General features: G+C 32.5%; 1 protein-coding gene, 5 non-coding genes and 1 pseudogene across 6 annotated transcripts; 1 reads left to right on the forward strand and 6 right to left on the reverse strand.

Moving 5' to 3' along the window:
• Positions 1 to 9866: 9866 nt before the first annotated feature.
• Positions 9867 to 11751, forward strand: LOC110652155 (protein SHORT-ROOT-like; annotated as a pseudogene).
• Positions 11752 to 18598: 6847 nt separating this feature from the next.
• On the reverse strand, positions 18599 to 22309 carry LOC110665649 (60S ribosomal protein L38). The gene is made up of 3 exons (XM_021825858.2): positions 22142 to 22309; positions 18949 to 19132; positions 18599 to 18816 (listed from the first exon to the last, which is right to left on the reverse strand). Exons 1-3 carry the CDS (start codon positions 22142 to 22144, stop codon positions 18794 to 18796), a joined length of 210 nt encoding a protein of 69 aa, XP_021681550.1. The 5' UTR covers positions 22145 to 22309; the 3' UTR covers positions 18599 to 18793.
• Positions 19953 to 20100, reverse strand: LOC131177324 (small nucleolar RNA snoR136). The gene has a single exon (XR_009146884.1). It is a non-coding gene; the product is annotated as a small nucleolar RNA snoR136 (small nucleolar RNA).
• On the reverse strand, positions 20164 to 20239 carry LOC131177322 (small nucleolar RNA SNORD25). Its single transcript, XR_009146882.1, has one exon. It is a non-coding gene; the product is annotated as a small nucleolar RNA SNORD25 (small nucleolar RNA).
• LOC131177323 (small nucleolar RNA snoR136) lies at positions 20406 to 20545 on the reverse strand. The gene has a single exon (XR_009146883.1). It is a non-coding gene; the product is annotated as a small nucleolar RNA snoR136 (small nucleolar RNA).
• Positions 20613 to 20696, reverse strand: LOC131177321 (small nucleolar RNA SNORD25). Its single transcript, XR_009146881.1, has one exon. It is a non-coding gene; the product is annotated as a small nucleolar RNA SNORD25 (small nucleolar RNA).
• Positions 21154 to 21239, reverse strand: LOC131177320 (small nucleolar RNA SNORD25). Its single transcript, XR_009146880.1, has one exon. It is a non-coding gene; the product is annotated as a small nucleolar RNA SNORD25 (small nucleolar RNA).
• Positions 22310 to 72089: the final 49780 nt, after the last annotated feature.

Genomic DNA, 72089 nt, shown 5'->3' on the forward strand with positions numbered 1-72089 from the left:
TAAAATTATTATCACTTAAATGAGTACAAAAATTTGCAAAGATTATTGCTATACAAAGTTGAAAATTTCTAATTCAGTGCATTATAGTTGTTTTCGAATCTCAATCGTAGTTAAATTGATAAATAAACTTAAAAATTTCTAGCAAATATAATTAAGAAAAAATTTTGACAATTAATAATTCGTAATATAATTATATTCAATTTATAATTTTAAAATATTTAATTAATTCATATTTTTTGACAAAATAAATATACACGAGTATGAATTAAAAATCGGATAACTTTAGAAGTTGTTCACCCTTTATAACATTTCAGAAAGCCTATTTAATTAATATCTTAAAAAATCATATATACTTTAAAAAAAAAATTATCTATTGGAAGGAATTTTCTTAGATTAAATTTTATATCTTTTGTCACAACTTTAAATGTCTTTTCACATTATTAAAAATAATTATAAAAAATTAATAATTTTATAAATTTATCTTTTACAATTAAAAGTAATAATGATTTAAATTATAGATTTATTACTATTAATTAAATAATTATTAATTAAAATATTAATTAGCTAATATATTATTCTTTTCATAAAAATTATTATGTGCAACACTATAGATATACATATTCAGGTTTTTGTGTTTGATATGTGTATATATATATATATATATATATATATATATAATGGTTGGATCTAAATATCATGTATACTCTTAATTTTTTATATATAATTTCAATATGAATTTTTTAAACTCTAAGGTTTAATAATAATAATAATAATAATAATAATAATAATAATAATATGTGCAATTGATTGAAAAATAACAATTAAACAATAATGATGAAGATAACCCTTGTATAATTGTGATGATTTTTTTTTTCACGGTTATAATTGTGATGAAAAATATTCTTAAAAGTTGGATCATATACATGAATTCATTAAAAAACAAAAATAGTTCTGCAATTAATTAGTGCAACCAGTTGAAATTGGTTATCAGTAGCAACCAATTTTATAATTGATTTGTGAGTCAATTTTTTTTTGTTTTTGAGAAAATAGTTAATTTTTAAAAATTTAATAAATCAGTTACTAAATCAATTGTTATTAATAATTGATTGTTAAAATCGATTGCTATAGTAATAGATTTATAATTTATTGCTAAATCAATTACTAATCGATAATTAAAAAGAAAATTTAAATATACGGTTAGCAATCGATTTTAAAATTGGTTGTCATTAGCAACTCAGAAATTGATTGCTAAAATTTATTATTAATAACAATCAATTTTAAAATTTATTACTAATAGCAACCAATTTTAAAATCAGTTACTAACAATAACCAATTTAAGAAATCTGTTACTAAATTAAAGAATTATTTATATTGGTTTTAAAGTTAACAATGAATTTATAATTGGTTACTAATAGCAATTGATTTATAATTTTGTTATTATTTGTAATCGATCACTTGTTGATTGCTAAATTTTTTACCTAAAAATTTTCATCAATTTTTTTTTTTTAATTTGCAATCGATTTGCTAATTAATTACTTATAGTAATAGATTAAAATTGATTGCTATTAGCAATCAATTTTGCAACGAATTTTTTTTCTCGTAAAAATTTTCACCTAGCTTTTTATTTTCTTTTATTAGTTTGTGAATTGATTGCTAACAGCAATTGATTTTGAAATTCATTAAAATTAATTGCTAATAGCAATCGATTTTTTCCAAAAAATTTCTTGTCAAATTTTTTTATTTTGATTTGCAATAAATTTGTAAATTGATAGATAACAATAACAGATTTTTGAAACTAATTTTTTCCCCTAAAAAATTTCTATCATTTTTTTTATTTTGATTTGCAATCGATTGCAAATTATTGTAAAATTTTTTTCTTCAAAAATTTTTGTCTAATTTTTAATAGAAATTAGCAGCAAAAAATCAGTTGTTAAAATTAGTTGTTAATTCGCTTATATAAACCACTACTCATTTTCTTTTCTTATTAGTTTTTTTTTTTCTCTCTCTCTTTCTTTCTTCTCTTTTCTCTCATTTTCTTCATCGTCTTTTTCATTCTCATACGTTTTATTAATCATCTTTTCCTTTCTAACATATTTTCTTCATTATCTTTTTTTGTCCATTTTATTATTATTATTTTATTTATTTTCTTCTTTATTATTTTATTTATTTTCTTCTTCATCTTTTTCTTTTTCATCTATTTTCTTCTTATTTTTTTTTCATTTATTTTCTTCATCTTTTTCTTTTTTTATATTTTTTCTTCTTCGTCATCTTTTTCTTTCTCATCCTTTTTTTTAATTATATTTTTCTTTCTCATATATTTTCTTCATCATCTTTTTCTTTATCGTCATTTTTCTTTTTCATCATCTTTTTTTTAATATTATTTATTTAATTTATTTTTTAACATAAAATAAAAATTTTATACAAATATATTTTTTTGTTAGTACATTATTTATAGTATTAATTTTTAGTAATTTTTTTTGTTATAATATATATATATATATATATATATATATATATATATATATATATGGTAACATTTTTTTAGTAATTTATCTTATAAATATTATTTATATTTAATTTTTTGTTAATATTTTTTATAATTATTATTTTTAATAATTTTTTGCAATATTTTTATATTAACTTATTAATATTTTTTTATTATTTATTAATTTTTTGAAAATTTTATTTATTTCAATTTTTTATTTATTATTTAAAATTTTATTTTTTTTAAAATTAGCAACTATCTTTTCGATTGCTAAATTAATTGTAAATAACAATTGATTTATAAAATAGTTACAAAATTATAAAATTAAAGGCATCAAATTTTTTGCAAATAACTGATTTCAGTTGCTAAATTAGTTATTATTAGCAATCGATTTCAATTGCTAAAATAGTCACTACTAACGAGAGTTTTTTATTAAAAATTTTATTTTTTTTAAATTTAATTAATTTAGCAATCGATTTGATTGTCGGTTGCTATTTGTAATTGATTTAGCTGTCGGTTGCTATTTACAACCAGTTTTATTATAACTAATTGAATCAATTGTTAAATTGATTAGTAATTAATTTTAATAAATTAGCAACTGATTCGATTAATTGCTAATTTTTTTTTAAGTAATTCATACATATTTTTTATTTGTTGAATATAGTATTTGTTCTGTGATTTAAAGATGAGAAGTTGAAATTTAATAACTTCATCGTCACGCATGATAAAGAACGCAAGAGAGGCTGAAAATGGTTTGAAGGTTACGGATATTTTAAGATGGGTTCGGATTTGATATACTAGCGATTATACACTAAGTAATTATTCAATCATTAAAGAAAGTATTATTAGGAATAACAGTCACAAATTTTAAAAGAATTAATTTTTTATGAATCACGTAGAAATTATTTTGATATAAAAAATAATTTTAATTTAATTCATGGATTATAAATTATTTTAAATAAAAATATTAATTTTATTAGAAAAATAAATTTTACTAATTTAATTTTTGAATTAAAATTAAAATTAATTAGATGAATTCAAATTAATTAATTTTGAATCATGTTATTTAAATTATTAAATTAATTCTTATTTATTAAATCTTCAATTTTATGAATTATAAATGATTTTAAATTTTGATATAAATTAAAATAAATTTCAAATCAATTTAAATACACTGAAATACAAATAAAATAAAAATTCATATTTTTTTTTTCTAAGTAGAAGGATTAAGAGAATGAAGATTTAAACCTGAGACAAAGCTGTACATAGATCAATTTGGACAAGTTCACTATATTTTGTTAAACCAAACCGACAAAATCAATTTTAATATATAATATTCAAACAGGTTAGATTTAATTTGGATAGTTTTTACTTCTTTTAACATTTTTTAAACTTTTGTAATTTAATTCTTATTAAACTTTTCATATATATATATATATATATAATTAAACATTTGTTATTATCATACATATTAACAAAGAAAATCTGTATTTTTTTTAAGTAAAAGAATTAAGAAAGTGGAGATTTAAACTCGAGACTAGAGTTGTACAAGGATCGATTTAAGTAAATTCGTATATATATTATCATATACTAATTGAAAAAATAAATATTAATTTAATATATATATATATATATATATATATATATATATCACATGACTTTACTATGTTAACTCGAAATCTAAATAAAAAATTTAGTATATAATTATTTTTAAATTATAATTAATATTTAAATATATAAAATTACTAATTTCAATTTAAATTAATTATTCAAATTAATTAAATTGATAAGTTTAGCGATTTATTTGTACATCATACTTGAGATTACTGGGAGTATCTCATTGTAAGAATTACTCCTCCATTGCCCTTTCCACCAGTTTTATATATCGGCAAAATATGACGTACGAGAAACACATGCAGACAATGGAGAGTACAAAAACATGGGCCACACATGAATGGAACCACCATGAACACCATATTTATTTTTTAAAAGAAAAAAATATAGAAAAAGGAAGATAGAAAGAAGACTGAGGCAAAGACATGCACCATATAATTTTCTCCAATGATTGAAAGCAAAAACAAGAGCCTTACCCTTGTCTTCTTGTCCAATCATTTGTGAGGGAATAACCCTTATTTCGATACCCATTTAATTTTGGTTTTATATATGTATCAACCTCTCCAATAAAACTCCATCTTAATTTGTTTCTCTATAAATTATATATGGGTTTAATGAGAAAAATAAAAGAAGAGAAGAGGAAGCGACTGTTATAAAGTCTAAACTGATGAAACCTCTCAATTTAATTATTGTAAAAATTGAAGAGAGTAATTTTGATATAATGGTATAGTTATTCTATTTATGATCTAGAGATTATGAGTTTGAATCATGAAAGCAGTTTTACTATAAAGTATAGATGTATACATCAACTCTAACCATAGTTCACATCTTTATTTGTGAAAATTTTAACTACATTAGCTAAAGGCAACTTCTTAATTCATAATTGTTTTGTATAAAATAAATTAGTTACAAGAAAAAAATTCAATTAAATTGTTACACAATCATACTTAATTTCATCTTTTTGCAACTGAAAATCCCTTGTTTAGCAATGAATATAATAATTTATACCTTCACTAGAATTTGACTGAATTTTTATCAAATAAGTTGGATATGAAAAAAAAAATATTTAAATGTAAATTTATCATAAATTCAAAATATAAATATATAAATTTTATCTAATTTATACATAAATCTGATCATACATATTGTTTTTTAAGTATATGATGCATCGGGTCTTAAGAATAATTTCCAAATGTTATATAGCAGCTAGGTTGTATCTCTGCATTTTGTGATGATATATTGATGTTGTAATCCATGGTGAGCAATTCACAGTAGTATAGTTTTAAAAAAAATGATATCGATCCCACAGGGAATTGTGCTTAAATTGGAAATAAAAGTATAAGCTAATTAGAATGGTAAAATTTAAAGATGTAAAATGAAATTTAAAATTTAAGATTGGTATTTGAGGAATTAAAGCTAAATCAAACAATTAACTAAAATTAATTAAACTAGATTACCAAAATTTAAATTGAAATTTCTATTTATGAAATTGAGAGAAATTAAATCTAAATTCAATAAAAATTAAAGTGATTCTAGAGATTGGATTTTCCATATTGTTTGCATGTGGTTTATCCCTAATTTAGCCAAACACATGAGAATTGCAATTTTGAGGGAAATCAATTCTTAAATCTTTGAAACCTTTTTCAAGCATTTCAAAGTTGGTATTCATTAAATCAAACCCTGTTTTCACGGTATTTCAAACCTAACAAAAACCCAATTAAAGCTCTAATTGATTTTGGAAAGTCCCCTTAATTCTCTTAGCTTATCTCTAACACCAAGAAAACTAAGTTTATTGCAAGATTATCTATCCTAAATATTCACTTTTCAGTCCATCTATTAAGGATTAAAGCTTAACTTAATGAGGGCCCATTCATCAAGCAAGGCAATAAGCTCACAAGCAATAAATCAAAATGTAACAAACCTCATTTAAATGACTAAATCAGTTCAAAACCACAATACAAAGCAATATTTACAAACCCATCTCTAGAATCTCAAATAACTACTCACAAACCATAGTTTCAAGACAAACCCAAATGTATAAATGAAGAAATAATGGAAATCTAAGTTAAGAAATAGAAAAACCCAGAAAAATGCAGAAGAATCTGCTGCTGGAGAGTGCAGAACGCCTCTGCTGCTGCTACAAAAATGCTTCACGTGCTCCTCTCTTTCTCTCCTTCTTTCTTCCCAAAAATGCCTCCCTTCCTCCTTATGGAAAGAAAATGATAAAGTGGACTTTATATGGGTTAGGGGTCTGCCCTAGAATGGGTAAAAAGGTGGAAAATTCCAGAGAATGTGAGATATAAAATCAGAGTAACGAAAATGCCACGTCAGCCATTTCCAGTAAAAACGACATAAGCTGAGTCGGTTGTATCGCGGGTTGTGTCGTAGGTTGTATAACCTTCAGCCTGAATATCTGACGATCGACACAACCTGCGATATAAGCTAAATCGGTTGTGTCGCAGGTTATGAAGCTCTCGGCCATTTTTTACTCAACTTCAAAAATTTTTGCAATTCAACTCTAATCTCCTCTAAATGGATACTCTGATCAAAATACACCAAATTTCTCCAAATTTAACCTACAAAATAAATAAATTCCAAAAATTAGACTAAGAAGTGTGAAAATTATAAAATTGACTAAATATATGCTAATATATAATAATAATAATAGCTATGAACAAGGATAAATTATATGCAAAATTTACACCTAAATGATGATATAAAATGCATGCATCATATATGTCGGTGCCTTTTGTTTCCTTTCTTTCAAATTTTTTTTTTAAATTTTTTTTCATATATCTTTCTCCTTCATCAATCCTTTTGTGCCTTTTTATGTAGGGTGAAATATGAAGTAAACAGCTTTTGTTAAACGTGAATTACAAGCTAGCTAGCAGCTTTAATTGGGTATCCAGAAACTTTATGGTCAATGCTATATTTGCTCTTTCTAGTCCTCCCTTTTCCTAAGTGTTTGCTGCTGCACTTTTGTATTCTATCGTTTTCATCCCCCTCGCCTGCCATATATATATATATATATATATATATATATATATATATATATATATATATATATATATAAATGTGTGTGTGCAAACAAGTTTTTGAAGTTTTAATCTTGCATTATAAACTAAAATAAACTAATTAATTACGAAGATTATTAACGAAATAACAGAATTTTCATAGATAATTGAGATTACCAATAACTTACCTATGGAGATTGGGTTGACAGGTTTATGTTTAAATCGCAGGTAATTTAATGTTTTTTCGGTGATAGTTTGGGGCCTAACTCTTAATTATTTATATATATATATATAAATAATCTAATGAGAAGGATAGAATTGACATCAACACATCAAGAACCTACAATCTACCAAAAGGAGCATTTTCATGCTCATTGTCTTCATTGACTGGGAAACTGATTAAGGTATTAAAAAACCAGTTGGTGATGGTAATGCAAGTTTGTACATTACACTGGAGTTTCTTTTATTAATTAGTTAATGACTTTGTGCTGTTGCTTAATTAATTAATTAGTGCCTAGTAGCTCTAAGCAATGTATAGTAGAGTGTGTTAGGGAAAAAAAAAGCAATTAATACAATGATTGAGGGCCTATTTGGCATTACAGTTGAAATTATTGATGAGAAAATTAATTTTTTAAATATATTAATCAGAGAACATTAAAAAATAATTTAAAATTAAATTTGATAAGTTTTAATCATAAAAATATTAAAATAATAAAATAATTTTTTTTCAAACTGTTTTTCTTAATAACATCTAAAGTAGTACTTTTATTTGAAAAAATAGTTTTAATCCTCTAACCTCAATGCCAAATAGGCACTAAATGTCTTTTTGTCATGTAATATTATTGAAATTTTGATGGTCTCTTTAAAAAAAAAAAATAAATAATAATAATAATAGTAGAAGGGATAGATAATGAGACTTGTTTAATTAACCCTTTTTCATTAATTTACTAAAAAATAAGGTATAAATGATGGACTGACGAATTTATCGCTAAATTTGTTGCAAAAACATGGGTTAGTGACGGATCTATCATTAGTTCATCACAAATTTGTTAATTAGCTACAAGGTTTCAGTGACGACCATAATCCGTCATTAATTTATAAATAATTCAAACATTAATTTTCAGCGATGGATTTTGGTTCATCGCTGAAACTTTTCATCACTAATTCATATTTTTGTGATAAACTTTTAATCCGTCACTAAATAAAATATATAATACATAATCCCTATGACTAGTTAATTACATCAGGCTGAGGCTAGATAATGATCATCTTTTTTCATACAGAGAAAGATTAGCAACAACAGTAATCACACAATTATTATGTTAATCAACTATTAACAATAATGGTAATCACTAATCAAGAGGGGAGTACAAAAGGTTATTATCTGCCTGATAGACATTTTTGTACTAGCTAGTTAAAGTTGACAAAATAAAGTTTATTTAAGTAAAATCATATAAATCACATTAAAGTCACAATAATTTTAATTAGTCTATTTCAAAGTGTTGTTGATTTGAACATTTGTTTGTTTGTTTGTTTTAAATCAAGAAAATATGTTGTTTGTTATGTTTCCTTTAACCTGACTCAGTTGCTTTTGAACAATTAGGATTCCATAACTATATTTATTAATTTCTGAGAATAAATGTTTTATTCTTTACCAAAACTCTTTTATCAGTGACTACAATGTTGATTATCACCTTGTGATTGTTTTTTTCCCATTTAATTATGGTTTTATGTTTGCTGTCCTAAGGTTTGTCATGAACTCAAAATATAAGATAAATAATAAAATTTATCTATTAAATATATAAATTTTATAATTGATGGGCCGTAAGTAAATGGTATTTGAGTGGTCTTTAGAGCTGTGAAATCTCAAATTTGAATATTGGTCAAAACTATTTGTACTATAAAATATAAATTTTATATATTTATATTTTAAATTTATGATGAACAGGATGTAGACAATAATTTCCTAAATTTCTATATGCTATAGTCATTATAATACCGTCTAATGATATACGTATGATTGAGATGTTTATTGTCCTTTATGTGCATGATTAACATTGTGGTTTAAGAAACTGATTTTTAACAAAAAGTAATTTGAAAAAAATTATTTTGTTATTTTAGTGTTCTAATAATTAAAATTTATTGAAATCATTTTTAATATTTTCTAACTAATATATTTTGAAAAAAATATTTTTTAAAAATAATTTTAATTAATAATAATATCAAACAGACCCTATATCATTATTCTCTCTCTTCTCATGTACGGGTGCTATTTCTCTAATCAGACTCTCTTAATTTTGCTACTAATCACATTAAAGTTTGGGAATAGAAATTATTAATAGGGGATTGTAATATTACAACCTTCTAAATTAAGAGATGATCGGGGAATTTTATATATATATATATATATATATATATATATATCTAAACATATGTGTAAGAAAATATACAAATAACTAATCTCTTCATTGATAAAAATTAAATCCCTACATTTATTAATTGCAAAATTAATTGTCCCTTGGGGAACATTACGATGCTAGTAGCCAGGAGTTGCATAGGAAAACCATGCGCTCACCCATCACCATGGTTGATGGCTTAATATATATATATATATATATATATATATATATATATATATATGCAAAATTAACTAATGCATGTGGGGGCCAAGAATTGCATATAATAATAAAATAGCATATGCCAATGACCTTAAAAATATATGATACTATAAGGTTTTTTTTTTTTTTATATTATATAGCTATTGGCTCTTGATCATTTCTTAACTCAAATGAAATTGAGTTATGCAAATACGCTGCCTCTAGAGTCAAAGGAGGCCTCCCCCAACATTACACACGGACAGAACTATCTATGCCCCAAAAGAAACATATACACACTTGTTCCCTCTCCCCAAGAGAAGCAATGATCACGGAGATCCTATAGACATGCAAAGCAACAACCATAGCAACTACAACAACAGCAGCAACAATCATCCCCAAAATAGCCACACATCGACCAGCTGGTCATCGGATTCCGGTGAGCCTTGTGGATCTACAGGTAACAAATGGGCATCAAAGCTTCTTAGGGAGTGTGCAAGAGCCATCTCCGACAAGGACTCATGCAAAATCCACCAACTTCTATGGATGTTAAATGAGCTTGCCTCCCCTTATGGAGATTGTGATCAGAAATTGGCATCTTATTTCTTGCAAGCTTTATTTTGTAAGGCGACGGAGTCCGGCCACCGATGCTTCAAAACCCTAACTACAGTAGCTGAAAAGAGTCACTCCTTTGATTCTGCTAGGAAGTTGATACTAAAATTCCAAGAGGTAAGCCCCTGGACAACTTTTGGTCATGTTGCTTCTAATGGTGCAATCTTGGAAGCCTTAGAAGGTGAAACCAAACTTCACATAATTGATATTAGCAATACCCTTTGCACCCAATGGCCTACTTTGCTTGAAGCGTTAGCCACAAGAAACGATGAGACCCCACGTTTAAAGCTCACTGTTGTAGTTACTGCTGGCATCGTGAGATCAGTCATAAGGAAATAGGCCAAAGAATGGAGAAGTTTGCTAGGATAATGGGAGTTCCCTTCGAGATCAACGTAATAAGTGGGCTAAACAATTTATCAGAGCTCAATCAGGAAGGATTAGGTGTTCAAGAAGATGAAGCTATAGCGATCAATTGCATCGGAGCATTGAGAACAGTTGAAATAGAGGAAAGAAGTTCTTTGATCCGAATGTTTCAATCACTTAACCCTCGGGTTGTGACAGTGGTTGAAGAAGAAGCTGATTTTACTAGCTCAAGATATGAGTTTGTCAAGTGCTTTGAAGAGTGCCTTAGGTATTACACTCTATACTTTGAGATGCTAGAAGAAAGCTTTGCCCCAACTAGTAATGAGAGATTGATGTTGGAAAGGGAGTGCTCAAGAAGCATAGTTAGGGTTTTGGCTTGTGATCACGAAGAAAATGATGGAGGAGGAGGAGGGGGAGAGTGTGAGAGAAGGGAGAGAGGAAACCAGTGGTGCGAGAGACTCAGGGACGTGCTTACGCCGGTCGGATTCAGTGATGATGTTGTGGATGATGTCAAGGCATTGCTTAAGAGATACAGACCTGGGTGGTCATTTATGCAACCCCCACAAGGAGATCAAGAAGGTTCAGGACTTTACTTGACATGGAAAGAGGAACCTGTAGTATGGGCATCAGCGTGGAAACCCTAATCATCATCTCTACACACTACTACTACTCAAGCAGATCATGGGAATTTATTCAGAAGCTGGATATGAGAGTTGATTGCCCATCATGAACAATTAGATTTGATGATGGAGTTTATTACTTTTTTCTTATCCCAAATCTTCTTCTTCTTCACATAGTCATAGTTATTATCATGCATATTTTTAATTTTATCTTTATGTCCAAGTACTTTTCTGCTCTTCTTCTTTATGCTTGGGAGTTTGTGTTGCTTTTTTAACTGCTTTTAGATCATCTTATTTGTTTGAAGGTGTTTGCACTTGTGCTTCTTTTTTCTGTTCCATAACATCATCCCATTTCCTCGTTTGGATTGCTTGCTCAGTATCTTTCTCCTCAACTCTTAGTAATGGGGGAATTTGTAACAAAATCTTCATAGTGTTCATTTTTACATATATATCATGTATGCTTCTAAATTTTAGTTTATACATATATTTATATATGTTATTACCCAAGAATTTATAAACCCTTCTCTTTAATTTCATTCCCTTTATGTACTTGCAATTAATTAGTACAAATTTGCATACCCACAAACAGGCAACATAAGCACAATTAATTATATGTAATATCTCATGCAGGAGTTTGGTGCCCAATTTATTATATATTGCTCTATTATTTTTTTTTATTTTTTATTTTTTACATATAATATTGCATGCCTACCAACCAAGCTGATGGCATATTTGGCTCCAGGACTCCTCCAATAGAAGAAAAAGAAAATTAGCAGAAGTATTAGTTATAACTTTATTATCAAAAAATCATTTGCGAATTTTTTGATGATTATGGGACCCTGCAAGATCACTTACTTAAATATGATTAATTTATGTAGATTACAAGTGGAAAGAATATATCTCATTCATTATTATTTCTAATTAGTAAAGATATGCATGGATTCTAATCCTGAACTAATTGATGATTAACTTTTAATTAATTTACATATAAGTATGTTTCATTATACATCTTGTATCTTAAATCTATGATAGACCGAACGTAAGCAAGTATATAAAATGCCTTGAGTTGCCAACTAAGATGTAGGAGATTACCTATTGAATACCGCAAATTTAAGATGCTACAGCCACCAACAACACAAGATTTTCCTTTTCTCATTTTATGCTAGTTTTCTTGATCTTATCAAAAATTTGTGATTAAAACTCAAATTTATATAATAGTGAATGATAATTTGAATATATAGTGATCAAGATAATTAATTAATGAGGGAAATGAAGCTACAATTTCTAAGAGATTTTTTATTTCAAAGTGGCCTATAATAGATAAGGTGCGAAACATTCTCTTCATAATCTAAACTAGGGTTCTTTCAGTTTCATCCACTGGGACATGTACTCTTGTTTGAATTATTATCATATCATTTTCATGTTGCACTGCCACCACTCTACTCAGTGACAATGACTTAACATAGTGTCATATTTTTCTTATGTAAATTCAATATATTATGGACTCAAGCCACAAAATACAAGATGTATAATAGGAGTCCTCTATTAAATACATGAATCTTATGTATTTATATTTTAAATCTATGATAGACAAAAAATTTCCCCAGTGAGTCTCCCTTCTCCCTCTTTATCAATTTAATTGCATTTAATTTGATATTCATTGTCAAAATACACAATTGAATGTATATTTGTTAGGTTTTGGCATACGTACATATAGTTATTGGGTATGAAAGTCTTGATATACATCATTAGCTTTAATACTCTTAGAACTGACATGAACTGAAATAAACTAAACATTAATTTTCCAGCTGAAGAAATACTGAACTAGACATGGCAATTTTTTACATAATCCATTAATCTGATTTGAATACTCATAATTCGTGGTAACGAGCAATTATTATCTAGACCCAGTCCACCATGAATTTAAAATATAAATATGTAAGACTCATATGTTTAATTACGTGAATCTCACTGTACAACTTGTGTCATGAATTCATGATAGACTAGGTTTAAATAAGAAAAATCTCAGATAATATGTAATTCACATAAATTTATATTTAACTCAAAATAATTTGAACCTAAATAATATATGCAAAATTGGGAGTCAAAGGTCAGCCCAACAATCTAGACTATATGATATACCCCAATAATATATGCAGAGAAATTAGTAAATGAAAGTCTTAATGAAACATTGATTTCTCTTGTGTGCACAACTAACATATATAAAGATTAAAATAATTATAATTTCCATAGCTTATATGGTGATGTATAAGCATTGCAGCATTGGAAAGGGGAGCAATAAGGGATGAAATATGGGGGAAAAAATTGACTTAAAGAGGAGGAAGAAAAGAGAGGGACCAGGAAGAGACCTTGGTGGCAAACAGATGAGTACCAACTAGATCCCACGTTTGCCTCTCTGTCTAGTGATTTGAATAGCATATTTGCCTTCAATTACCACACATATGTACTGACTTTAAGCCAACATTATGTAGTGGAAAACAACTGTTCTAGGTTTAGATAAGACTCTTGTACTACTCCTCACATACATTTCTGTGTGTGTGATACACTTATTACTAACTTGAGAGGTTCAGAAATTTTTATATTTTTATTGATTTGCTTCCACATCACATGCCCACATGAATATAGGCATGGAAACATTTCTATTGGTAATTAATTAAACTCCCATCTCCTTTTTTTTCTTTTCTATTTTCTTTCCACTACTTTCAATTATTTGTTTTCATCAAAGCTTTTGAAAAGTTCTGACTGAATCACCTTCTTTTTCTTTTATTATTTAGTTCATTTTTTTTTTCTGATCGAATTTGAAGTCTAATTAGATCGTATTGATTTTTTTTATTACATATATAGGGAAAGGGGAAAGTTAAATTAGAATCTTCCTATCTAATATATGTACAATTATCATTGAGCTATACATTGTTAGGATGGCAACGAGTTAGGTATTTGCAAGTATCTGATCTGATCAAATTCCAATAGGACGGGTTTAGATGATACATAATTGATTTTAAGACAGATTCAGGTCTAAAGAATAATATTTATGTTGGATCAGATTTTTACATTTTAGATATATGTACTCGAACCCATTTACATAAATAATTTATTATATAAAATATATGTTTTTTTTTTATAATAATAATAATGATAATTTTAAATAATAAATAAAATTTAAATATTTTATAAAATTATTAAAATATAAATTATTAATAAAAAGTATTTTTATATAAAATATCAATCAAAATATATAAAAATAAATAAATCCACATATTTTTCAAATAATAAGAATTGAGTCGGAGACGAATTAAGATAACCTTTCCTTTCTCTATGCACCGTTGCTATGCTATAATTGAATTGTTTTTGTGTTTCTTATTTGTCCAAGTCTAGAAATATGAAAGCCTAATAAAACCCTGGAGCTAGAAATTAAACACCATCTTCTTTTTCATGTGTGGACATATACATACATACAATGGACTATGATAAAATTAAAGCACTACACCTACCATTTTATTTTAAGGAGAGAAGAAAAATCTAATTGTATCTTTCTAATTCTAAGCACTCGTGTGTCACCTAATCCACTTTGATTTAACTTCACAGAATGAATTCCCATCATCAAAACCAGCCCCCCCAAATGCTTTCTTTCAAAGAGGGATTTTGCTTTCTGAATCAAACAAATATTTTTATTCTTTTTCTTTCTAGATCTCTCTCTTGCTAGCTAGAGATTAAATGAATTGGAGGCTTTTTTTTTTTTAATTAATAAATAATAAAATGAACAGTAGCTTGATTTGCCTTTTACTTTTCATGATGAATGATGGGTAAATGATGTTGTGACTATTGGCCCCTAAGGAATGTTTGATTTCACACCTTCCAATGTGCAACATATATATTAATTTTACTTTTTCAGCTGGAAAATTTTTAATCAGCTATCAAAATTTTAATTTTAATTTTTTTTTTTATATTTATCATCAAAATTATTTTTGGGTTAACTTTAATGATACATTAAGCCAAGCACTCAAATATAGAGAAAAAAAAATTATTGGAAATGAAATTTCAAATTAACAACTCTAATGGATATGCTTAAAAAAATTTAAAAAATTAAAAAAAAAAAAAAACTCTTATGGATTTAAGGAGGGAAATACTATTTCCTATACATTGTATAGTATTAGTTGTATGGATTTCAAAATATTCCTTTCATTCACTTTTAATTTATTGTTTTGAGAAGATTAATGAATATTAATTAATTTTTTTAATTTTAATTTTTATTTTTACTAAATACATTAATTATTACTATAGTTTTTCACAGGCCATTTCATCATATTACTCTTAATTAGCTGAAATAAAAGGTAATTTAGTTAAATTAAAAATATTTTATTATAATTTAGATGATTTAATTATTTCATTTATTACCATGCAAAAATCTTAAAATGAAGCTATGGAAATATTTTTTTTAATTGAAACGCTCACTTTTAAAATTCTAATGGATATATTTTTAACATTCAATCACTTTTAGAATAATCATATTTTTAGAATTAAATTAATACATTAATTATCACATAGGTCATTTTTATAGGGTTTCTTTAAAATAAATCATTTTTAATAAAAGAATTGAATTAAATTCTTATAAAATTATATTTATTTTTATTTTTTAAAATTATAAAATTTAAATTAAAAAAATAAATTTTTTATTCTAAACATAATAATTAATAAAAAAAAATTAATTGAATTAAATTCTCGTAAAATTCTATATTAAAAAAAAAAGGATAGAGACTAAAAGCAAAGATAATATTACAAGTAAAGACATAATTTTTTAAGCAGAAGAGGTCAGGCAATGGAAATTTTTATTTTAATTAGTTCAATTTATCTATATATATTCATCAAATAAATATGATACATTAAATTGCGAATATTTTTTATAAAATTAATTCCGATTAAAATTTAAATTGAAAATTTTAAAAACCGAACCGAACCGAAAATTGGTGAAAAATCAAATCGAACCGAATCGCTCTATTTCGATTGGATTCTGTTTAAACTAATCGGTTTTGATTTTTGATTGATTTTTTAATTTAAACTTGATTTTCAAGTTATTTTGTCTAATTTTGATTTTGGTTTGAACCTAATAACCATTAATCAATGAAATTAAACAATTAATATATATAAAATTAAATATAATTCATAAATTTCCCATAAAAATAAATCAATTCAAAAATCGATTCAGTTCGATTTAGTTCGATTTGAATATATAAATTACTCTTCAATTCGGTTCGATTTAATTGATTTTTTCTCTTCAAAATCGAACTGAACTGAAATAATTGAAATTTTTATAATATAAAATCGAACCGAATCGATTGAATTGAATTGACTCGATTCGGTTTGATTTTTCGATTTGAACCGAATTCTGCTTGGTCCTATTGTATGCCAATAGAATATGAAAGAAAATAGATATTGTCAATTTAATTTATATAAACAATTATAATATATTTTTTTAATTAATTATAATATAGAATATGACTTATGGACATTTATATTGAATATAATGATCTTCTATTAGATTGATAACATTATTATGGGATTTTATGTCATAATAAAATCATGATTGGTAGTACTTCTAAAACAACCTAAAAAGAAGTCATTTCAATCATCACAATATTATAGAAAAGCTTGAGTAAAAGAAATAGAAAAATTTACTATTTAATTTTTAAATTTTGATAAATATTATGATTTGAATTTTATATTTTTAAAATTAAACAATTTAATCCTTAATTATTATTAGTCCCTGTATTCATTCTAACGGTTAGTCTAGCAACATCATAAGGTCCAAAGAGAAATTTTTTAAAGGATTAAATTACCCTTTCTTCATTGTTTTTTATTTTTTTTGTCTATTATTTTTGCATCTTCTCTCTATGTTCTTCTATCTCCCTCTCTTGCTTTACATTTTTTTTCTCTTCCTTTGTTTTTCACTTTCCCATCTCAGTCTCTCCTCTCTCCCATTTCTGCCCAAACAATGCCGAACCAGGATTTTAAAATTCTGCCACAAAATGATATCACAAATCAAAACCTATTGCAATTCTCAATTTCCCAATGCCATTGTTCTCATCACTTCTTTTTTCTTTCCTTAGCGTCCAAACCTAAACCACATCACAAAACCGAAAAAATAGCAATAGCAATGGCCATGGTTAAGGCTACAACTCTCCCTCCTCCCTCAAAGACACTCAAATCCTCCATTTGCAGCTTCGCCGCTCATAATAATCCAGAAATTAGAGACAAATGTTGGGGCCTGATTGGCAATGGCAAAACCAAAAAATAGCGATGGCATGCACACCCATAGGCAGGGGCGGAAGTAGGTGTTAGCTTGGGGCCTTAGCCTTCAAAGGATTTTAAAATTAAAAATTTACCCATGTACTTTTAATATATATATTTTTTAAAAAAATTAGTGTTTATCTCCAAAAATTTTTAAATTTAAAAATTTACCTATAATATTTAGTGTATTTTTTGAAAATTTTATTATGTGATCCTTCAATATTTTTATTTCTCTTTCAACCCCTAAAATTTTATATAAAATTCAATCATATTTTATATTATTCAATTTTAACTTTTTAATATTTTATATTTTTATATTAATTTCTAAATTTTTATCCGTCTTTTTAAAATATTTATTTTTGATCCCTAAAGATAATCTTCTAGTTCCACCCGTACCCACAGGCTATGATTTGCATACGCCTGGTTTAATGAATAACCCAATGGCAACACCCTGCGACCTGTATACATAAAAAAAAAAAAAAAATTAAATAAATAAATAAAGCATTTCTTCCATCCATGCCTCAACAAAATCGACAGTGAGATTTGAAGCATAGGGAGGGACTTTTAGAACCGAAATCGACAGTAAGATTAGAAGGGGGAAGATCTTCGAATTCCTGGAGCATGCAAAGAAATGGCTCAACCGCAGGGCTTGGCTATGGAAGTTCTTCACGAATAGGAAAGTTTCGAGCCCACCAGAGGCGCGGGCTTGCACAGAGGAGCCAGATATAGCCTGCCTTCGATGACAACGTCACATAGCTTGCAGCCAGCAATTGGCTTGAGGAAACGAGGGAGGTTGAAAGTGATGGTGGGTTTATGCTAAGCCCATGCACTGGATGGTTTGGAAGTGACTTGAGAGAGAGAAAGAGAGAGAGAGAATTTGGGTTGTGTGGAGCCACTTAAGAAAAGAGAGGAAGCAGAGTTTTAGGGATTTAGAGGTTGGGACTTGAAAGGCTTTGGATTGGGTATTTGAGCTTTTCACAAATCGTAATATCAATCAAAACTCAAAACTCATAGTAAATTTCTCAACAGAATAATCCAAGTCTTATACAACAAACTACGCAATATGATCAAATAGCAAGCCAAAATCCACAAGTATTTCAATCACAAAAATTGAATGTGACAAAAGAGAAATTCTGGTTCATCTCCTAGAAAACTAATTGACAGCCACAGGCCAACCACCAGCTTTTACAGATCTTGCACGCTCAAACCTGTAACCGCATAACAGATTCAGTTAGATTGAAGAACCAGTTATACCTACACATTTGTTTTATTGCATATACTTCTTTTTGTTGCATGTTGGAAAATGCCAAGCACAAAAGAAAAAGAATTTGAAAATTAACCTGGAGGAAGAGACTGCTTCAACTTGTCAGCCTTCTCAGTGTCAAATACACAAAGGGTGTAGAGGTACTTGGAGCAGCGGACCTTGAACTTGACCACATCCCTGCTCCTCTTGATCTTCACAGAGCGTGCATCTTTCCTTCTTGCAGTGAGAAGGAAATCCTTAATCTCATGAATTTGCTTGGGCTGTGTAACAATTCAAAGAACAGGTACACCAAGCAGTGTTAGAAAGCAAAGGAAATTCAAAGTATAAAATATATCAATAAATAGAGAATCATTGTTAAGCCAATACTATCAAAATAACAAACATTTCAATTTTTAAGAAGCAGCCAGTCATACCACATAAACCAGATATTGCAAGGAACAGCTAAGGATATCACCAAAATTAAATATACAGCTTCACATGCTCACATGCTGTCACCAGAGCCAGAAGATTTTGCTCAAATAGTAAACACAGATGACGAGAATTTGACACTAAGGACACTAGTTAGCGTACTTAGAAACTATCTCTATCTCTAACCATTAACAAAACCTCAATTAAGGGAGCTTAAGGAAGCATTGTACATGGTGCACAGAGTAGGTGCCAAGGAGAGGAAAAGGCCTATTCCTAGTTCCTTAAGAATACTGCAATAATATGAAAGCCACAACACCCTCACATAAAATGATCACTTTAAAATGGCAGACCTAGCAAATGAAGTGAAAGATTTAACACAATTAAGGGCATGCAAAGATGGAAACAAGACACCAGTTCTTCCCCCGTTAATCCATGGAAGAAAGATAATGCAAGTAACTTAGATTACTTCTTCCTTATTTAAAGGATATTTCAAAGGACAAGCATCTGAAGCTATGTAATTGAAATCAAACCTCTCCTCACTCTTATTTTGAATTGAATGTACTTTAAAATGGACTGAAAACTACATATTCTGAACCTCTACTAGCAACAGGTATAAGATAATTTTTCTAATTAAATTTAATTATAAAAAAAAGTGAAAACAGTAAAAAAAAAAAAAGTAGTTTCCCAACGTCCGATGCAACATGTAATGCAGCCTTGGATAGCAAGGGAAACAACATTCTAGGCTTCACAAATAGCAGCATTAACTAATTAAACTTAGCTTAAAGCTGTCAGATTACAATCAACATTCATGTTAAGCCTTTAAAGTTTACCCAAAAATTAAAAGGCAAAAATTAAAAAAAAAAAATTTGAGATCGCTTTATCATGGAACTCAGTCCCTTAGACGTTCTTAAAAGAGTTGCGATCATCACCGGTCTGTAGTAGGACTCATCACTGCTTTAATGTTAAGTAAATTAAGATAGAAAATGAAATTAAAATATAGTTTTGCTCCTACTCTTCAGCAAAGAGAAAGAGCTGAAGGGAAGAGATGACAAAAGCAGCACATTTCTTACCTCTACAAGTAAAGGGTTTATCATGAACGTGTGCAATGTAGAAATACATAAGAAGAAATGTAGTTTCCCGACGTCCAAATGCAACATGTATTGCAGACTTGGATAGCGAGGGAAACAACTTTTTAGGCTTCATTTATAGCAGCATTAACTATTAAACTTAGTGTAAAGCTGTACACTAACAATAAATAAAGCCCAAACAGTTTTTCCAGAAATTTAAAAAAAGCAAAAGCAAAGAAAACAAAATTTTGAGAAAAATGTATTAGAAAACTCAGTCCCTAAGATGCTCTTAAAAATTGCAACCATAACCACAAATCATTACAGATCTGTGCAACTCATCACTGCTCTGTCTAATGTCCCATAAAATAAGATAAAATTGAAATGTAAATATCAAAAATAGATGCACTGGAGTTGACATTCCCATATCAAAAAAAAATAAAAAATAAAAAGTAGAGGGACAGATTTAAAAAATAAAAAAAAATAAAGTACTGAACCTCTACCAGTAAAAGTTCATCAAACATCATCCAAAAATAATTCCTCCAGTTACCCACTTATGAACCTATACAATATAGACATACGCATTTAAATAAAAATATATTTATAAGTACTAATTAAAAAGCATTTTCATGATGTCCAAATTTAACACAAACACAGCCTTGGATAGCAAGGGAAACAACTTTTTCGGCTTCAAAGATAAAAGCATTAATTAATTAAACTTGGTATAAGGCTGCAAGCTTGAAATAAATAAAAGATGAAGCCTTAACAGTTTACCCAAAAGTCTCGATGCATAAAGAAATATACATTTTTGGAACTCAGTCCCTTAGATGTTCATAAAAGAGTTGTGATCATTACCACAAATCATTACAGGTCTGTAGGACTCATCACTGCTCCATTTGATATTCCAATAAATAAGACAGAAACTGAAATCTAGTTTTCTCCAGAATTGTGTACTCTCAATTCAACATAGAGAAAGAGCTGAGGAGAAGATTTTGTAAAAGCAACGCAAAGACTATTGCTTTAAGGGAAATTGTCAAAAGGGAGTCCATCAAAATCCACACTGACCAGATAGTGAAGCATTCATAGCCTAAATTCTGTAAAATTAAAAGGCTAGATAAAAAAAAAAAAAATTCAGCTCCATTATACTGTGAAAGATGCTCTCTTACTTTTTACAGAGAAAGACAAATGGAGAGACCAAAATGTTCATTTGGAGATTCTATATCTACAAAACTTCAAACCCTATCCTCCTCATTGACTACTACAATACCCTCAAGTTAAAGCTTCAGTAGTCCATTGTTCTATTTATGTTCTCAAACTATGAGATTTCTGTGCACAAATGATTCACAAAAAGTAACGGTTGTCTAAGAATTTCGGCTCTTCTATTTCTGTTAGAAAATACCATCAAATGGACTACCTAAATACATAATCAATCTCCACCTTCCGTTCAGATTTACCTTTTCTTTCAAAAAATTAATAATACACAAAATAAGTCTAGGAAATGAGATCTACTATGAAAACCCACAACTGTATCACATTCAAGCGGACAAAAATTCCACTTCTAACAATTAAAAAGGAAGAAAAAAAGGTATATTCCACATATAAAACACTCAAAACAAAACACCCCAGATTACAAAATAAGCATAACACTCAAGAACACGCATCATCCTTTAGACAAAATCATAGTCACACATATGCTTGCAAGCATAAAACAGCCCAAATCAGAGCAAAACGAATAAATGAACCATAAGTTCAAAAAAAAAAAAAAGATAAAATAACGAAGGAGAGAAAAAAGAATACCATTTTGAATGAGGGTTTTGAGAACTTGTGTGTTCCAGTGAAACGAGCACGCCCCTAACCCTTAGAATGCAGATCTAAGGATATATAGAAGAGGGAGGCTAATGCCAGCAACCTCTAAGCCCTAGAAATTTTAAAGTCCGTTGTTGCCCTTTCTGCCCCCATGGATCTGTTGTTATTACGCCAGAGTCTGAATCATAAAGCGGTGAACCGGTTTTGAACTGACCCATTATCTTTTTAGCTTTGACGTTTGGGAAAGATAAGCCATTGGGCTTGGCCACACCGGCCTTTGAGTAAGATATGGTTGGGCTTCTTCTCAAAAAAAAAACGGTTGGGCTTCAAGCCTCTTGATACAGCCACAACCAAACTTTCACTCTATTTTTATCTTCCATTAATGCCCTATATGTCATTACGTTTGGAGGTACAAAATTATTTTTTTGAATAAAAATATCAATTTAAAAATTTATTTAATATTGTTATTAAAACTGTTATAGAGAAAATTATTTTTTTAAATATATTAGTAAGAGAGTATTAAAAAATAAATTAAAATTAAATTTGATAAATTTTAGTAATAAGAATACTAAAATAATAAAATAATTTTTTTATATTATTTTTTCAATAATATCTAAAATAGTATTTTTATTCAGAAAAATAGTTTTGATCTCCTAAACTTAATGCCAAACAGACACTAAATATTATTGAAAAAAATTATTTTATTATTTTAATATTTTTCTTACTAAAATTTATTAAATTTAATTTTAAATTATTTTTTAATACTCTCCAATTAATATATCTAAAAGATAATTTTTTTTAATAATAATTATAACAGTAATACTAAATAGGCCATAAAAAGCTATACACTAAGCGAAAAATAGTGGTTTCACAGTCACGAGGCCGAGCCAGGAAAAAGGGGAGCAATAAATTAAGGAGGTTACTAACAAACTGCGTGCTACTTATACTCTATTTAGGAGGAACTAAAGTGAATTAAAATTAATTAAAGTAATTTTTTTTATTTTTGAATTTTTATAATTTTTTACTAGAGAAAATAAAATATTTAAAAGTATTTAAAGATTTAGAAGAGAAAATCTTATTAATCTATTGATTTGATAGGTTGAAAAATGAAAGGTTTTAACCTTTAAAAACCATGAATTTTCCCTGACACAAATCATGGTTTTTAAATTAAAAAAAAAATCCATTACCTTATAAAACTTCTTCCCAAACAAAGCGTTATGGTCTGTTTGACATTCTTATATGATCTGTTGTTGAAAAAAATATTATTTTAAATATATTATTTAATAGCAATTAAAATTAATTTTAAATTAAATTTAATAAATTTTAGTTATAAAAATTCTAAACCATCTAAATATTTTTTCACTAATATCTAAAATTATGATTACGTTGTTCCAAAAACAGGTTAAAATAAAAATCTTAAATAAGCTATTACATGTTGCAATTAAGTCAAAGGATTCAGGTTTGATTCAAATTCTGGTATTTTATAAATTTGAAATATTTTTTTCAATTTAATACAATATATGGCTATATATGTAACAATAATATGTATAACGAATACACTTTAATTATTAATTACGATGGAAAGAGAAAATGTTTACCCATTATATTTGAAAAGCTAAAAGTTAAATAGAAAACAGAAGGGAGAATAAATATTTTGTTTTATTTGAATGCATTAAAGAGAAGGAAATAATAACTATGAAAAAATAAATTGTTTATAAATTTTTTATAATTAAATAATGATTGTGGATAATAAGAACTAAAAAATATTTTCTCCTTCATAAGGTGAAACATTTTATATTATAAATAAAAGTATAATAAATTTTAACTCTAGGATATATTTAGTAAAGGTTAAAAAGTCAACCGTTAAATGTTACCCTTATAAAATAATTATTAACCTAAACCCCAAGATTAATATTTAATCTCTTAAGAAGGCATAAATATTAATAAGGTAAAAAGTTAATTTAATTTCTTTAAGTATCTAAATAACCTTAATGAGGGATTAAAGTTAATGTGTAACAACTATCTCTTGTTAATCTCATAAGTTGTACCAAGAGAAAAATTACCTTCATTTTTCTTTTGATTTTTAAAAAATGAAAATGCAAATCAAGATAGTATTGGAGTTTCTCCTTCATTTTTCTTTGCTTTCATTCTATTAAACCCTTAATCCTGTATATTTGTTTTTTTTTTTTTTAAATTCAATCTATAATTTTTTCAAATTGAGAACTATATCCTTACTAAAAAAAAAAAAAAGAAACTAAATAACAAATAGTTTTTCGTCCTTTAAACCATAAGAAATAAGTTAATTTATGTTATATATATATATATAAAATGGATAGTTTATGAATAAGTTAAACCTCATTTATTATTTCACAAAGTGTTAATTGAGTAAGAATGACTTTCTAAATATATATTTCAAAGGACTTACATTTGATTGATTTTAAGAAAGTGTAAAATTAAAGGAAATTTCTGTTTCTTTTTTACCATTCATTTTCCTCATTATAGAGAAGAAAAATGTAACACCCCTGATTTTTTATATATTATTATTGGGCTTCGTGTAGGTATCCTCAATTCGCGGAAATTCGACAGTTGTCCGGATCTGTGAATTTTCGGCGAACAGACCACTGGAAAAGTCTCGAATTGGATCAAGGTTTTGGCTACCCCACCATTGTCGGGCATCGAGCGCGTTCCCGAAGTCGGAATCGGCAAAGGTAAACCCGAACCTTGCTTTTTCGTAATTTTCTAGTGCTTAAATAGGATTAAAAATCCATAAAATATTCGTGGTAGCTTAGAAAATTATGATTCTTTTTGCAATAGCTTAATAATATTGTTAAGGACCGCGGGGCAAAGTTTTAGAATTTTTAGAGCTTATTTGGGCAATTTTTGCAAAAATGGTCAATTATAGGGACTAAATTGAAATTTTACATGTTGTGATGGATGATTGAATTGGTGGGCCCAGGAGGGTGTGATGTGATTGAGTTGTGGACATATGGATTGTGAATATAGAAGTGTGTTTTGAGCCCTTTTGCGAGTTGGGTAGGTCCTAGATATAGGGAGACTGCAGCCGAATTTTCTACGACTTAGGACGTATTTGGTCTTTTTCCTTGTTTGTATGGAGTCAAATTTATTAAATGATTGTAATAAAATTGTCAGGTGAGCCGGGACAGCCTTCTTCCTCCGCCCAGCCGCCACAGTGATTGCCGTCAAGTCTGTGAGTAAAATATTAATTTTAATTGTAATTTCGATATTATTATATGTCAGCATGCCCATGCATCACTTATATGCATATAATTATGTAGTTAAACTCTAGGCACGATTTATGTTGCATTGATAACTGTTAAAGTGCCATGAATGTTGTTGCGGTAATTTGGAGCAGTGTGCGTGCGTTGGCGTGCGTGTGATGTGGTGTGGACTATGGATAGGACGGGTAGTCACGGCTTGAGTTCTTCGCTGGGACCCGATCCTTCGAGGGGTATTCACGGATTGAGTTCTTCGCTGGGACCCTAGATTTGGTTATTAAGTGGAATTCCGAGATGAGTTCTTCGCTGGCACCAGGTTGGATTTAAGAGAGCTGTATAGGGGATCAGCTCCCATATATTATGATTGATGTTACAGGGTGCGTGAGTGCTCCAAATTTACCTTTTTGATGTTATGATGTGAAAATGTTGTTGATGTTGCATTTCACTCTACAGGGTGCATTAGTTTTAGATAGTTATAGAGATTATGGTTAAAATTGATATTTTACTCTGAGTCGTACTCTCACTCCTGTTCAAAAATTTTTACAGGCCACAGGAGGATATTTTATTCTGGGTTAACCTGCTTTTCTACTTCGCAGGTTGTTTATCAATATTTGTGTAATTTTATTTACTCCTAGAATTTCCGCATGTGTTAGAAGTATTTATTGATTATGGTCTGTAATATTATTATCATGTTGGACCTGTAAACGTATAATGATATGCATGTTTGATGGATTGGATGAGGGAGCTGAGCTCCCATTTATTATTATGAGGATATGAGTATGTGGAGGGTGAGCTGAGCTCCCCAATTGAGTATTTATTGTGTTTACAGGTCGGGTGAGTCGAAAACTCCCCGTTGGAAAGTCCATTTTATGGCCGGACTCTGTCCGTTTGTTTTCTTGATACTGGGCCCAAATGGGCCTTAGAGTTGGGTTAATGAGCAGTTAGGCTTACTACGGGCCTCGGGGCTTTAGGTGGCCTGTGTCCTAGTCTGGTCCGGCCCATAGGTTGGGTCGTGACAAATGTGGTATCGAGCTTAGGCTCAGTTCATAGGAAAAATTATCTAAGTGTTGGGAAGAGTCTACTAGGAGTCACATGCGGAGTATAGGATTCGTTTCGTCTTTTCCTGTAATTCTTTGTTTCTAGATTCTACGTTATACCTCGGGAAATATAAGATTACCTCAGTTAGTGTCTTAATTTTCGTGGAGTACACAGAAATGTGAAATAGAGTTAGTAGACATGTGAGGTCTATCATGAGGATACGTACTCCAAGAAATGTTATATTTTTGTCAGTATGGGTTTAAATGGTGTCCCCATTTCGTGTAAGGCACGAGTACATAAAAGTGAGTCTTAAAAGTACAGTTGCCCTAGATAAGGATGAGGATACCACTCGGCGATCATCGATAGATGACCCAATCAGAATAAGTTTGTGATAATAGAAGATTCAGGAGAGATAAGAAATTAGGAGACCTAGTCTGTCAGGACGTATCGTAGTAACTATACAATGTTCTCGATGTCTGCTCTGTAAGCTGCAGATTACAGTACCGACATGAGATTATTGTGTAGAGCTGCGTGCATCCCCGTGGTGCTCCATAATGAGGGTGTTTGAGATGGCTTCTGTTTTGGTACAGTTATGCCAGAACATAGTTCTATATTTGCAGAGGAGTTGGGAACTCCTGGCTAAGAGTCTAGAGTTAGAATATTGAAAGGTCACAGTTGGGTGATAACTAGAGTCAGTGACTCAGTTACCCCAGCATGAGCTAGAGTTACATCAAGAGTTGCCATCGGACTGCAGGTTTGGACTAGTTGCAAAGTAAAGGTGACACTTATAGAGTGAGAATAGTATACCTTGTGTGTATCAAGATGGAATAAAGTACAACTCTACTACCTAGAAGGTCGAAACTATGAATTGATGATTTATAGAGCTATGATATGATAAAAGAGTCATTAACTTGACATGGTTACGGCAAGGTGGTAGATGTAGTACCTTTGTTGCGACAAGTTAGGATATAGTCCTATCTTTTGAGAATGGATCAAGGTTATTGCGATAATGATGACTTATGGAATAGTGTCCCAGATGGGATGTAGAGTGTGGTAGAGAGTAGTTGGCTCGGGTATCACGGAGAGGATACAAGTTCCATTATAGGAATCATATATAATCGATCACGATGGATGTAAATCCTTTGAATTGGATGACGGTTTGGGTGCGAAATCTTAAGTTTTGGAATTGAGTAAACATGGAAAATAATAATAATAATAAAAATAATAATAATAATAATAATAATAATAATAATAATAATAAAAATAAATAAAATTACCGCAGAATCGGTTCCTAGGTAGTAAGGGTATTATGTAAGCTAAAGGATAAGAATAGAGATCATACAATAAAAGTATGATCAGTAATTTCTTTGAGTTCCTTTCTAATTTCAAATTATTCAAAACAATAGTATAATCTAATTATAATAGTGTTAAGAGTAATAAATTAGCGAAGATAAATCACGAAGGCCAATGGATAAAGAAAGTGCAGAATGAAAGTTTGGGCAATTGATTGCGGATGCAATATAATCTAAATGCTAGTGGAAGTACTAGCTAGAGTGGTCAAAGGACCAAATCTGAGTAGCACGGACATATGATAATGCGATAGAGACTCAAAGATATAGTTAGCAAGTACATCTATTATGTTAGGAAGAAGAATGGAACCGAGGATAGAATAGTCAAGTTCTATTTTGGGTAAGACAATGGAAATAAATGAAAGGACAACCTAAAGCGCGCATAATAAAAGGAACAAAGTTAAGATATAGGATAGGCTAAGTGTTATTCTTGGCAAGGAGAATGACAAGGATGGAAAACCCAAAATGGGACCACATTAGTGAGAAAAGTGATGGAGGTATGGAATACAATAATAATGAGTAAATGTTAGAAGTCATGCGATGGTATTGCGGACTACCTAAATAGGTAGAGAAAGAGAAGTTAGTAGCGATAAGTTGAATAAAAGTCACTAAGGGATCAAATAGGTATGATGAGAGGAAAAGAATGATAGATAATGACACATAGGTTTTAAGTTAGACTTTTGAGATAGTGAGAAGGTAGTTAGAGGTTAGTTATGAATATCGGGCAAACATTTTTAGTATGATCAAAGAATCACTTTGTAGTGAAGCAATAACGACGGGACAATAGTAGGGTAGAGCGAAAAGTGACAAGTCTGGATGGTTATAAATCACTAGAAAGTTCAAGGATCAAATTAATAACCCTAGATAAGGGTGGAGTTAGTGTTGGAAGAATTTATTAGTGAGAGAAATCTTTCAGGAATCAACAAAAGTTAAGGGCACAATAAAAACGATGATAGATATGAATCATAGGTCGAGTATAAGTAAAGTTAATAAATTATAAAATATTATGTCAAGAAGGAAAATGGTACGGTAAAGGGTTCATGCAGATGATACCTTATAGGTAGAGCATAATTGTGCTAGGAGATGATGAAATTTGGAGAGAAAGACTAAGAAACTTAGGTGAAACGTTATAATATGACAATCGGGTGTAGTTGAATATAAGAGGATATTTTCTTTCTTTTCAAGTTTAGCTTGTGCTTTTGGTTCTAGAAGGTTATATAAGGAACAGAAACTGAGTCAAGGAGACCTAGTTATTGAGAGTTTAGTAGGCACAAATTCATACATAATTTCCTGATATGAGAATGACAGTAAGTGCATACCTAGTATTAAGTATGAAAGGACGAACAGAGTAATGATAGGAGTTAAATTGAGTTAGCTACTAAGGCTTGCAACTGTTTTAAACTATGAGCTGGAGGAAGTACTATTTATGGATGAGATTCAATAGATGAAATTGTTGCTGATGGGTAATTTGAGGTTGAAGTTTAGAAAGCTATGGGCGATATATGATTATATTAAGGAGAATGAACACGTGAAGTATCTTGTTTGGAATTAAGGCATGACACATATTTCCTACAAATCGTGTTAGTTTAGATGGAACTTATAGTTTATGGGACTATTATTCATCCAGTATTAGCAATTTCCTACTAAGGCTGATTTGGATTTATAATGTTCTTATAGTTATGTTTGAAAATAGGGGATACTATAAAAAAATAATTTTTTTTTTCTATGGGTAATTATAAGTGTTACATAAGGTGAAGAATGTCTTTGGTAGGAGTAAATCATAGGGTTAGAATTCTTGAAGTAATGAAACTAGTATTCAAGATAAGACTAAGAAATAAAAAGATAGTTAATGTTGATGATTGGATAGTCTTCTTTGTAGGAAAAGGTATAAGGATGAGATAGGACTAAAATTAAGGAATAAGTACAAAGAGTTGAAAAGATACCAACAATACCAAAAATAGGAAAAGGGAAGTGGATAAGATGCAAAGGATGTGAAGAGAGCTCGATAGAGTCGGTTATAATGATGAGGATAAGGAGTGTCTAACCACCGCCTGTGTTAACACTACCTATGAGCGGTGAAGGATACACCGTGTAATGTGACGCCTCGAGTTGGCCTAGGGTGTGTTTTGATGCGGAATGGAAAAGTAGTGGCTTATGCTTCAAGGCATTTGAAGAGGCATGAGCGTAACTATCCCACCCATGATTTGGAAATGGCGTGTAGTCTTTGCACTAAAAATGGAGACACTACTGTATGGTGAAGTGTGCGAGATATACACCGACCATAAGAGTTTGAAGTACATCTTCCAACAGAGGATTTAAACTTGAGACAGAGGAGATGGATGGAGCTTACGAAGACTATGATTGCACCATCCGGTACCACCACAGGAAGGCCAATGTAGTAGCAGATGCTTTAGCGAGAAAATCTTAGCGGTTTGGCGCACATTTCAGTGAGAGAAGAGAGTTGATTGAAGTACATGAGTTGATGGATCAAGGTTTAATCCTAGATCTTTCGGATGAGGGGTATTGTTGGCTCACTTTTCGGTGAGGCCGGACTTGAGGGACAGAGTTAGAGTTTTCCAGACAGAGACCAACAATTGATGAAGATTATAGAAAGAGTACGAAGGTGAAGGTGGTGAGTTCGGATTTGCCAATGATGGCGCCCTAGTGCAAGGTTCTAGGATATGTGTGTCCGATGTGGACAACCTCGGGAATGAAATCATGCGAGAGGCACACTACACACCTTTGGGCGGTGTCCACCTGAGTTCCACCAAGATGTACCATGATGTGAAAGATAGCTATTGGTGGAATGGCATGAAGAGAGACATAGCAGACTTTGTGTCCAAGTGCTTGACTTGTCGAAGGTGAAGTTTGAACACTAGAGACCGTCGGGAAGGCTGCAAGAGCTCCTATCCCGAGAATGGAAGTGGGAAATGATCACTATGGATTTTGTGGTAGGTTGCCTCGTACCATGTGAGGATATGATTCGATATCTGTAATTGTAGACAACTTGACCAAATCACTCACTTCTTACAGTAAAGACTACATACTGTGCACGCAGTATGCCGGCTCTACATTCGAGAAATAGTCGATTGCATGGAGTTCCGCCCATAATATCTGACAGAGGGCCCTGATTCACTTCTCGCTTTGGAGAAAGTTGCAGGAGGCACTTGGCACACAGCTGAACTTTAGTATGGCTTTCCACCCTCGCACAGACGGATCAGAAAAGACAATCCAAACACTCGAAGACATGCTTCGCATGAGTGTTTTGGATTTTGGAGGTCAATTGGATCATCAGCTAGCTTTTGTTGAGTTTGCCTACAACAACAGTTATCACTCCAGCATAGGAATGGCACCCTATTAGGCACTATATGTAAGAAAGTGTAGGTCTCCTCTGTGTTGGACAGAAATGGGGGAAGCGAAGGTGCATGATGTAACCCTAGTGCAGTACACTTCAGAGATAGTTCCTTTAATCGAGCAGTAACAGCTTTCGATGGCGGAAGAGTTATGCAGACCCAGACGGAGGGATGTGGAGTTTGCGATGGCGTATGTATTCCTAAAGGTTTCTCCAATGAAGGAGTCATGAGATTTGGAAAGATTGGCTAGTTGGCACCTTCGTATATTTGACTTTTTGAGGTTACTGATTGAGTTGGAGTAGTTGCCTACTGGTTGGAGCTACGCCCCAACCTCTCTCACGTTCATCCCGTATTTCCCATCTCCATGCTCAGGAAATACATTCCCGATCCTTCTCATGTATCGCAATGGATGTGATAGAGCTAAAGAGAACTTGACATTTGAGGAGCGACTGTAGCCATAGTGGACTACCAAGTGAGGCAGTGAGATCAAAAGCAGATCCCTATGGTTAAGGTTTTGTGGAGAGTCGGTCGGTGGAAGAGTGCACTGGAGTTAGAACGGGACATGCGTAGCAGTACCTTATCTGCTCAATGTATAATCATGTGCTTTATTCTGCCTTGTGTAAAATTCGAGGACGAATTTTCTGTAAGGGGGGAAGAATGTAACACCCCTGATTTTTATATATTATTATTGGGCTTCGTGTAGGTATCCTCAATTCGCGGAAATTCGACAGTTGTTCGGATCTGAATTTCCGGCCGAACGGACGACTCTTGGAAAAGTCTCGAATTGGATCGAGGTTTTGGCTACCCCACCATTGTCGTGCATCCCGCGCGTTCAAGTCGAGAATCGGCAAAGGTAAACCCAACCTTGCTTTTCTTAATTGTCTAGTGCTTACATAGGATTAAAAATCCATACAATCTTCGTAGTAGCTTAGAAAATTATGATTCTTTTTGAAATAGCTTAATAATATTGCTAAGGACCGCAGGGCAAAGTTTTAGAATTTTTAGAGGTTATTTGGGCAGTTTTTGCAAAAATGGTCAATTATAAGGACTAAATTGAAATTTTACATATTGTGATAGATGATTGATTTGATGGGCCCGGGGAGGCTGTGTGATGTGATTGAGTTGTGGACATATGGATTGTGAATATAGAAGTGTGTTTTGAGCCCTTTTGCGGGTTGGGTAGGTCCTAGGTATAGGGAGACTCTGGGATTTTCGCACGACTTAGCGTATTGGTCTTTTCTTTGATTGTATTGAGTCAAATTTATTAAATGATTGTAATAAAATTGTCGAAGTGAGGACGACCTTCTTCCTCCGCCCGCCCACGGTGATTGTCGTCAAGTCCGTGAGTAAAATATTAATTTTAATTGTAATTTCGATATTATTATATGTCATGCCCATGCATCACTTATATGCATATAATTATGTAGTTAAACTCTAGGCACGATTTATGTTGCATTGATAACTGTTAAAGTGCCATGAATGTTGTTGCGGTAATTTGGAGCAGTGTGCGTGCGTTGGCGTGCTGTGATGTGGTGTGGACTATGGATAGGGCGGGTAGTCACGGCTTGAGTTCTTCAGGGACCCGATCCTTCGAGGGGTAGTCACGGCTTGAGTTCTTCACTGGGACCCTCGATTTGGTTATTAAGTGGAAGTCCGAAATTTGAGTTCTTCACGGCACGAGTTGGATTTAAGAGAGTGTATAGGATCGGCTCCCATATATTATGATTGATGTTACAGGGTGCGTGAGTGCTCCAAATTTACCTTTTTGCTGTTATGATGTGAAAATATTGTTGATGTTGCATTTCATTCCACAGGTTACATTAGTTTTAGATAGTTATAGAGATTATGGTTAAAATTGATATTTTACTCTCTGAGTCGAACGCTCACTACTGTTCATAAATTTTTACAGGCCTCAGGAGGACATTTGATTCTGTGTTAACCTGCTTTTCTACTTCGCATGTTGTTTATCAATATTTGTGTAATTTTATTTACTCCTTTAATTTCCGCATGTGTTAGAAGTATTTATTGATTATGGTCTGTAATATTATTATCATGTTTGGACCTGTAAACGTATAATGATATGCATGTTTGATGGATTGATGAGGGAGCTGAGCTCCCATTTATTATTATGAGGATATGAGTATATGGAGGGTGAGCTGAGCTCCCCAATTGAGTATTTATTGTGTTTACAGTCGGGTGAGTCGAAAACTCCCGTTGGAAAGTCCATTTTATGGCGGACTGTCCGTTTGTTTTCTTGATCTTTGGCCCAAATGGGCCTTAGAGTTGGGTTAATGAGCAGTTAGGCTTACTACGGGCCTCGGGGCTTTAGGGTGGCCGAGTCTAGTCTTGGGTCCGCCATAGGTTGGGTCGTGACAAAAAAAGTCCCATGTTTCCTATGAATATAAATCCCTATCAATACATGTTTCATCACAATTTTTTCTATACAAATTAACTTTGTCATATTGAAAATATAACTTTTCAATAAAAATGTCAACCAACCTGCTTGTTGTTCATCCTCACCAAGTCGAGCAATGCCACAAAACAATATGTAATGAGTATAGGGAAGGAAGTCCAGGACCTCATGGAATAGATGAAGCAAAGCCACTAGCTTTCACGAATTTTCTCATTCCCAATCTTTATTCCGACCACCATCATTTACATTAGCCCTAGAGCCCTCCCATTAACCTTTTGCAATTAGCAATGCCACTTATAGCCATTGAAATCAATTGATCTAATAACGGGCACTAGACTTTAGGAGCTCAATTTTGCTAAGCAGAGATGGACTACAACATGGGACCAACACCTTTGGAACCAACTCGGCAATGTGCTTCAGGGGTGGCAATTCTAAGCACTCTGGTGACATCTAGCCATTGCCATAATCGATGCTTGATGAGGCTCCGGCTACTTCAAAGTGCGATCTAGAATCTCTTGAGACAAATTTCAACTTCAATTTCAAGCGATAAGTCCTGTGGTACTTTTGCGCTAATGATGAGAGTTGAGGTTTAATTGTGTGCATAGGCATGATGCATGACTTCAATTGATTTTAAACTATGATGTCGACTAAGATGTATTAAATTACTTTAATATCAAGTTAGTTATATCGTGATTCGTTATGGTAAGGAAACTGTCTATGAAAATATGTGGTTATCTATTATATGTTGTATTGCATTATTTGGATGCATTAATTTTAGTTGTAAATAGTACATGGTCAAGATGTACTGTTGAGGATAATTATTAGTTAGATATTATATATAATCTTTGTTAATTTGTTATTAAGACAGTTGAGTTCTATTAAATGACCATACATTTGATGTAATTAATCTAACTGGAAATGGGTATAATTAATGCTAGTTGGATGTGTGAAATATGGATGAGAAGTTATAGCTTTGTTTATGATACAATATAAAACCAATAAGCCCTTTGAATGATGACACACGTCCAAGCAAGTACACAATTATCTTTGGATCATATAATACAACCCTTTTGGGCATACATGATCGCCCCGAGACATATATGACCACACTGAGACACATACAACCGCCCTAAGCACCTTAAGACATATACGACATTGCTCAAGTTATTTTGTTGCCTCATAGTCATTGAGTTCATCTAGAAGGTCATAGGTAGACCATCGACCTCCATGCTATCATCCTGCACCTAATACATTAGGGACCTGGCCTCATTAATGTGCTTAAAAAGCTTACACTCAACTAATGAGTACCCTAGTGCCTAAATTGGAGGTGCCTTGTCTTGGCTAAAATTGTACAACTACCTACCTGCATTAAATACACTGAAGTCTTGGACATCCTATATGCCACTTATCTTTCTAGAGTGGGATTTCCCATAATAGCCGTTAGAGAAGCAATATCCCTCTACCCAACAAGGCCTGCGCAAATAAGAACAAGATGGGTTGCAAAGCCTACATTCATTGCTAGGCTCCTACTTATGCTGATAATAACACATGGCACTTCGATATTGGTTAGAGTGACATGTATATTCCTTAAAAGTCCTAGGTATGTTTTCATTCCTTAACTCCCAAACTCTTCAAATCATTTGCTCTTCACATTTACTCTGTTCCCAAACCTTTCTAACCTCACTAACTTAAACATTAGTTCCAAGTAGGGGTGCCCTTACTTGGCACTCTAACCCTTATCTATATTCTAGATACCCCAACTCGAGCCAAAGTAGAGGTTGTGACTATAAAGGCAGAGCTCGTAGAGTGGATGCTTGAGTCATATATGGTCACTAGATACCTATGCAGTTAATTCGTAATAGTTCCTTGCATGTGGCATCCATTAGAACACCTTTGCATCTCAGGACTAACATTCGGCGTCGACTATAAGAAAGAAGGTAAAATTTCTTTTGTGAGAGTCTTTAAAAGATTACCTATTGAATTTACCACATACCTATTAAGAATCACATGGAAAAGGAGGGAAATAACACCTCACCAACCATTAATACCGAAATTAACCAAAATACTACTAAGACACCACTCTAGTAACCCTACCATTTGTTAGTAGTATGACCTAGAGCATATCATTTAGTATGTATTTTGTACATATTTTATTAATAAAAGTCAATTTCACTTTTCTGTTTACATAATGTATTTATGTGTAATAGAAAAAATCCATTGATATTTTGTTAGAAATTCTATTCTTAAGTTGTTAAGAATATAAGTGATAGTATTTCTAATACAAAGTATCATAAATTGATTCACAAGCGAGGATACTTCACAATAAGGACATGACTTATCCAGAAAGATTGTAATCATATTTGTTCCCAAGGTATTTATATGAGATATAAATAAGATAGAATGGTGAGTCTCATGCCATATAACAAAAATGATAGGCACTTATACATGATAAGTAGGCCGAACCAGTGACGCATATGACTAACACATTGAGTTTACTTTTGTCAATGCATTGTCATATATCATATCAGTGCATATAATCTTTAGACCTGAGATAACACAGTTATCTTGTATATAGGTGGTTTGAGTTTGATACTGCTTTCATACTTTTACTGTGTATGGGTATATAGGCATGTGTTGGCTCTTAAGAGTTATATATGGAGATAGGTGTTGATCAAGATGGAATATATTATCCTAAGTAAATAGGGATAAAATCCTATATTCATTTAATTGTTTTTGATGTTTTAAGTTCCTGGTTAGGACAGACAGATTTAATCAGAAAAGAATTTCTGATGATAAAATCTTTTTAATCAAGAACTGGAATTAAAAGAGAACATAATATTCATAGCAAATGAGGTTTGACATAAATCATGACTCTAGTTCGAATTGGAATTTTATAACAGTGAGATTCTAGTACATGATAACATATGATTATAAGTTCATTTAAAGGTATTCCTTATTACTGATTGGGAGGCCATGGCATGCTATGCTAGGTGTCAACCATGGTCTATGAGATGCCTAAAATGATTTAGAGAAATCATTTATGGTAAGAAAGAGTTCTGATGATATTAAGAGTTAATATCATATCTCATTGCCAATTAGTAATAAGCCTAGTAAGTCACACACATACACAAGTTAATCACCAAGTAAAATGTGATTTAATTGATTAATTAAATAGTTTAATTAATTAATTAAATATGTTTAGTTTGTAATAAGATTGCAAAGTCCTTAGCATAGCTTAAAACCAAATCTAGGTTATTGGATGTATAATATAAGTTAAATTTATATTTAAAGTGTTTAAATATGAATTTAATTATAAGAAATTAATTAATGGAGATTAATTAATTAATTTATATTTGATATAAATTGATTAGAAGAGGAGAAATAATTATTTTAGATTGAGAACTCAAAATTACAATGCAAGGGTAATATGGTCATTTCACAGGGTGACATGTGGCACCATGAGATGGTGACACATGGCAACATAGTTTGTTATTTGTCTTCCTATCATGCAACATGATCAAAGTCAAGATTAAGTCTAGCTTTGACACTTGGCTTAATATGATTAGGTCAATTAAAATTAAGATGCAATCAGATGATGACATGTGACAAGGGTTTTAAGTAATGACCTAATTATATAAAGTGATGTTATGAGAAAATAAAAAAATCAGCCAACTCTTCTTATTCCCTCAAGTGTGCCGCCACCTATAGCTCTCTCTCCTCTCTTCATCTTCTCTCATCAATTCAAAGAGAATTGCCCATATTCATTTGAATTAAAATTACTAGAAATTATTTTTAGTATCCTATACACATCTACAACCTCTCTAAAGGCAAATCCCTAATTCATAATTGGTTGGTAAGGCTTGAAAAGCTGGTTTAGGGGCTGCCCATTGGTGATCTTGGTGTGGACAAGCTAGAGAGACAACTCTTGGGGTCCTAGGTGCTTCACAAAGGTACCAATTACATCTACAGTGCATCAAAAGGTTAGTGCACATATTATTCTTTTAATCTAGGGTTCTAATGAATTAATTTGTAAATTCAAAAAAAGCTTAAATGGCAAATGTAGATCCTAATACATATTAAAAGGATTTTAATATGTAATTGAACATTGAAATCAATTAGGCACATAATGGATATGGCATGATGAATGAAACCCTAGAAGAAAATTTTTGAATTCAATGTTCTAATCTAACAATTTACATGCTTATGCTCCTTCAATTGGTATCAGAGTCACTATATTTGCCATTTAGATTGTTTAATATAAGATTTAATTGTGTGATTTAATCAATTTTTGATTAATTCATTGCTGGTTGCATCAAAAGTGTGGCGGCATGGATGGCACCTCAATGGTGCGCATGGTTGTTGGATGGCACCTTGATGGTGCGCATGGTATGGGGATGATTATACAATTGTTATATGCTTTGATTCCCATGACTAATTAAATTGTTTAATTAGGAATTATAATCACACAATTAAATTTGTTTGAATGTGATTCAAATATGAATTTTTAAATTTGTTTGAATGTGATTCAAATATGAATTTTTAAATTTGTTTGAATGTGATTCAAATCTGAATTTTTAAATTTGTTTGAATGAGATTCAAATCTGAATTTTTTAGTTGAATATGAGATATTTAATTTAATTTTAGAATATATGTTTTATTTTATTGTTAAATGGTAATATACATGATGGATGATCATGGACAATAAAAGACCAATGTGATTGGATTTATTTCTTTTATTTTTCTTTGGGTTGTAAATTAATTAATTTATTTTGATGGCATGTATTATAAGTGTTGTAATAATTTTTGGATTGTAATTTCACTTATTTAAGGACTTTAAGGTCCACGTTCTTGTAAATTCACCTTGGTATGCCAATGATTATTATGTAATTGGATTACAAGAAGATCAAAGAGGTCAAGAGCATTGGTGGGACCAGTGGGAGGAATTCAATATCAAGTGTTGATTATGTACTCCTTTAGCAACTCTTGTAATATAAATGAATGAAATGCACCTAGAAATGCCCTGATTCAATTCTTGGTGGCTCAAAATTGAATTCCTTAGAAAGTCCATGATCATACCATATTTATTGTTTATCCAAGTACGCATGAGATGTATGGGAATGTATGCAAGTATATGATATATGCATGCCAAATGGATAATGTGCAAAGTGAGACCATAATAGTAATTAATCCGAACACTAAATCTTCCAAACAAATGATTAAGTTGGAAATGGTATAATTAAAGTAATTATATCATGGGCCCTCCATTGAGGCAATTATTTTAAGAAAATTTAAATACTTGTATATGATGCAATTAATTTAAGAAATTTTCTTAAGAGTAATTGTTAAGCATGAGATGTTATAAATATGCAAATGGTTTGGTGGCCAATAATGGATATGCCTGAGGACATTAAAATTATTTGCATGATTACTAGCTCAATGGGATCAACTTAACTAATGCAAGATAAGTCAATAATTGATGTGCCTGAGATTTTAAGCATTAGGGGCTAGGTAAATGATTGAACCTCACATGAGATGTGATGGGCAAGGAGTTGCTCATTTACAGTTTATTGTAATTCCAATAATAGATGTGCCTGAAGATGATTAATAAGACTATAAGAATTCAATCACCCACTAGAAATCCATCCAATTAGGATTTCCATTTTCTACTTTGGACTAAGTTAGTGGGAGGACCAATTTGATTAAAAGACCATAATCATTTTAGTTAATTATATGATACATTTACTAATTAATCTGGTTATTTTCTGCAGTTATTTTTCTGATAATAATGAGCACACAACAACCACCATCATTCAATATCCTTGCGAGCATACTTGATCATAATAGGTTGACGGGACCTAATCTTTCTAATTGGCTTAGAAATTTAAAACTTGTCCTGAACCTTGAACATATAGGATATATTATAGACTCAAATGTTCCTGGTTCCTTACCTCCAAAGGCCACTCAAGAGGAACATGATACTTTGGACAAGTGGAAAGAGCATGATATGAGAGCCAAGTGTTACATGCATGCTTCTATAAGTAATGAGTTACGGAAGCAACATGAAAATATACAATATGCAAGTGAGATCCTCCTTCACTTACAAGAATTGTATGGTGAGCATAGCAGAAATGCCAGGTATGAGATATCTAGGCAGCTATTTCAAATGAGGATGTCTGAGGGATAGAATGTTGAGGATCATGTCCACAAAATGATTCAGCTTATTGAGCAGCTGGAACATCTTGACTTTAACATGGATTTCCAACTGCAGACGGATTTGATCATTCAGTCCCTACCTGAGTCATTTAGGAATTTGGTGACAAATTTTCATAAGACTAAGCAGGAATACACCTTGGCTGGTTTACTTAACATGCTTGTTATTGCCTAAAAGATGAAGGAGCGGAAGCATGAAAATTATTAGTTTAGAACATTGAATTCAAAAATTTTCTTCTAGGGTCTCATGCATCATGCAAGATTCATTATTTACCTAATTGATTTCAATATTCAATAGCATATTAAAACACTTTTAATATGTTTTTGGATCTACATTTACTATTTAAGATTTTAGAATTAACATATTAATTCATTAGAATCCTAGATAAATACAAGAATATGTGCACTAACCTTTTGATGCACTATTGATGTGTTTGGTACCTTTAGGAAGCACCTAGGACACCAGATGTTGTCCCTCTAGCTTGTCCACACCAAGATCACTAATGACAGCCCCTTGAACAGCTTCTCAAGCCTTTCCAATCAATTAGAAATTGAGGTTTTGCCTTTTAGAGAGGTTGCAGATGTATATTGGACACTAGAAACGATTTCTAGCAATTTTAATTCAAGAGAATGTTGGCAATTCTCTTTGAATTGATGAGAGATGAAGAAGAAGAGAGGAAGAAGACAACAAGGGTGGCGGCACCTCTTTGAGAAAATCAGATTGCTTATTTTGTTCTTTCATCCTTTCCCTTATATAGCTAGGTCACCACTTAAAACCCTTGCCACATGTCATCTTCTGATTAGTTCAGAATTTTAATTGACCCAATCATATTATGCCAAGTGTCAAAAATAGAATTAATCTTGACTTTGATCATCTTACATGATTGGAAGACAAATGGCAAGCTTATGTGTAGTGCCATGTGTCACCATCTCATGGTGCCACATGTTACCCTGTGAAATGATCAAATTATCCTTATGTCTTAATTTTGAGTTCTCAACCCAAAATAATTATTTCTCTTCTTCTAATCAATTTATATCGAATATAAATTAATTAATTAATCTCTATTAATTAATTTCTCATAATTAAATTCATATTTAAACACTTTAAATATAAATTTAACTTATACTATACATCCAATAACCTAGATTTAGTTTCAAGATATGCTAGGGACTTTGCAATCTAATTGCAAATCAAACCTATTTAATTAATCAATTAAACTCTTTAACTAATTAATTAAATCACATTTAACTTGGTGATTACTTGTGTATGTGTGTGACTTACTAGGCTCATCACTAATTGGGAATGATATATGATGTTAACTCTTAATATCATCAGAACTCTTTCTTACCATAAATGATTTCTCTATATCATTTTAGGCACCCCATAGACTATGGTTAACACCTAGCATAGCATGCCATGGCCACCCAATTAGTAATAAGGTTTACCTTAAATGAACCTATAATCATATGTTACCATGCACTAAAATCTCTCTGTTATAAAATCCCAATTCAAGTTGGAGTCATGGTTTATGTCAAACCCCATTTGCTATGAATATTATATTCTCTTTTAATTCCAATACTTGATTAAAAATATTTTCTCATAAGAAACTCTTTCCTGATTAAATCAATTTGTCCTGGCCAGGAACTTGAAACATCAAGAACAATTAAATGAATATAGGATTTTATCCCTATTTACTTAGGGTAACAGATTCCATCTTGATCAACACCTATCCCCATATATAACTGGTAAGAGCCAACAGATGCCCATATACCCATACACAGTATAAGTATGAAAGCAGTATCAAACTCAAAACTCCTTTATACAAGATAACTGTGCTATCTCAGGTCTAAAGATTATATGCACTGATATGATTTATGACAATGCATTGACAAGAGTAAACTCCATGTGCTTGTCATAAATATCACTGGTTCGGCCTACTTATCATGCATAAGTGCCTATCATGTTTGTTATATGGCATGAGACTCACCATTCCATCTTATTTACATCTCATATAAATAAATAACTTAGGAACAAACATGATTACAATCTTTCTGGATAAGTCATGTCCTTATTGTGAAGTACCCTCGATTGTGAACCAATTTATAATACTTTATGCTAGAAATACTGTCACTCATATTCTTAACAACTTAAGAATATAATTTCTAACAAAATATCAATGGAGCTTTTTTATTACACATAAATATATTATGTAAATGGAAAAGTAAAAATGCCTTTTATCAATAAAATATGTACAAGATACATACTAAATGATATGCTCTAGGGCATACTACTAACAATCTCCCACTAGCACTAGAGCCATTCATTACAATATCTTTGACCTATCTTCTCAAGATGATGGTCTAACTGAGCTTGTGACATAGGCTTAGTGAATGGATCAGCTGGATTTTCAGCTGATGCTATTTTCTGCATGGCTACATCGCCTCACCCAACTATCTCTCTGATAATATGGTAGCGCCTTTCTATGTGTTTGGATTTCTTGTGAGACCGAGGTTCCTTAACCTGTATGACTGCTCTATTGTTATCACAGTAGAGTGGAACTGCTGACTTAATAGAAGGAACTACTGTAAGTTCTGTCACGAACTTCTTTATCCAAACAGCTTTCTTTGCAATATCTGATGCAGCAATATACTCAGCCTCTGTAGTGGAATCTGCAGTTGTACTCTGTTTGGAACTCTTCCAATTGACTGCACCTTCATTACAATGGAACACATACCCAGAGGTAGACTTTCTATCATCGATATCTGATTAGAAATCAGAATCAGTATAACCATCCAATTGCAAGTCACCCCCTCCATATATTAAGAATAAATCCTCAGTTCTTCTCAAGTACTTAAGGATATTCTTGACAGATATCCAGTGTTCCAAACCTGGATTGGATTAATACCTGCTAGTCAAACTAACAGCATATATTATATCCGGCCTAGTACAAAATATTGCATACATCAAACTTCCAATAGCCGAAGCATATGGAATCCTGGCCATTTTATTTCTTTCTTCAGGTGTCTTTGGAGACATCTCTTTAGAAAGGAGGATACCATATCTCACTGGTAACAATCCTCTCATGGAATCAAGCATGTTAAACCTCTTTAACACCTTTTTCAAGTGTAAACTTTGGGATAAACCAATTATTCTTTTCGCTCTATCTCTATAGATGTGAATCCTAAGAATATAGGTTATCTCCTATAAGTCTTTTATGGAGAATGTATTTGACAACCATACCTTTACAGCTGTCAACATACCTGTGTCATTACCCATCAACAAAATGTCATCCACATATAAGATAAGAAAAGTGACAGCACTATCACTAAACTTCTTATATACACATGGCTCATCCTCATTTTTGATAAAACTAAATGACTTAAAGGCTTCATCAAAAATAATGTTCCAACTCCTCGAAACTTATTTGAACCCATAAATGGATCACTTTAGCTTGCGCACTTTGGAACCATCTTGGGATTCAAAACCCCTAAGTTGTTCCATGAAAATGTTTTCTTCAATGTATCCATTGAGAAAAGCTGTTTTGACATCCATCTGCTAAATCTCATAATCATAGTATGCAACTATTGCTAATAGAATCCTAACTGATTTAAGCATGGCAACAGGCGAGAAAGTCTCCTCATAGTCGATTCCTTGCCTTTGGCAAAACCCTTTTGCTACTAGCCTTGCTTTGTAGGTCTCTACCTTTCCATCAGAACCAATTTTCTTCTTGAAAACCCATTTATTTCCTATAGGCACAATACCTTCAGGTGGGTCAACAAGTTCCCAAACTTGATTCTTATACATGGAATCAATTTTGGATTTCATAGCATCAATCCATTTTAAAGAGTCTATATCTGATATAGCTTCTTCATAGGTAAGTGGATCATCTCCATGATCTACTTCTTCATAAAGAAAACCATATCTCAGTAGAGGGTGAGATATCCTGGTTGGTCTGCGAGGAAAGGCTGTAGATGTTTCATCAATTGGTGTATGTTGACTAGATGGATTTATATCCATCTGATCTGTTGGTTGGTCAGAATTCTCCAATTCTAACTCTATTTGCCTTCCTTTACCTCCTTCTTGAACAAACTGTTGTTCAAGAAATATGGTATCTCTACTTACCACAACCTTTTGTAATGTAGGCAAATAAAAATAATATCCAAAACTATCTTTTGGATATCCAACAAATTGACCTTTTTCTGATCTCGTTTCTAATTTATCAGTGTTCAGCTTTTTGATGTAAGCTGGACAATCCCAAATCTTAACATGCTTCAGACTTGGTTTTCTTCCATGCCATATCTCATAATGTGTGGAAGATACTGATTTTGATGGAATCCTATTCAGAATATGCAAAGCTGATTCTAATGCAAATCCATAAAAGGAGATTGGCATATCAGTATAGCTCATCATACTACATACCATATCTAATAGGATATGATTTCTCCTTTCAAATACACCATTGAATGCAAGTAATCTAAATGAATGGAATGCCATGGTGAAAATCAACTCAAGTTCAAAATATATTTGGCACTTAAGGTTAAGTCATGTTGTAGAAGATAGGATTGCAAAACTAGAGAAAATTGGGATTTTATCCTCATTGGGTTCTGAACCTACTCCAACATGTGAATCCTGCCTTCAAGGCAAAATGACTAGATCACCCTTTATTGGACAAAGACTAAGAGCTAAAAATATTTTGGAGCTAATACATAGTGATGTATGTGGTCCATTTAAAGAAATGGCTAGAAGTAGTTTTCATTACTTTATTATCTTTACTGATGATTAATCAAGGTTTGGGTATTTGTATTTGATGAAATACAAACATGAATCCTTTGAAAAGTTCAAAGAATTTAAATTTGAAGTAGAAAATCAAACAGGAAAAAGTATTAAAGCTCTTCGATCAGATCATGGAGGTGAATACTTGAGTACTGAATTTGATGAATACTTGAAAGAGCATGGTATTGTTTCCTAGCTGACTCCTCCAGGAACGCCACAGCTGAATGGTGTATCTGAAAGGAGAAATCGTACCCTATTAAATATGGTACGTAGTATGATGAGCTATACTGATATGCCAATCTCTTTTTAGAGATTTGCATTAGAATCGACTTTGCATATTCTGAATAGGATTCCATCAAAATCAGTTTTTTTTCACACCTTATGAGATATGGCATGGATTAAAACCAAGTCTTAAGCATGTTAAGATTTGGAATTGTCCAGCTTATATCAAAAAGCTGAACACTGATAAATTGAAAACTAGATCAGAAAAAGGTCAATTTGTTGGATATCCAAAAGAAAGTTTTGGATATTATTTTCATTTGCCTACATCACAAAAGGTTGTGGTAAGCACAGATGCCATATTTCTTGAACAATAGTTTGTTCAAGAAGGAGGCAAAGGAAGGAAAATAGAGTTAGAATTGAAGAATTATGACCAACCAACAGATCAAATGGATATACATCCATCTAGTCAACCTACACCTATTGATGAAACATCTACAGCTATTCCTCGCAGATCAACCAGGATATCTATCCCACTAGTGAGATATGGTTTTCTTCATGAAGATGAACAAGAATTGTTTACTCATGAAGAAGTAGATCATGGAGATGATCCACTTACCTATGAAGAAGCTATATCAGATATAGACTCTTCAAAATGGATTGATGCTATGAAATCTAAAATTGATTTCATATATAAGAATCAAGTTTGGGATCTTGTTGACCCACTTGAAGGTATTGTACCTATAGGGAATAAATGGATTTTCAAGAAGAAAATTGATTTTGATGGAAAGGTAGAGACCTATAAAGCAAGGCTAGTAGCGAAAGGGTTTTGCCAAATGCAAGGAATCGACTATGAGGAGACTTTCTTGCCTGTTGCAATGCTTAAATCAATTAGGATTCTATTAGCAATAGCTGCATACTATGATTATGAGATTTGGCAGATGGATGTTAAAACAACTTTTCTCAATGGATACATTGAAGAAAACATTTTCATAGAATAACCTAAGGGTTTTGAATCCCAAGATGGTTCCAAAGTATGCAAGTTAAAGCGATCCATTTATGGGTTGAAACAAGCTTCAATGAGTTGGAGCATCTGTTTTGATGAAGCCATTAAGTCATTTGGTTTTATCAAAAATGAGGATGAGCCATGTGTATATAAGAAGGTTAGTGATAGTGCTGTCACTTTCCTTGTCTTCTATGTGGATGACATTTTGTTGATGGGTAATGACAAAGGTATGTTGACAGTTGTAAAGGTATGATTGTCAAATACATTCTCCATGAAAGACTTAGGAGAGGTAACCTATATTCTTGGAATTCGTATCTATAGAGATAGAGAGAAAAGAATAATTATTTTATCCCAAAGTCTATACTTGGAAAAGGTATTAAAGAGGTTTAACATGCTTGATTCCAAGAGAGGATTATTACCAGTGAGATATGGTATCCACCTTTCTAAAGAGATGTCTCCAAAGACACCTGAAGAAAGAGATAAAATGGCCAGGATTCCATATGCTTCGGCTATTGGAAGTTTGATGTATGCAATGTTGTGTACTAGGCTAAATATCGCATATGTTGTTAGTTTGACTAGCAGGTTTCAATCCAATCTAGGTTTGGAACACTGGATAGCTGTCAAGAATATCCTTAAGTACTTGAGAATAACTAAGGATTTATTCTTAATATATGGAGGTGGTGACTTGCAATTGGATGGTTATACTGATTCTGATTTGCAATCAGATATCGATGATAGAAAGTCTACCTCTGGGTATGTGTTCATTTATAACAGAGGTGCTGTCAGTTGGAAGAGTTTCAAATAGAGTACGATCACGATTCCACTACGAGGTGAGTATATTGTCGCATCGATGTCAGATAAGAGGTCGTTGGATAAGAAACCCCGATCTCACCAGAAATCTAAACACATAGAAAGGCGCTACCACATTATCAGAGAGATAGTTGGGCGAGGCAATGTAGCCATGACAAAAATAGCATCAGCTAAAAAAACCAGTTGATCCATTCACTAAGCCTATGTCACAAGCTCAGTTAGACCGACATCTTGAGAAGATGGGTCTAAGATATTATAATAAATGGCTCTAGTGCTAGTGAGAGATTATTAGTAGTATGCCCTAGAACATATCATTTAGTATGTATCTGGTACATATTTTATTAATAAAAGGTAATTTCACTTTTCTGTTTACATAATATATTTATGTGTAATAAAAAAAGGTCCATTGATATTTTGTTAGAAATTATATTCTTAAGTTGTTAAGAATATGAGTGATAGTATTTCTAGCACAAAGTATCATAAATTGGTTCATAATCAAGGATACTTCACAATAAGGACATGACTTATCCAGAAAGATTGTAATCATGTTTGTTCCCAAGGTATTTATATGAGATATAAATAAGATGGAATGGTGAGTCTTATGCCATATAACAAACATGATAGGCACTTATACATGATAAGTAGGCCGAACCAGTGACACATATGACTAGCACATGGAGTTTACTCTTGTCAATGCATTTTCATATATCATATCAGTGCATATAATCTTTAGACCTGAGATAACACAGTTATCTTGTATATAGGTGGATTGAGTTTGATACTGCTTTCATACTTGTACTGTGTATGGGTATATGGGCATGTGTTGGCTCCTATTAGTTATATATGGAGATAAGTGTTGATCAAGATGGAATCTGTTACCCTAAGTAAATAGGGATAAAATCCTATGTTCATTTAATTGTTCTTGATGTTTCAAGTTCCTAGCCATGACAGACAGATTTAATCAGAAAAGAGTTTCTGATGAGAAAATCTTTTTAATTAAGAACTGGAATTAAAAGAGAACATAATATTCATAGCAAATTGGGTTTAACATAAACCATGACTCCAGTTCGAATTGGGATTTTGTAACAGAGAGATTCTAGTGCATGGTAACATATGATTATAGGTTCATTTAAAGGTATTCCTTGTTACTGATTGGGTGGCCATGACATGCTATGCTAGGTGTCAACCATGGTCTATGAGATGCCTAAAATGATTTAGAGAAATCATTTATGGTAAGAAAGAGTTCTGATGATATTAAGAGTTAATATCATATCTCATTGCCAATTAGTGATGAGCCTAGTAAGTCATATACATACACAAGTTAATCACCAAGTAAAATGTGATTTAATTGATTAATTAAAGCATTTAATTAATTAATTAATTAAATAGGTTTGGTTTGCAATAAGATTGCAAAGTCCCTAGCATGGCTTGAAACTAAATCTAGGTTATTGGATGTATAGTATAAGTTAAATTTATATTTAAAGTGTTTAAATATGAATTTAATTGTGAGAAATTAATTAATGGAGATTAATTAATTAATTTATATTTGATATAAATTGATTAGAAGAGGAGAAATAATTATTTTGGGTTGAGAACTCAAAATTACAACACAAGGGTAATTTGGTCATTTCACAGGGTGACATGTGGCACCATGAGATGGTGACACATGGCTTCATGGTTTGCCATTTGTCTTCCTATCATGCAAGATGATCAAAGTTAAGATTAAGTCTAGCTTTGACACTTGGCTTAATGTGATTAGGTCAATTAAAATTAAGATGCAATCAGGTGATGACATGTGGCAAGGGTTTTAAGTGATGACCTAATTATATAAAGTGATGTTATGAGAAAATAAAAAAATCAGCCAACTCTTCTTATTCCCTCAAGTGTGCCTCCACCTATAGCTCTCTCTCCTCTCTTCATCTTCTCTCATCAATTCAAAGAGAATTGGCCATATTCCTTTGAATTAAAATTGCTAGAAATTTTTTCTAGTGTCCTATACATATCTACAACCTCTCTAAAGGCAAATCCCTAATTTATAATTAGTTGGCAAGGCTTGAGAAGCTGGTTTAGGGGCTGCCCATTGGTGATCTTGGTGTGGACAAGCTAGAGGGACAACTCTTGGGGTCCTAGGTGCTTCAAAAAGGTATCAATTACATCTACAGTGCATCAAAAGGTTAGTTCACATATTATTCTTTTAATCTAGGGTTCTAATGAATTAATTTGTTAATTCAAAAATCTTAAATGGCAAATGTAGATCTTAATACATATTAAAAGGGTTTTAAAATGCAATTGAATATTGAAATCAATTAGGCACATAATGGATGTGGCATGATGCATGAAATCCTAGAAGAAAATTTTTGAATTCAATGTTCTAATCTAACAATTTATATGCTTCCGATCTTTCACCATTAATAGCCTTCCTTAATGTGCTACCCAACATGTTTATGATGCCTTCCTAGGTTAGTACAACTTCAACTATAACTTTTCCTAGTAACATGTCCGATAATGAACTCCAAATGACGATAGCCTGGTTAACTCAAACTATGCAGTAGAAAAAGTTTACCAATGCTTATTGTTGTAAACCTAGACAACCTTATTATTGCAAATGTCACCATAAACCTCATTGCTCAAGGCTTTGAGGGCAATGGAAACCTAAGGAAAATAAGGGAAATGGTTGAAGGAGACCTTTCAACCAGGACTACAAGTAGGATAGTCTTATCTCAATTGGGAGATGACTAGAATTGACAAGATGAAGAGATTGATTTTGAGAATGAATGGAAAGAAGAAGAAGAATCAAGTTTGTAGACACCTCACTAAGTCAGGGGTAAAAAGGAAGGCAGGAATTCTGCTAGCGTTGTGATAAAAAAATGAGTAAATAATAAATTGTAGAAATAATGGAGCAATTTCCTGCAAAGTTCAATGCCTAAAAAGCTGTAGATGGAGCAAGCTTGAAAACAATATCCCCATTTTTCATTAAGATACAGGTAGAGATCATTCATAAAATTTTTGTGATGTCGACAATGACCCTTAATGATGGAACAAGGAACCCAAGAGACCATGTCATTGAAGGAGCGGAAGCGTGAAAAACACAAGTTTATACCATTGAATTAAAAAATTTTGACCTAGGGTCACATGCATCATGCAAGATTTATTTTTATCTATTTGATTTCAATGATAAACAACATATTAAAACTCTTTTAATATGTTTTTGGATCTGTATTTGCCATTTGAGATTTTAGAATTAATCAGATTAATTCTAGAACCCTAGATTAAATCAAGAACAAACACACTAACATGTTGATGCACTGCAGTATATTTGTGCCTTTGAGATGCGTCTTCAGGACACCAGATATTGTCCCTCTAGCTTGTCCACACCAAGAACACCTATGGCAGCCCTTGAACAGCTTCTAAAGCTTTTCTATTATTTAGAAAATCAAGTTCTACCTTTTAAGAGATTAAAGATGTAAACAGGATACTAGAAATAATTTCTAGTATTTTTAATTCAAGAGATTGTTTGCTAATCTCTTGGAATAGATGAGAGAAGAAGCAAAAGAGAGAATGGGAGCTTCAAGGTGGCGGCACCAATGTTATTTGCTAATGGTTGTTTATTTTCTTTTCATAACAACACTTATATAGCTAGGTCAACACATTAAACCCTTGCCACATGTCACCCTCTAATTGGTTCTAGGTTTAATTGACCCAATCACATTGTGCCAAGTGTCAAACCTATATTTAATCTTAATTTTAATCATCTTAAATGATTAAAAAACATTTGACAAGCTTATGTGTAGTGCCATGTGTCACCATCTCATGGTGCCACATGTCACCCTGTGAAATGACCAAAATGCCCCTGTGTCTTAATTTTGAGTTCTCAACTCAAAATAATTATTTCTCTTCTTCTAATCAATTTATATCAAATATAAATTAATTAATTAATCTTTATTAATTAATTTCTCATTAATTAAATTCATATTTAAACACTTTAAATATAAATTTAACTTATACTGTACATCTAATAACCTAGATTTGGTTTCAAGTCATGCTAGAGACTTTGCAATCTAATTGCAAACCAACCCTATTTAATTAATCAATTAAACTCTTTAATTAATTAATTAAATCATATTTAATTAGGTGATTACTTGTGTATGTGTGTGACTTACTAGGCTCATCACTAATTGGCAATGAGACATGATATCAACTCTTAATATCATCAGAACTCTTTCTTACCATAAATGATTTCTCTAAATCATTTTATGCACCTCATAGACCATGGTTAACACCTAGCATAGCATGCCATGGCCACCAAATTAGTAATAAGTTTTACCTTAAATGAACTTATAATCATATGTTACCATGCACTAGAATCTCTCTGTTATAAAATCCCAACTCAAGCTGGAGTCATGGTTTATGTCAAACTCCATTTGCTATGAATATTATGTTCTCTTTTAATTCCAGTTCTTGATTAAAAGATTTTCTCATCGAAACTCTTTCTGAATAAATCTATGAACTTCAAACATCAAGAACAATTAAATGAACATAGGATTTTATCTCTATTTACTTAGAGGAACAGATTCCATCTTGATTAACACCTACCTCCATATATAACTAGTAGGAGCCAACACATGCCCATATACCCATACATAGTACAAGTATAAAAGCAGTATCAAACTCAAACCACCTATATACAAGATAACTATGCTATCTCAGGTCTAAAGATTATATGCACTGATATGATTTATAGCAATACATTGACAAGAGTAAACTCCATGTGCTTGTCATAAGTGTCACTAGTTCAGTCTACTTATCATGTATAAGTGCCTATCATGTTTGTTATATGGCATGAGACTCACCATTCCATCTTATTTATATCTCACATAAATAACTTGGGAACAAACATGAACACAATCTTTCTTGTAAGTCATATCCTTATTATGAAGTATCCTCGATTGTGAACCTATTTATGATACTTTGTGCTAGAAATACTGTCACTCATATTCTTAACAACTTAAGAATAGAATTTCTAACAAAATATCAATGGACCTTTTCTATTACACATAAATATATTATGTAAACGGAAAAGTGGAAATGCCTTTTATTAATAAAAACATGTACAAGATACATACTAAATGATATGCTCTAGGGCATACTACTAACAGTCATCAACTACAAAACATTTATGGAGTTGTAAACTCACTCTAATGCCCTAATGTGCAAAGTCTTCCCCACCATCCTCATTGGAGCTGCTTAGACTTAGTTTAATAACTTAGAGATAACCAACATGAAGACTTTCCCAGTCATGGTAAGAACATTTATGGGAAGGTTCATCGCTGGCATTTATGCACAAAGGAAAACAAGTTATCTAGAGAGCGTGAAGCAGAAAAGAGATGAAACCTTAAAATATTACATTGCAAATTCCTAACCTTAATAAAGCTCGAGTTGTGGAAACTATGCAAAATGGAATAACTTCATCCAAGTTCTTTGATTCTTTGAGCCCAAAACTGCTCACTACCCTAGTTGAGTTAATGCAATTGCAGCAAAGTACATTTATTCAAGATGATACACTAGCCATAAGTAAATTTGCAAAGGAGGAGAAAGGAAGAGAATGAGAAAGAACAAACGAGAGAAGAGCTTGACAAGAGAACACATCCTATAAGGAGCATGATCTAAGCTGGGAACATGTCAAGCGTAAGCCTCAATCACCGACTCAACATGCCTTTACACAATAGAAATTATGTACGATACCTCAGCCACACCATCGGTGTGCTTATATGGCAAACTCAATAAATTGACTTGCCTATGTGGCACAAAACTTTAACAATTGTTATTGACATAAGGGCACAAAGTGTATTGCTTGATCACAATCTAAATAATTGCAAATTGGTCCTAAACATGATAGCAAGATGTAATTTACACTTGGTTGGTTTCGGGTGTTTAGGTCATGACTGCTCGATGATTATCCTAGTCTCGATCTACCTAAACTACCACAACAAAAAACCTCACTAATTACAAATTGATACTATAAGGGCATCTACTAGCAAATAGAAATTTTGCCTCTTCCTTAAGACCTTGACATATTTGGGGCCTTTGCACTAAAGTACCAAACATGACTTCAATCATGAAACTCGGATGTTGGTTTGTGTCTTTGGTTCCTAAAATCAAACATTTAATTCTAATATAAATATATCTCCTATTAGAATATGACTTTTACTCTTAATATAATTATAATCAAAATATTGTCATTAACATGGAGTTAATTGTCCATTCTAATAAAGATCACACATGTCTAGATTATTATAAACTACTTAAGGGATAATGCCAGACTCTAAAAAAGAGTGAAATTCCTCTAAAGATTATATTCCTCCACTATAAATAACTCTCTAAATAACTATAAAATCATATTACAATTTATAATAACATATTACTATGCTATTTTTATACATAATTTCTTTCATAATGAAATTTTTAACTTATATTTGAAATAGAGAATTCACAAAACAGAAAATATTCATAGTATAAATTTTAGTCAATAAAATGGTTAGAAATAATGTTGAGTTTTTTTTTCTTTCAAATATAAAAGATAAATTCATTGATAATATTAAAACACATTACAAGGTCCAAAACATAATACAAAGCCCATGGAAAGAAAAAAAAAAAGAATAAGTAACCCTATTAGCTTAAAGATTCAAACCCATTAGAAAGCACCCCACAGCCCACACCACTAAACCCTAAGTCTAATGGGTGTTCAACTCGAACCTAGCATGTTCGGCCAAGCAGAAGTAGAGGAATCGTCATAGCAATAAGTCACAAATGATTGAGGAAGACATTTTCAACCAAGAAGAACCACAATGGGGAATCACTACTTGAAAGTGATATATAGACCCAAAAGCCAAGCAAAGACTTGTACAAAAATCAATTTTCCCAGGCAAAGGCTGAGCAAGAGAAACTCATTTCAACATGCAAAAGAGTAGTGGCTAATGAGGACTCGAGACACCATGCAACAGCAAGTGGGACTTAAGGCAGTCTCAATCTCATCTAATTATAAGGGCTCGAAAGTCATAGAATAGCATCATGAGCATGTCTTTGAGATACCATACCAACAAAAGATAAACTGCAAGCACAAAGTTATCAACAAAAGGACCCAACTAGGGGTGGCAATTCGGGTTGATGGGTCGTGTTCGTGTCGTGTCGTGTCAACACGTGACACAAATACGATTAAGATCAACACAAACACGATACGATTAATAAATTGTGTCAAAAATTTAAACACGAACACGATCTTTTTATTATATGGGTTACACGACACGACACGATTAATATTAAATTATATTAGATGTATTCAACATGACATGACCCATTTAACACGAAATGACTCATATAACATGGTTTGACACGACTTAACCCATTTGACACGCTTTAACACGACTTAACCTATTAACACATTTTGACACAACTTAACCTATTTAACACGTTTTGACACGACCCAACATGACTCATTTGTCATATTTTGGCAATATCCATCTCATTTGTCATATTTTGACAATATCCAATACTTCTAATATGTATAAAACAAAATATTATATAATCCTACATTAAACAAGCAAACTAAAAGTTTTAATGAAGAAAATTTACTAATAAAAGAATAAAATAAAAGAAGAAAAATATGCAAATACAATATTAAAATAATACATACAAACCATCTAAAATAAAAACAAAAAACAAAAATCAATCCAATACAATTTGTAAATTTAAATATTACAAACTTATCACACTATATCAATAGAGTTAGAACAAGCTAAAGGAGTTGTTTCTTTATCTTCAGTTTTAAGCTCCATAACATCTTGAGTTAGCTCCTCTAAACCTAATTTTGCATTTTCTACAAAAATAATAAAATATAAAATTGTTAAAAATAGGAGAATATAATTTCATATTTTAATCAAAACTAAAATTATAAACATATTACCTTGTTCACCATAAAGCCAATCTCGAGCACAAACTAATGCCTCCACTAAATCAGGTCTAAGAGCACTTCGATATTGATCAAGCACCCTTCCACCGACACTAAAAGCACTTTCTGATGCAACTGTGGAAACAGAAATGCATAAAACATCACGAGCCATTGCAGCAACTTTAGGATATCTAAATTGATTTGCTTTCCAAAACATCAGCACATCCAATTTAGTTTTCCTATCCACCCTTGGTTTATCCAAGTACAACTCAAGTTGTAATTTTTTTAGTGCATCTATGCTATGAAATGAGTCAAATCCCTAAATAGATATTAGGACTAATTAGTTATCATACATGAAGATAAATTTCAATAAATTTATGAACATTAAATTATAACCTAAAACACCATTTGAATTCTCAATAATGTAAACTTGAAAATACCAAAAATATAAATTTAAACTCACATACCATTAACTCATCCAAACTTTCTAGAGAGAAGGAGCCTTCAGGTGCATGTAACACATTTTGAGACCCTTAGCCTTGCTGGCAATTTCTTTCCAATGATGTTGATGATGTTGGGCATGCAGAAGCATTAATGTCACACCTTACCCCTCTGTAACGCATAACATGATCCCGTAGTATACCAAATGAATTACCGACTCCATCTACCGATAACCCATTAAATACACTACAAGGGATTTTAAAATAATTTTCTTACTTTTTTGAAAGTGCTGAGCATTTTTAGCTGGCATAAAAACATTTAATTGAAGTTTAAAAGTTACGTAAAATTTTTGTCCATTTTTATTTTTCTACAAATTTTGAAAAAATTTCGGCAGAGTGCCGGCTGTAATTGAGAAAATAAAAAATTTTCACCTGTAGAAAACACTTTCAAATATTTCACTTCATCAAAATCAATCGCCATCATAACTCAAATCAACACAATTTCCTCCAAACTCCACAATTCAATCAATATGTCACAACTCAAAATTTCAATTCAATTATTTCCAAAAATAGTAATAATTAATTTCATACACATTGCATTAAAGAAAAATTATTTTACATTTATCAGTCCAAAAATTACAAAAGAAAATCCAAAATAATATTATTACAAAATCTGTACTACTGCTCATGATTAATTTGCAAATGTACATATAGTCAATTACATCAAAATAAACATATACAATCAGGGTATAAAATTATACCCAACAAAAGGTCCAAAAGTAGCTCTGTAATCCTCAACAGCTCACTCCGCTACTTTACTAGTCTCTCTATCTGCGATAGCAATAAACAGCCATCGCTGAGTACTATGACTCAGTGGTGCACAACATACTAAAATAAAATTTTATGCATATGTAACAACCAAAAAAAAAAAGGGGATGGGACTTGGCGTGTGACAGTGGATTCCACTGTCACTGCCAGTCACCTTATAAAAAAAGAAAAAAAAATAATTTTTTCAAAACAAAAATCATGAAGAGGCCCCCAACCCAATTTCTCTCCTCTCCTCTCCTCCTCTCCTCCCCTCTCTTCCTCTTCTTTCCTTCTCCGGTGACCAGCCCTTCTCCGGTGACCGGCCGGAGACCTCCCAAGCGGCTCCCCACTCACTGGTGATGTCACTAGTGGCGGCAACAGCCCGGAATCCAGCCAACAGTGGAGAGAGAGAGAGAGAGAGAAAAAAAAAAGGGTCCCAAACTTTGAATGCTCGTATCCGGCGATCCCGACATCCAATTGAAGTGATTCTAGCGGCTATGGACTCCTAAGAGCGAGCCCTTTCAGATGAGACCAACCTCGCCGGATTTGGTGATCGTTTTTGGCACCAGTGAAGAGAGAGAAAATCTTTTTTTTTTTTACTTTCCAATGAGATTTTCGACAATCCGATCGATGGATCGACGATCCAAGACCACCTATGGACTCAAGAGGAGGAGAGAAACATTTTGGTGTAACGATTCGTGAATGTCATCGTGGCCCACCGTCTGTGATGGTTTCGACGGTGGCTCCGGCGAGCTTTGGGAATGACTCAACTTCTAAAGGCTTCCTTATAAATTTTTGGAATTTTTGAGACACAGATAAGCTTTGGGTAAGATTATTTTCATTATTTCATAGATTATGGAGCATAAATGCAATGTTTCTTAAACAGGAAAAATTGGAGAAAAATTCTAAGAAAAACATATAATGAAAGTAAAATTATTTGGAGATATTCTATAGTGTTTGTTGAATTTTTGAGTGATTATAAAATATTTTTGAAAAATATAGATGGATTTTAGTTAGATTTTTAGCGTATGAGCATATAAGATTATCTGAGATTACGATATTCAAATTTTATATGATTGGCTGAAGCTTGAGAATAGAGGTTTAAATATGTAAATATTGAATTTAGTTGAATTAAGAATATGTTAGCTGTTGGATACTTATGAAATTGAGTAATATTCTTAAATAAAATATTCATGAGTGATTAGAAAATTACAATTTCTTTTGCGATAGCTTTATAACTTTATTAAGGACTGCGGAGCAAAATTTTAGAATTTTTAGAGCTTGTTTGAGTGAATTTTTACAAAATATCAATTATAGGGACTAAAACATAATTTTTCAAGTTTATGACTATTGTCTGATTTGGAGGGCCCAGGAGGGGCCATATAATGTTGATGAGATGTGATCATGGAAATTGAGAATTTAGAAGTATTATTTGAATCTTTTTGCAGGCTGGGTAGGTCCTAGGTATAGGAGAAACTCTGCCAGATTTCCAGCATGAATTAGGTTGTTTGTTGTCTCTTTAGAGTTTTATTTTGACTTAGTACTAATAAATTTATAATATAATTATTTAGGTAATAGAGGTCAACTATTTTCCTCCATCCAGCAGCCACAATAGTCCTCGGTGTATTGTGAGTAAAATATTAATTTTAATTGTAATTTCGATATTATTATATGTTCAAGCATGCCTATGCATCACTTATAAATATGTATCTATGTAGTTAAACTCTAGGCACATTTTATGTTGCATTCACAACTGTTAAAGTGCCATGGATGTTGTTTGTAGTAATTTGGAGCAGTGTGCGTGCATTGGTGTGCGTGTGGTATGGTGTTGGATATGGACAAGACAGGTAGACACGGCTTGAGATCTTCGCTGGGATCCAGTCCTTCGGGGTAGACACGGCTTGAGTTCTTCACTGGGATCTCGTATTTGGTTTATTAAGCGAAAGTCTGGCTTGAGATATTCACTGACAAAGGTTGGATTAAGAAGGCTGTATAGGGGATCAGCTCCCATATATGTATTGTTTGACATTATCGGGTGTGTGAGTACTCCAAATTGCCTTTTTGATGTGATTTGTATGAAATTTATGACAATGTTGCATTTAACTCTACAGGGTGCATTAGCTTTAGATAGCTATAGAGACTATGGTTAAGATTGATATTTTACTCTCTGAGTCGAAAGCTCACTCCTGTTCACCATATTTTTTCAGGCTACAGGAGGAGAGCTTTTTCAGAATAACCTGTTCTTTTCCTCGCAGGTTATGAAAAAATTACTTAACTGTATTATTATTATCTAAATTTGTAATTTAGAACTCCGCATGTACTAGTAGTAGCATTAATCTTGTCAGGGACTGCATAAATTTAAGTTTTTGTATTAATAAATGAAAAATTTTTATGAGTTTTAAATAGTTTGTAAATGATGTAATAGAGTTGAGCTGGGCTCCTCTAATTTTAGTTTCTGATAATTACTGGGTTAAGTTGGCCAGAAATAAAATTATAACAGTTTAATTTAAATTATTTTATATGCATATTAGGCCTAAATTGTGGGCATGGTCATGGGTTTAGGAACAGTAAGGCTTACTACGGGTCTTGGGGGCTTTATGCCGACCCAGGTTCTAGTGCCGGTCCGGCCCATAGGTTAGGTCGTGACAGCATAAATCAAATCACATTTATTCAATTATGGTACTAAAAATAAAAAATAAATACAAAACACAATTTATAATTTTAGTTAAAATAATCTCATTTCGAAAGTCCCAAAATAAATTTCATAAAAATACACAGTTATATCATGCCATCAGTACAATGTTTATCTCAATAGCCGGAGGCTTATGAGGAATCTCAAGGCTAGCTAGCTCAAACTATGGGTACCCATTCAATTTCTTCCTCTACTGGCACACACCTCAACACTTCAGCCAGAGAGGGAATTTAAAATTCAAAACTAATTCCCCCCACTAGGCATGCTAGTGAGGCATTCAGATATATGGTCATGACACTGTGGTTTCAAAACTATCTTAACATTTTACTAAACATTTATTGACAATTCAAACACATACGATTAAATTTCCAACAATTTAAGTCAAAAACATAATATTCATTTTATTCACAAATTTGCAATAAAAATAAATCACAATTTATTCATCAAAACAAATTGTCGAGAGAATTTACAGAAAAATTTTATGTTGTGCACAAACCTATGCGAGTCATTTTTAGGCCTTGACTTGATGTTTCGAGTTCTTTCCCAGTATTCTTTTCAACTGAAACACAAAATTTCACAGTGTTTCAATATCACAACTTATAATAAATCCATTAACAAATTCACATCTATTTATTTCTAGCTCTAATATGCTTAAATTAACATTCTTTAAAATTTGCATTTTAGGGTTACTATTCACAGCATTATTCAAGTCAAAATATTGACTTTCTTATGCTTAATAGGTATGGGAATTTCAATTATACCCACATACCACATTTTGGTTACCTAATTTGTTGGTTTTGGTTGTCCCTTCAATTTTTTTGGTCTCCTAATTGCATTTTCAAATTTTCAGTTTCGGTGTTCTATTTTGCACTGTTTTATTGGTCAAGTTGCTGTTGGAATTTGGCTAAGTGTTCTTCATCAAAGTTGTTCCTTATTGTCTTATCTTTAATTCCCTTTTAGAATCACTCCATTTGGAGTTTTGTAGCCCAAGATATGGCCATTTGAATTAGGCTGGTCGGATTGGTCTAACCCAGATTTCTGGGCACCTACTTTGGTTCTGGCAGTTTTGGGTCTCTAACTTTGGGTGGAAAAATGACTTAGTTATGGGCAGAATTTGGGTTTGTGTTCTTCATGAAAGTTGTAGTGCTATGTCATACCTTTCCAATGCCACAAAAATCAGGTCATTTGGACCTGTATAGCCCAAGTTATGGCCAAATAAATAAATACTATTTATTTAGTCATTTTGGTACAGTGGCAGTGCACTACACCCGGGTTTGACCTAATTGTTCACTATCCTAATGTCATTTTCTGAGCATAGTTCCTAAATGAAAAATATGCCATTATGTGTCTATTTTCATTCCCAATTGGCTTCACACTAATTGGGATGGTGAATTTTCAATTTTAGTCCCTGAAAGAGACCTAAGTCAAGCTGCCAGAATAGTGACCCTAACCAATCCGAATTGCACTTGGTTTCTACCAATTCAAACATACCACAAATGGTCCCAAGTGACCATTTCTAACCTCAATTAAGGTCATTTGCATCAATTTACTATTTTCTTTAATTTTTCTCCCAATTTCAAGACTCAAGAACCCTAATTTACACAACTCACTCAATCAATGAAATTAAAGCGTGTAATCAACATCTACACACTTAATTGACCTCAAATAACCCTTCAATTTAATCAAATTCATGCAATTTGTACCCCCTCATAGGCTGGCCGAAATTGCTATTTAGTCCCTCTATGATAATTGTTGTTTGAACTTAAGTTAAAATCTAAGTTAACTTAACTTAAAACATATGCTTTAAACTACAAATTTCACTTTAAATGACTTACCTCAACTTTGAAGTTCAATCACCCAATTTCTTCTCTCTTTTCTTCTTTCTTTCTTGCTCAATCTCCTTTTCAAGAAAAGCAAATAAGGTTTTATGAAGTGATTATGGTAGAAATTAATAGTAAAGGTTTTAAAGCTTGAAACAAGTGCACATGGAGGAGCTATGGGAGATGGGTGGCTGAAACTTGTGGAGCAGGAAGAAATGAATTTTGTTTTAATTTCTATATATTTTGTATTTTATTAAGTCAAATTTGACTTAGTCAAAAATTGTAGGGAAATTAAATTTTATTTATGATGTCATATGTATGAGGTAAGCATGATGATGTAATAAAGAAATTTTCCTTACTTTTTTTTCTTTTTCCTAAATTTTTCAATAGTTCTTTAATTAAATTCTCGATTCCAAAATTTTTGTTTCTCTGATTTTATTGAACAATTAGGTCAGGAGTCAGCTCTAGGGGTAAATTGACCAAATTGCCCCTCGGCTGATTCGATCCGGTTTGCAGGTAATTCAATATTTCTTCCGGATCCCTGACCTAATTTTTTGACTTGCTTAACAATTCTTTACTGTATTCACAGTAGTCCTTAGGACTGCGGCGTCACATTTTTTGATTCAAAATTCGGGTTAAGACTGACCTCGCAGTCCCTTCCCAGGAAGGTCACCCATCGCTGTGACTCTCGGCTCATTAAACCTTTTATATTCTGTTTTTCTTATTTATACTTAACTATCTAGCAATCACTACTTATTTGCATTTAGGGCTTATCTAGGTGTCTTAGATGTGGTTCTAATCCCCTTAATTGTCCAGACCAACACCGGTCACCAGAACAATAAAATATACCAGGCTATACATATAGGGGTGCTACAATTCTCTTTCCCTTAAAATAAATTTTGTCTCGAAATTTTTACCTAGTATTAGTCTCTGAATAGCTATGGGTGCTACCTCCTCATGTCCTCCTCATGTTCCCAACTAGCTTCTTGGCCTGAATGATGGTTCCACAACACTTTTACCAATGGTATCTGCTTGTTTCGTAGCAACTTCACCTCAGAAGCCAAAATCTCTATGGGTTCTTCTTCATATGTGAGGTCTGAATTTACTTCAATTTCTTCCACTGGTAACACATGAGATGGGTCAGATCTGTATCTCCTCAACATGGACACTTGGAAGACGTTATGTATCTTCTCCAACTCTGGAGGTAGTGCCAAATGGTATGCCAAAGGACCCACTCTCTCCAGAACCTCATATGGCCCGATGAAATGAGGACTCAGTTTCCCCTTTCTACTAAATCTCATAATTTTCTTCCAAGGTAAAACCTTGAGGAATACTTTCTCACCCACTGTATACTCAATATCCCTTCTCTTCAGATCAATATAAGACTTCTGACAGTTTGATGCAGCTTTGAGTCAATCTCTGATCAATCGAATTTTCTCCTCAGTCTGCTGAATAATTTCGGGCCCAATCATCTTTCTTTCACCCACTTCATCCCAACACAGGCGAGTTCTGTACTTCCTACCATACAAAGCTTCATATGGAGGCATCCCAATGCTTGATTGATAGCTGTTGTTATAAGCAAACTCAATCAGAGGCAAGTGTGTGTCCCAACTGTCCTCAAACTCAATCACACAAGCCTGTAGCATGTCCTCCAAGATCTGAATTACCCTCTCAGACTGGCCATCTGTCTGTGTGTGGAATGCCGATTTGAAGTTCAATCTAGTTCCTAGGGTTCTCTGAAGACTACCCCAGAATCTAGAAGTGAACCTAAGATCTTTGTCAGATATAATCGATACTGGCACTCCATGCAATCTCACTATCTCATCAATGTACAGCTTGGCCAATCTTCCCAGGCTATAGTCCATCTGGACTGGCAGAAAATGAGAAGACTTGGTCAATTTGTCAACTACGACCCATACTGCATCATGGCTCTTCTGTGTCCTCGGAAGTCCCATCACAAAATCCATCACTATCCGCTCCCATTTCCATTCAAGCACTAGCAATGGATGTAACAAACTAGCTGGTACTTGATGCTCTGCCTTCACTTGCTGACAAGTTAAGCATTTGGAGACAAAATCAGCTACATCCCTTTTCATACCCATCCACCAGTAATGCTCCTTTAGCCCTCTGTACATTTTAGTGCCACCAGGGTGCATAGCAAAAGGAGACTCATGTGCTTCCTTCATAATGATCTGTCTCAAGTCAACATCATTAGGAATGCACATTCTGCCCTGGTGTAACAGTAGACCATCATCTCTCACAAAGATTTTGGTTTTCTTGCCCTGACGGACTTCTTCCACTAGCTTCTGATATTTCTGATCATTCTGAGCAGCCATTCTGATCTGATCAATCAACACTGGCTGTACATGCCATGCAATTGCTGTCTGCCCCTCATCATTAATCTCTAAGCTGGCATGCAATGCTCTCAACTCATGTACCATAGACAAAGGAGAAACTCTCAGACTTGCCATAGTCTTGCGACTTAAGGCGTCAGCCACCACATTAGCTTTCCCTGGCTGATAGTCTATCAGACAATCATAGTCTTTTATTAACTATAACCATCTCCTCTGTCTCAAATTCAACTCCTTTTGAGTACACAAATACTTCAAACTCTTATGATCTATGTAGATGTAACACTTTTCCCCATATAAGTAGTGTCTGCAGATTTTAAGAGCAAACACAATAGCTGCAAGCTCTAAGTCATGTGTCGAATAGTTCCTCTCATGCGGTTTTAGCTGGCATGATCATATGCAATAATATTTCGATCTTGCATCAGTACACAGCCTAACCCATTGTGAGAAGCATCACTATAAACTATGTATTCTTTACCCGGGGTAGGTAAAGTCAGGATTGGAGCTTTTGTCAAACATCTCTTCAATTCATCAAAACTCTGCCGGCATTTGTCAGTCTACTAAAATTTCACATCTTTCGAAGTAGCTTGGTCAATGGAGATGCCAACATGGAAAACCCTTTCACAAAACAGTGGTAGTATCCAGTTAACCCTAGAAAACTGCGAATCTCTGTGACATTTATGGGTGGCTTCCAATTAAGGACAACTTCTAACTTACTTGGATCTACCTTGATGCCCTCAGCTGATACTATATGTCCCAAGAAAGATATTTCATTTAGCTAAAATTCATACTTTAGCAATTTTGCATATAGTTGTTTCTCTCTCAAAGTCTGCAGTACAATCTACAGATGTCTATCATGCTCCTTTGTGCTCCTCGAATAAACCAATATGTCATCTATGAATACCACTACAAATTGATTGAGGTATAGTCTTAAGATAGTGTTCATCAGATCCATAAATGCAGCTGGAGCATTAGTTAGCCTGAACGGCATGACCAAGAACTCATAATGGCCATATTGGGTTCTAAAGGCAGTTTTACGGATACTCTGCTCTTGCACTTTCAGTTGATAATAACCCGATCTCAGGTCAATTTTGGAGAACACAGCTGCACCCCTCAACTGATCAAACAAGTCATCAATGCGGGGCAATGGGTATTTATTCTTTATTGTCACCTTATTCAACTGCCGTTAGTCAATACATAAGCGGTGAGTGCCATCTTTTTTTTTTAACAAACAACACTGGCGTTCTCCAAGGTGACACACTAGGGCGAATAAAGCCCCTATTAAGCAGCTCTTGCAACTGCACTTTCAATTATTTCAGTTCTGCTTGTGCCATTCTGTATAGTGTTATGGAGATTGGATCCATACCAGGCATGACATCAATCTCAAACTGCACCTCTCTTTTCGAAGATAATCCTGGCAACTCATTAGGGAACACATCCAGAAAGTTGTATACTGTAGGGATGTCCCTCAACGCTGGACTCCCCACTTGGGTGTCTATCACATGTGCCAAGTATGCTTCACACCCTTTCTAATCATCTTCCTAGTTAGTGCATCAGAAATGATGTTGGATGGCAATAACTGCCTCTCCCCGTGTATTACCATATCACCGTACAGAGGGAGACCAAAAGTGACTGTCTTCAGTCTACGGTCAATCATAGCATGATGCCTGGCTAACCAATCCATGCCCAAGATGATATCATAATCTCTGAAGGGCATTTCAATCAAATCTGACAGAAAAACATGTCCTTGAATCACCGAAGGACAATCTCTATATATTCGGTTGACCCTAACCTCTTATCCTAACATACTTGTTAGTAGTACCTCAAAATCCATTTTGGCACACGAAACCGTAAGGGAACTGAAGATGCTAGCACTTTCATACGAATGGGTAGAACCTGGATTAAACAAGACAAAGACATCCTGATCAGAGATAGAGAAAGTACCAACCACAATATCAGAAGTATCAGCCTCTTCTCGCTGTCTCATTGTGTAAACTCTAGCCGAAGCACTACCTTGTTCTGACTAGTTTACTGTAACCTGACTGCCTAAAGTGCTGCCCTGACCTTTGCCTCTACCTCTGCTAACTGGTTGTGAACCTCTAGTAGCAGAACTCTGAATGGATCCTTTTGCAGTGGTAGGAGCTGGCCCAAATCTATGGGCACTGCTGTAGTCCTTGGCCAGATGGCCCGTGCCTCCACAGTTAAAACAAGCTCCTGTAGCCCAATAACAAACACCACTATGGGTCTTGTCACATGTCTCACAAGGGCGGGGAGGGTGACAACTCCTAGACGTCTGCTGACCAGACCAAGGAGGTCTCTGCCCAGAAAATCTACCTCTATCAGACCTTCCACCTCCGCCTGATCCCCCAAATTTCTTTCTTTTTCCACTATTACCACTGGAACTTTGATCCACTGCCTTTCCACTTTTCTTTTTTTCTGATTTCTCTGTCTTCTCTGTTTTCTCTTTCACTGGTGCCCCTTCTGACTCAATTCTTTCTAACTCAAGTGCTTGAGAGATGAGCTCAGAGAAGTTATTATGTCTGAATCCAACCACTTGCATCCTCAGACTGGGTTTCAAGCTAGTTTCAAACCTCTTACATCTTTCTCTGCTGGTAGATAGGAGACTCCCTGCATAGTGGCTTAAGCGGGAGAACTCCTTTCATGCTCTACTACAGATTGATTCTCTTGCTTCAGACTTAAAAATTCTTATAGCTTCTGGTCCACATATGCATCTGAGATATACTTCTGTCGAAATTCTCTGATGAAGTCGTCCCAGGTCAATACTGGAGGTTCCACCAAGCTGTGGGGGATGGTCTTCCACCAGTCATACGCATCCCCTTGCAGCAAAGACACTGAATATTCAAATTTCAATTCATCCGGGCAATGCAGTTTCTTGAATACTCCATCCATTCTCTCCAGCCACTGCTCTGCCTCTAGAGGGTCTACTGTACCCTTGAATTCTATAGCCCCATATTTCAATAGCTTGTCATATTGTCTGGCTGGAGCCTGAGGTTGTACCACCGGTGTCTAAAGTGGAGCTTGAGTAGGCATACTTCCAGCCATCTGTTGGAACATTGCAGCCATCTGCTAGGCGAATTGTGCAGAAAACTACGGTATTTGTGGGGCTGATGCCACTGAACCACTAACATTTTGAAGATCCGGGGCTTCCTCTTGTGCTTCAGCCTCTACAAATTGCTCAACTGAGCGATCCCCTTCTTCCATTTCAAATCGGAGGTAGGATATCTCCTGAACAAATAACACAAGGAGATTTCTTTCCATTAGTTCATATTTATAATGTAATGCACTGTATGTATCAAATAAGGACATTGATCAGTTGTACTTATAAAAAAAAATATACAAATTCACAAGTCAAAACATACTTAAAAAATTTTCTCTGATACCACTAAAATATGTCACACCTTACCCCTCTGTAAGGCATAACATGATCTGTAGTATACTTAATGAATTACCGACTCCGTCTACCGATAACCCATTAAATACACTACAAGGGATTTTAAAATAATTTTTTTACTTTTTGAAAGTGGTGAGCATTTCTAATGGGCATTAAAAACATTTAATTGAAGTTTAAAAGTTATGTAAAATTTTTGTTCATTTTTATTTTTTCACAAATTTTGGAAAACTTTCGGTAGAGTGCCGGCTGTAATTGAGAAAACAAAAAAATTTCACCTGTAGAAAACACTTTCAAATATTTCACTTCATCAAAATCAACCACCATCATAACTCAAATCAACACAATTTCCTCTAAACTCCACAATTCAATCAATATGTCACAACTCAAAATTTCAATTCAATTATTTCCAAAAATAGTAATAATTAATTTCATACACATTGCATTAAAGAAAAATTAATTTACATTTATCAGTCTAAAAATTACATCAGAAAATCTAAAATAATATTATTATAAAATCTGTACAACTACTTATGACCAATTTACAAATGTACATACAGTCAATTACATCAAAATAAACATGTACAATCATGGTATAAAATTATACCCGATAAAAGGTCCAGAAGTAGCTCTGAAATCCTCAAGACTCACTCACGCTTCTACTAGTCTCTATCTCATGACAAAGAATAAACAGTCATCGCTAAGTACTATGACTCAGTGGTGCACAACATACTAAAATAAAATTTTATGCATAAATCAAATCACATTTATTCAATTATGTTATTGAAAATGAAAAACAAATACAAAACAAAATTTATAATTTTAGTCAAAATAATCTCATTTCGGAAGTCCCAAAACAAATTTTATAAAATTACACAGTTATATCATGCCATCAGTACAATGTTCATCTCAATAACCGAAGGCTTATGAGGAATCTTAAGGCTAGCTAGCTCAAACTATGGGTACCCATTCAATTTCTTCCTCTACTGGCACACACCTCAACACTTCAGCTAGAGAGGGAATTCAAAATTCAAAACTAATTCCTCCCACTAGGCATGCTAGTGAGGCATTCAGATATGGTCATGACACTGTGGTTTCAAAACTATCTCAATATTTTACTAAATATTTATTGACAATTCAAATACATATAATTAAATTTCCAATAATTTAAGTCAAAAGCATAATATTCATTTCATTCACAAATTTGCAATAAAAATAAATCACAATTTATTCATCAAAACAAATTGTCAAGAGAATTTACAGAAAAATTTTAGGTTGTGCACAAACCTTGTGCGAGTCGCCTCTAGGCCTTGACTCGATATCTCGAGTTCTTTCCCGGTATTCTTTTCAACTGAAACACAAAATTTCACAATGTTTCAGTATCACAACTTATAATAAATCCAATAACAAATTCACATCAATTTATTTCTAGCTTTAATACGCTTAAATTAACGTTATTCAAAATTTGCATTTCGGGGTTACTATTCACGATACTATTCAAGTCAAATTGTTGACTTTCTTATGCTTAATAGGTATGGGAATTTCAATTACACCCACATACCACATTTTGGTTACCTAATTTGTTGGTTTTGGTTGTTCCTTCAATTTTTTTGGTCTCCTAATTGCATTTTCAAATTTTCAATTTCAGTGTTATATTTTGCACTGTTCTATTGGTCAAGTTGCTGTTGGAATTTGGCTAATTGCTCTCCATCAAAGTTGTTCCTTATTGTCTTATCTTTAATTCCCTTTTTTAATCACTCCATTTAGAGTTTTGTAGCCCAAGATATGGCCATTTGAATCAGGCTGGTCGGATTGGTCTAACCCAGATTTCTGGGCACCTACTTTGGTTCTGGTAGTTTTAGGTCTCTAACTTTGGGTGGAAAAATGACTTAGTTATGGGCATAATTTGGATTTGTGTTCTTCATGAAAGTTGTAGTGCTATGTAATACCTTTCCAATGCTACAAAAATCAGGTCATTTGGACCTGTATATCCCAAGTTATGATCAAATGAACAAACACTATTCATTTGGTCATTTTGGTACAGTGGCAGTGCACTACACCCGGGTTTGACCTAATTGTTCACTATCCTAATGCCATTTTATGGGCATGGTTCCTGAATGAAAAATGTGTCATTATGTGTCTATTTTCATTCCCAATTGGCCTCACACAGATTGGATTGGTAAATTTTCAGTTTTAATCCCTGAAAAAGACCTAGTTCAAGTTGCCAGAATAGTGACCCTAACCAATCCGAATTGCACTTGGTTTCTACCAATTCAAACATACCATAAATGGTCCCAAGTGACTATTTCTAACGTCAATTAAGGTCATTTGCTTCAATTTATCATTTCCTTCAATTTTTCTCCCAATTTCAAGACTCAAGAACACTAATTTACACAACTCACTCAATCAATGAAATTAAAGTGTGTAATCAACATCTACACACTTAAATCACCTCAAATAACCCTTTAATTTAATCAAATTCATGAAATTTATACCCTCTCATAGGCTGGCCGAAATTGCTATTTAGTCCCTCCATGATAATTGTTGTTTGAACTTAAGTTAAAATCTAAGTTAACTTAACTTAAAACATATGCTTTAAACTAAAAATTTCACTTTAAATGACTTACCTCAACTTTGAAGTTCAATCACCCAATTTCTTCTCTCTTTTCTTCTTTCTTTCTTGTTCAATCTCCTTCTCAAGGAAAGAAAATAAGGTTTTATGAAGTGATTATGGGAGAAATTAGGGTTTAGTAAAGGTTTTAAAGCTTGAAACAAGCTTTAATGGAGGTTTGCACATGGAGGAGCTATGGGAGATGGGTGGCCGAAACTTGTGGAGGAGGAAGAAATGAATTTTGTTTTAATTTCTATGTATTTTGTATTTTATTAAGTCAAATTTGACTTAGTAAAAAATTGCAGGGAAATTAAATTTTATTTATGATGTCATATGTATGAGGTAAGCATGATGATGTAATAAAGAAATTTTCCTTACTTTTTTTTTCTTTTTCCTTAATTTTTCAATAGTTCTTTAATTAAATTCCCAATTCCGAAATTTTCGTTTCTCTGATTTTATTGGACAGTTAAGTCAGGAGTCAGCTCTAGGGGTAAATTGACCAAATTGCCTCTCGCTGGTTCGATTCGATTTGCAGGTAATTCAATATTTCTTTCGGATCCCTAACCTAATTATTTGACTTGCTTAACAATTCTTTTCTGTGATTTTCTCTTTTTCCAATATGTTCGCAGTAGTCCTTAAGACCGCGGCGTCACATTTTCCGATTCAAAATTCCGGTTAAGACTGACCTCGCAGTCCCTTCCCGGGAAGGTCATCCATCGCTATGACTCCCGGCTCATTAAACCTTTTATGTTCTGTTTTTCTTATTTATACTTAACTATCTGGCAATCACTACTTATTTGCATTCAGGGCTTATCTAGATGTCTTAGATGTGGTTCTAATCTCCTTAATTGTTCAAACTGACACTAGTCACTGGAATAGTAAATATACCAGGCTATGCATATAGGGGTGTTACAATTAATATATTAATTAAAAAGTAAGAACAACTTTTCTTTCACATGCATAGCTTCAGAAATCCCATTTTCGCTATAAACTCTCTCATAGCACCATTCCACAATGTGGAACTTGTATCTAGGATCCAAAGTAACTGCAATGGCTAAAATGTCACAAAAAGCTTACCAATATTTTTCAAATTTGGTGAACATTTAACTAGCCACTTTCTTCATGTATTGATCATTACTATTAACTTCTTTCATCAAAGTGACATAAGTTGTGTACATTCCTGGAAAATATAAATCTGCAGTTGGATATTTGGTACCCAAAAAGATACACGTGATGCCATAAAAAATAGATAAAAACTTATTCATCTTCTCTATTTTGTCCCACTCACTCATAGAAAGGCCATGCTTAAAATTTGAGTCACTTAATTCAAGGTGCATAAAGGCACGACGATAATAAAGTGCATTGTCAAGCATAATGAATGTTGCATTCCACTTAGTGGGAAAATCTTGTCTCAAGCCTCTTTTAGAATCAAGAGAACAATGAGTGACACACTCCAAAAATTTTTGCTTTCTACTTTGTGATCCTTTGACATATTTTATGTTTTCACGAATTTTTTAAATAGCCTTATCTATATCCTTAAGCCCTTCTTGCACCATCGAATTAAGGATATGAGCACAACATCGAAGGTGGAAAAATTCACCGTCACATAAAAGTCCTCCTCTAAAAGACAATTGAGATCTCAATAAATCAACTGAAACATCATTTGCCAAAGCATTATCCAAAGTAATTGAAAAAATCTTCTTCTCAATACCCCATTCAGTCAAAAGAGTGTATTTTTTCAGATAATGATATACCAGTGTGAGGAGGTGGCATAAAACTAAAATTCAAAATTCTCTTTTGAATACGCCAATCCTTATCAATGAAATGAGCAGTTAAGCATATATATCCATCGGTGGTCAAAGAAGACCAACAATCAGAGGTTAAACTTATTCTACCAGGCGTGCTCTCTAACATAGCATGAATCCTCCCCCTTTCCCTCCTATATAATTTAAAACAATCAGCCATGCTAGTATTTCTAGTCACTAAATTCAAATCTTCCTGAAGATAATGTAAAATTGCTCTTATGCCTACTCATTCAACAAATTAAAAAGGAAGATCATGCATGATAATAGCTACAGTCAACAACTCCCTAAACTTTCCATGATCAAATTTAGAAGTAGACAAAGACATTGAGCCACTACCATGTGCTATAAGTAACTAACCTATATCGCGTGTGTCTCTTCTCACACATGTGTCCATATGTCGCTTCAAATTGCCAGTTCCATATTTACTTTCAGCAAGATAAACAACTCCACATTTCTTACACTTACATCTTCTCTTCTTATCATCACCAATAGGAAGCATTTCAAAGAATGCCCACACTAGCGACTTGACTTTTCTTTTACGTTTACCCGTTGTCTTCTTAGCTCCCACATCACTAGTTAACTCAACCACATCATCCTCCATTTCTTCAGTTGGCACTTCCATGTTATTCCCACCTTCTACCTCGATGGAATTCATATCATTAATAATGCTTGCCATCTGCACACAAACAATATATTATTATAACTTTGACCAAACAATTAGATATTTCTCTTTTTTTTTTTTAATTTTCCCTAATGGTTAATTAAATGAGCATGTGAAAGCACTAAGCATACAGAAGATCAAAGACAACAAGCAATCAAAGTATATATAGTCACCATGTTTGATCACCAAAGAGTCCTTGAAAAGAAAATAAATGGAAAGATCATGGAAATGTATTAAGAAAAACAATAATGTTATTCAAGGAAAACCATATTGACTAAAAATGATTCCACACAAAAACATTTCAAGCATGTGGAGATTACCATAATTACTCAATTACTTCTTTTTTCCTAATAATTAGAGAAATGGAGTTTGCAATAATCAAAGCTTGAAAGTTGAAACATCATATGTATACTTTCAATAATAAATATTTTGACCTATGTGGAAATGATTAATTTTCAAGTATCAAATACAAATATTGAAAAAAACTTTTGAAGTGTATCTATGTATTAATTAATTGTAAAATTGAAACTTTCTAAACTCATAGTAATTGAACTAAAATCTAAAAAGTGTGATTGCCAATAATAAAAAGCTATTTAATTATATCAAAGTATTAATTGAGATATTCAAATAAAAAAATTATTTAATTGTGTACAAATAGTAAAATGTTTAGGTTATTAAATCTGAAATCAAATCAAACTTAAATAAAAAAAAAAAGAAAATTGATCAAAATGACACTCTAGGCTTGTAAAAGATTACTCAACAAAAATCTAGTACGTGAAATGCTTCCGTAATTAAGAACTAAACCCATTAAAAATATTAGATATTCATATCATTTCCCACTTTATGTGTGCATTGTCACAGAGTAGTTACTATAAACTCACCTTACCTAAAGACCATTAAACAACTCTTTCTCACACTAAATAAATAAATAAAAATTCATGATGCATCAATTACCTAACTTATAGTGAGCTTATGCTGCAAATTGCTATG

This window comes from Hevea brasiliensis, unplaced genomic scaffold, assembly GCF_030052815.1.
Source record: "Hevea brasiliensis isolate MT/VB/25A 57/8 unplaced genomic scaffold, ASM3005281v1 Scaf402, whole genome shotgun sequence".
In the NCBI taxonomy this organism is placed as follows: Eukaryota; Viridiplantae; Streptophyta; class Magnoliopsida; order Malpighiales; family Euphorbiaceae; genus Hevea; species Hevea brasiliensis.

What these genes read in the sequence shown, in the direction of transcription:
- LOC110665649 (XM_021825858.2), bottom strand. An exon ending in GAAGCAGTCTCTTCCTCCAG is followed by an intron (nt 18,817 to 18,948) that starts GTTAATTTTCAA and finishes ATGCGGTTACAG; the next exon opens with GTTTGAGCGTGCAAGATCTG.